Genomic DNA, 62,272 nt, shown 5'->3' with positions numbered 1-62,272 from the left:
TTTTCCTGACAGCAGAGCGGAAATCGTACGGCAGGCTAAAGAGAGAATAGCAGGAAGAGCAGCTTGCTGTCCGCACGCAGGAAGTGATGATGGAGCAGTTTTTACGCTGAAAGATGAGGTGCCATCAGGACATCTGCTCTGTGAGGCAGTCACAAGCTCCCTCACTGAGCGTAGCGTTTAAATACTAGCCGTCTGCTGCTTTTAAAAAGCAAAGACAGGATGTTTAACATTACATTACTGTCATTTAGCATGCACACTTATAAAGGTTATAATTTTAACAAATTATTAAGCTGGCAAATGCAGGTTAATTACCTTGCCCATGGGTACAATAGGCGTGCCCCGGTGAGGCATCAAACCAACAGCGTTTTGGTCACAAGCCCTACTCCTTACCACTTCACCACACTGCTGCTGTTTCAGCCAGCTTGCTGATATTACACAGGCTTTTGCAGCAGAAGCTTAATTGTGTGTCTAGCACAGCTTTCAGTGGGCCACAGGACTCATTCTGAGCCACATCTGAGTCTCCTGCTCTAGATCTGAAATAAAGCTCAGCTCTTTGCTCAGCCAGTGGATAAGAAAGCTGACTCCCAGTGTGCTGCAAGTTGGAAACTTGGATAGGGACTTGCTGTTGGGATGGGTTCAGTAAATATCCGGCCGTGTAAACGGATCTGAAAAAGGGTAGCTGTGTGAGTATGTCTGTTAGATGCCACCAACCAATGAGATGTTTGAAAAGCCTCTAACATTTGCATAAACTATGGTAGGATAAAAACAAGGCCTCACCTTCCAGGGGTAACACAGTCACTCTGAATCCCTATCGCTGTCTACCTATGAACAATCCCCAGCTCCACAGTTACTATAATACACTTGCTGTTACAATTAACAGACTCATAAAATAGCTCAAAATAAGGTGAACAAATTTTTCATGTTATATCTATACCCATGTAAGATTTGTTTTGACTTAAGGAGCTATTCTTTTTGGATTATACACTTCACATCATGTGCCAGATCACTCACGCCCCTGTGTTATGAGTGGTTGGAGACATGCTAGCCGGCTAGTGAAAATGCCTGCATGTAAAAGAGGTGAACATGTTAGGAAGCTTGCTGCATTCTTCCTACACTGACAAAAGTGAAGAATTGCTAGGACACCATCCCATGAATGTGACACTTAAATTTATACGTACATATGCAAGCACACACGCAGGCATGCATGCACGCACATACTCTTGTGCTTTATACTCAGTCGTCTTGACTGTGACACCATTCCAAAGTTGTATTGTGCATCCTCTGATATGGACACAAGTGAGGCATTTAAAACCCACACTACTGATGGCATTTTAGAACATCATGCTGCACAGATTCACTCATCTCATAACGATCTGATAGGGTCATCCCATTCACTCTACCCAATGCATCCAATCCAAACCTTTGGGAACGTTTACAAAGTGATGTAATCCTGTCAGCTGACAAACGAGGACATCCCATTGAGTTTGGACAGCATACAAGAGAGGAAGGCTGGGTGCCTTCCTCTGCAGTCTGGAGCTCAGCCCGGCGTGGTGCACTCAGAGCCGAGGGAGACCAGGGACCTGAGAGGACATGTGAAGCTTTCTGCTGTCTGTCTTTGAGGAAGCAGATTACTGCGTGTCTGAGGAAAGTTTCAGTGCTCCGCTACCCGCACTGTACTCGCAGACATATCACACTGTGCAAAGCTCACAGAGACAGCAGTCGGTGCACCTGCGCACACTCCACAGACATGGTCCCTCTTCTAATTCTTCTTCTTATGATGCCCTGTGATGCACAGCACCAGGAGGTAAGTGGAAATGTTAAGAGCTGTGAATGCCAGTATAATAAAGTGTATTTGTGTTAGTGTGGCAGAGTAAGTATTAAATATAAGTATTAAGCATAACCTTAACCATAACCAAGGTTACTACTTTGATTGGCTGGTGGGGCACTGTGGGTGAACTCTGGAGTGAGTTACTTAGCCTGCTTTGCTTCACTTAATGACATCAGCAGAATGAAGGAATGATGTGAGCAGTGTCCTCATGCTCACAGATGCTGAATAATATTAGAGTTCTCTCAGTCTTAGCTTTTATCTGCTCAGAACGTGAGATCCGTGGAGAAGATCAGAGGGTAGAATTTTGCTTCTTTTATTAGCACAGCTGGTTTTAACACCTTGATTGGGATTTGAAATAAGAAAAAATAGTGTGTCAGTTAATTGTTTGTTCACAGTTGCTTAATTTTCAATCATTACATATTCATAAATAATTATAGCTTTATATGGGATGAATGTAATGGTAATTTATTCATATCTAAATTCATTCAGTTTTTAATTTCTGTATTCTAATTTGATCGTTTGATTGTATGTCTACAACAGTATGATTTGTCTTGGGCCAGGGAAACTGGTGTAATCCTGTCCCAGCAGGTCTGTGCAGCGTAATAAATAATCTCATTCATTATTTATTAATCAATTATGTATATATTATTTACATATGTGACAGATGTGAGTTAGTGAGATGTGAGTGAGTATATATATATATTTGGCAGTTAGAATGCACAGCAGTTAAATGGCAACTATAGTAAACAAATTGTAGGCGTGCTGAAATACACAAACGGAACGGTTCTCTCGCCCTTCAGAAGCATCAGGGCCGCTGCGATGAGGTGCGTGTCCTGCGATTCTCCACCCCCTGCACCTCCTGCGCTGTCACGCCCACAGCTTTGTGCCCTGTCGGCTCTCGCAAAATCACGAAGGACATGGGGACAGCTAACTGCACGTACGCGCCCCCTTCCAGCTCATCTCACTCACAGACAGAGACCAATTCCAACCTTCACTCACAGACAGAGACCAATTCCAACCTTCACTCACAGACGGAGACCCATTCCAACCTTCACTCACAGACAGAGACCAATTCCAACCTTCACTCACAGCCAGTGCCTCATTCAAAACTTCACTCACAGATAGAGCTCCATTTCAACTCATTCACTCATAGAGTGGATCAATAAATCTGCAGACAGAGACACTGACAGGATGAACACTCGCTCACAGACAGGATTTGCTGTGAGAAGTGAAAAGCTGCTGATGTTATAACCATAAAGGCCAGAGTGTATCTCAGAGTCTAATGCTCCAACTCTTTCAGCTGTTGATGGTCCAACATCACAGTACTGGATACTCTGCATCGGTGATCTGCAGTATCAGTCTTGTTTAAAGACTGAAGACAAGACTTTCAATGTTGCATTAGGAAGCAGTGAGGCTGACAGTGCTGGTCTGTGACACATGCACCCTATCCCAGCCCACACTGACTGGCCCATGGTGTGTGTTGCAGGTACACAGTGAACATCGGTGGGCATTCCAGGCAGCTACCTGGCTGCAGGCACACCTGTGAGAGGAAGGTGACGGAGCACAGATGCTGTCCTGAGGCCTGGGGCCCTCTGTGTTTGCGTGAGTGTTCACCCTGCTGTGGTCCTGCTCTCAGGTACCGGTCTGCTCTTTGCTCAGGTGATCTCACCTGTCTGCCCTGTCTTCCCAGCATGCCCCAGCTGGTCTGGTCGCGTCTGCAACTGGCACGGGACCTGCATGGATGGGGCCAACAGGAATGGGACGTGTGTCTGTGAGGCGAGTCTTACAGCCGCATGGCCCCCCTCACACCACCTACTGCTGACATCACAACACGTCTCTGTCAACATTATTATTATATATTACATATATCCACGGTAACGGGACGTGTGTCTGTGAGGCGAGTCTTACAGCCGCATGGCCCCCCTCACACCACCTACTGCTGACATCACAACACGTCTCTGTCAACATTATTATTATATACTACATATATCCACGGTAACGGGACGTGTGTCTGTGAGGCGAGTCTTACAGCCGCATGGCCCCCCTCACACCACCTACTGCTGACATCACAACACGTCTCTGTCAACATTATTATTATATACTACATATATCCACGGTAACGGGACGTGTGTCTGTGAGGCGAGTCTTACAGCCGCATGGCCCCCCTCACACCACCTACTGCTGACATCACAACACGTCTCTGTCAACATTATTATTATATACTACATATATCCACGGTAACGGGACGTGTGTCTGTGAGGCGAGTCTTACAGCCGCATGGCCCCCCTCACACCACCTACTGCTGACATCACAACACGTCTCTGTCAACATTATTATTATATATTACATATATCCACGGTGAGGCAGTGATGCATGGTGTTGTAGTTCTGTGGAAGTTTATCACCGTTTCATTGCTCTGCTCTCCTAGGAGGGTTTTACAGGGTTTGCTTGCCAGGAATGTAAGAACAAGAACACTTACGGGGATCACTGCACCTCAGGTAAAATCTATTCCCACACATACTGCCATCTGCCATCGGCGAAATCTGTTTCCTCATATAGTGCCATTGCGTAAAAACTGTCCATGGAGACTATAACAGTGTAACTTCATCTCTGCAGTGTGTAACTGTGTTCATGGAGAGTGTAACCATGGGCCCAGTGGTAATGGAGAGTGTTACTGTCAGCCACCCTACCATGGACCCAGGTGTGATCAAGGTAAAGACTCCCCAATAACCTTCATCATCATCATCATCATCATCACTTCTGTCATGGTTCTCCATGATGCATATATTCATTTTTTCTCATTTTTAAGTTGCTTAATGTGCTTTTAGTGGATGAGGTGACTGTGCAGCACATTAACACAGTGGCCCTGGACCAGGATGCTGTAATACACTCCCTCTGTTAAACAGAGAGCCAGTCCTGTAAGAACTGCAGCCTTCACTCCTACTGCAAGCAGACCGGGGGAACTGCAACCTGCGAGTGCCTGCCAGGGTTTAAGAAGACTGGCCTCACCTGCACAGGTAACACTGCCCGATCACAGCTCAAATGGCCTCACCTGCACGGGTAACACTGCCCGATCACAGCTCAAATGGCCTCACCTGCACGGGTAACACTGCCCGATCACAGCTCAAATGGCCTCACAACACTGCCCGATCACAGCTCAAATGGCCTCACCTGCCCAGGTAACACTGCTTGATCACAGCTCAAATGGCCTCACCTGCACAGGTAAAACTGCCCGATCACAGCTCAAATGGCCTCACCTGCACAGGTAACACTGCCCGATCACAGCTCAAATGGAAAAGAACCTCTGTTATCACGGCAGGCCCTGAATGTCATGGATGACATTTATTGGCTCAGTTCTGAGCTGATCTCACCCTGAGATTGATCTCACCCTGAGACTGAGATAGAGTGAGCCTTTTCCTCACAGCTACAGGGCTGTATGACCACAGATAGAGTGAGCCTTTTCCTCACAGCTACAGGGCTGTATGACCGCAGATAGAGTGAGCCTTTTCCTCACAGCTACAGGGCTGTATGACCGCAGATAGAGTGAGCCTTTTCCTCACAGCTACAGGGCTGTATGACCGCAGATAGAGTGAGCCTTTTCCTCACAGCTACAGGGCTGTATGACCGCAGATAGAGTGAGCCTTTTCCTCACAGTTACAGGGCTGTATGACCACAACACACGTTTACAGCATTGTGGCGTTTCATGTTGCTCTGGCACATTGTGGCAACCCTATTTTAGTGTCAACGTTGAAAAAAAATTTCCCGAAAGTGCACAATGTTAAAACAGAAGGGAGAAAAGGAGAGGCATGTGTTTTAACACAGAGCACCGCTGCAGATCCCACGCACTGCTGAGGCCCCGGAAGACTGACGGATGCATGCCTGTTTCTGCATTTCTGCACCTGCAGGGGCGATGTGCTCGCTGGACGTGTGCGATCAGAATGCTGAGTGCACCGAGCTGGGCCCCAGACGCTACCAGTGCAGGTGTAACGCAGGCTATGAGGGGAACGGCCGAGTGTGTTCCCCGCTGAACCCCTGCACCACTGATAACGGGGGCTGTCCCACCGACTCAACCGTCTGCATGTACACCAGCCCCGGGAGGGTGAGTGCCCCACCCCCCCTCATTCACAGGGATAGGTCAAAGGTCAAAGGCCAATGGCCAGTTATCCCCTAGTGATATATTGATGGTGATAGAGTAATGACTGATGTTTCTTCTCTACGTTTTCAAAAAACACATCCTTGTGAAAAGGTGTCAAGGTCAGGTCATCAGGACAGAAGGATGTTTGGTTCTGAAGATTAACGTGTATCAGAACCTCCTTTCAGTCACAAACAAAAGAACTCAAAGGACGATGATACTACGCGAAATAACCAGTTTTGAGAGGTGTGTGCACGCACTCTCTGATGGTGTGCATCTCCCCACAGTCTCGCTGTGTGTGTAAGAGTGGGTACGAGGGCTCCACCCCTGAGACAGGGTGCAGGCTGAAGTCAGCTTGCAGAGAGAGCACATGCCACAAGACAGCCCGGTGCCAAACGGGTCAGAATGGACTGCCTGCGTGAGTAACGCCCCAGACTGCTGCTACGGCTAATACTGCTTCTGCTAATGCTACAACTGCTGCTGTTGCTTCTGCTGATACTGCTACAACTGCTACTATTGCTATTGCTGCTACCACCACCACTGTTGTTACTGCTACTTGTGAAGCTGGCCAAAACTTCTCCCATAAAAACTAAATGGACATGTTCAAAGAAGTATCATTTTTTTAAAATAAATGCATCAGATTAAAACTGATAAAACAGGCAAAGATGAAAAGGTAATAAGGACTGAACTGTATAAACTCAAGGATTAAACCACCCTCCCTGGATCTGTCCTTGCTTCCTTCTCTGTTCACGTGACCCAGCCCTTTCAATGCCTGCTGGGTGTGGCATCTCAATTAAACAATTTACCGATTAGCCAATGCCCTGCCAGCCTGACTCACATTCTCATGCTTTTACTGTTTGGTGGTGAACCTGGCAAAAACGCTTCTCATCATGAGGTTTCTCAATGAGAAACACACAGGGTTGTAAGATAGATACGATAACATAAGATAACACTTTACTGATCCCCAGGCGGGGAAATTAAGCATATTTATACACACATAGAAGAATAAAAACAGGAAAGAAAAAAGTGTCCATAGTGAAGACTGCACCTTTACACTACTACTGCTACTATTACTGTTACTGCTTCTGCTACCGTTACTGCAGCTTCTGCATCTTCATTGCATCATTTTTCATGAGTGCTTTTGGCAGACACACATATCCACAGAGATTTGCAAGGTTCCTAAGGTGAAAGGAGATGTATGGGGGTTGTGTTTGAAAGGAGATGGGTACATGTGTGAAAGGAGATGGATACATGGGTGAAAGGGATGGGTATATGGGTGAAAGGGATGGGTATATGGGTGAAAGAGGATGGGTATATGGGTGAAAGAGGATGGGTATATGGGTGAAAGAGGATGGGTATATGGGTGAAAGGGGATGGATATATGGGTGAAAGGGATGGGTATATGGGTGAAAGAGGATGGGTAAATGGGTGAAAGGGGATGGGTATATGGGTGAAAGGGGATGGGTACATGGGTGAAAGAGGATGGGTATATGGGTGAAAGGGATGGGTATATGGGTGAAAGAGGATGGGTATATGGGTGAAAGAGGATGGGTATATGGGTGAAAGGGGATGGGTATATGGGTGAAAGGGGATGGGTACATGGGTGAAAGGGATGGGTACATGGGTGAAAGGGATGGGTATATGGGTGAAAGGGGATGGGTATATGGGTGAAAGGGGATGGGTACATGGGTGAAAGGAATTGAGTGCCACATGAATGAAAACAAGGCAGGGATATAACCCTACTTTCAGCTTTTCAGTACCTGCTTTCAGGATGAATTTACTGCTCAGAGCTCTTCAAGAAAGGAGCAGATCTAACAATGATCTATAAGAACAACATTAGGTTATATCATGATACCTTACACACTGTGAATCTTGTTAGCTTTGTTTGCTTACACTTAATTATGCCACTTTGGTCAAGCTGAGTATAGTTTAAATCGTATGTGCACACCCTGAGCTCCTTGGGAAACACCTTTTTTAGATGCACCTGCGATGCCGAGCAAATTGGTGATGGCAGACGTTGCTATGGTAACATCTTGGAGAGGGTCTTGGAACTGGACCGAGAGGGACCGCTGAGAGGAAACCTGACCGGGGCCATCCAACTTTTCGGTGATGACTTTCATCAAAATTAGTGACTGGACTTCACACATCTCCCTTGTCATGTAGCCTTGAACCATACAGGGGTGGAGTTTGAAACAGTATTCACTGAATTTCTCGATCACTGTTATTTATTCACATGCTTGGCAGGGCGGCTGGGTTTATGAAGGGGCATAATCAGCATGTTGTGTTTTCAGAGAAAGGATGCCAGTTGACCCTGAGCAAGCATGGCCCTTTCACTGCCCTCGTACCACCACTCAGACAGCCACTGACTGTGAGTGCAACACCACACTCATCCTCACACTCACACTCACACTCACACTCACACTCACACTCACACTCACACTTACTCTCACACTCACACCTATCCTCATACTCACACTCACACTTACTCTCACACCCATCCTCATCCTCACACTCACACTTACTCTCACACTCACACCCATCCTCACACTCACACTCACACTCATACTCACACTCACACTCACACTCACACTCATCCTCACACTCACACTCACACTCACACCCATCCTCACACTCATCCTCACACTCATGCTCACACTCACACTCACACTCACGCTCATCCTCACACTTACTCTCACACTCACACTCAGACTCACCCTCATGCTCACCAGTATGTAATATTTATCAATAGGCATTTATACGAGATAAACTCAGCCAGAACTCTCTGAGAAAATGTATCTCTCTTTCAGCAGTGCTCCTTATCGTTTATGTCCATGTCTGAAATGCTTTTTTCTATTTTCTGCTTGAAGAGTGTTTCAGAGAGGTTATTGTGCAGACATCACCTGATCCCTGGTCAGAAAATACTGAATCAGCTGCAAGGCAATGACTTTTGGACACTTGGTGGAGAACAGGTTCGATTCCGTGATGACAAGGTACTGATGCTCTGCAGGGCAGTCTGATGAAGAATGTTCCATAAGATGTGAAAATTCACTCCTGCTGTTTGATGTAAAATTGTGTACAGGTTCTATCAGTTGTTATATATCATGCAGGTGTGCTACCAGATGTGACAGCACACACCTGTAGAACAGGTGAGGCTGAGCTCTGTTTGTGCTTCTGTTGCTACAGACATTCCTCTTTGTGAAATCACCGTACACATTTTACTCAGTTGTGCAAAGTGATATTCCTGCAGCCAATGGAATCATTCACATTATCAACGGGCCCATTACAAACATAGACCCCGGCACTTCAAACAATAAGGTAAAGCAGATAAAATATTTTTTTCTCTTTCTGCCTTTTTTCTTCCGCAGTGACCAGTCTGTACCAAGTAATTTTTTTTTTTTATTTCAGGTTGAAAATAAGACGATAGGTGAGATTCTCGCAAGTAATCCGAAGTACAGCTCATTTCAGTCTCTGGTGGACGTAAGTGTTTTCACTGGAAACCCTTGTTTGGAAGCTGGGCTGTGAGATGCTAGAGGCATTTAATTGAGCTTTACTTTACATAGCAAACATGCTTATTTTCTTTAGTTTAAATTCTCTACATGGATTTCAAATATTGTTATTTGTGCATCACTATCAGTAGTAATAGAGCACTTATCATTAGTTGTACTCTTATTAATAACAATTCTCTAATATTAATAACATTATTAGAATTATTTCTTTGCAGCCATAACTGAGAGTGACTTTTGGTGCATTGTAGTAAATACAATTAATCAATATAAATCAAAAAATTTGGATAGATCAAGACCAAATTACACATCTCTGTAACCCAGGCTTAGAGTGATAAAAATCATGGAAATATGCATGAACAAAGTAAATTCTCTATGTGTGGCATCCACAATGTGCTGTCCTGTGCATGAAGTATAACAGGGAGAAAACTGTGTAGGCTGGAAACAGGTTTAGGGCACAGGGTTTTGGGGTCAGGGTTTGGGGGATAGCGATTTGGGGGATAGGGTTTTGGGGTCAGGATTTGGGGGATAGGGATTTGGGGGTTGTGATGAGAGGGTGTCTGGTTCTGCAGAACTGTGGGATTCCGCTGCCTCTGAATGGTGCTGGCCCGCTCACTGTGTTTGTCCCAACGAACGAGGCTTTGGACAGGCTGAGCGACGGCACACTCACGTACCTGCTGACAGAGGTGAGACACTGAGGAGCATGAGAGAGTCAGCCTGCAGCCTGCACGTATTTGCTCTGTAGAGACAGCGTGAGAGAACAGAACAAACAGGCAGAGAACATGCAGCACTAACAGCTGCATTTACATTATTGGCATTTAGTAAGTGGTTTTTATCCAGAACCATGTACATCAATTACCGTGTTTTTTTTTTTAACAATGTTATCTGTTTATGCAGCTGGATATTTATTGAGGCAATTGTAGGTTAAATACATTGCCCAAGGGTACAGCACCAATGTCCCCATGGGGAACCGGTAACCTTTCGGTTAGGAGTCCTGTTCCTTAACCACTATGCTACACTGTCGCCCCAGGTTTAGGTGGGAGATTAGGGTCACTAAGGCAGAGTTTGGCTGTTTCAGAAGAGCTTTGGTGTAGAGGCTTGGCTGATAACCAGTAGTTCTCCCTGTGGAGCATAACAAGTTTGAATGAAGTGAGGAAGACAGGGTAAAAACGTGCACAATGGTTAGTGCTGCAGTCCTTTGTGCTGAATTGTAATGTTACTCGTCTGAATTAAATTCCAGCCAGTCTCACATTAAAACCGTGAGCCAGGTGATCATAAGTGAGTAAATTGTTTTAAATGCTGCTCTCTGTTCTTCCTGCAGGGCAAGCACAAACTCCAGGAGCTTCTGAAATACCACGTGTTCCCAGGAGCCATGGTAAGAGAGCACTCACTGTTACAGGTGTGCGCCTGTGAGGGATGGGAACATCACCTGGATGCAAACGTTTACAGCAACAGAAGACATTTCATGTTTAAACAAGCCCTGGAGACATAGAGGAGAGAATGATGCAGAGTGTGTCCTTCTCCCAGGTCACAGTGGAGGAGCTGATGATGAAGGCTGAGGTTCAGACGATGGCCAGGGTTCATATCTCCGTTTCCTGCTCTGAGGATGTGAGTTACTCTGATGAGTTACGGATTCAAATGCTTCAGCTACAAACAGTCGTGTTAGTTGTGTATGTAAATATGTACAGGAGATCCTCATCATTCACAGGGTTTACTTTCTAAAGATCCCAGAGGACAGGGAAATGGGCAGATATTGTACTGTAATAATATTGTACTGTAATACTTTCATAATAAAGACTTATGCACAAGGGGGAATTGTTTCCATTTTCAAACAAATGTGTAATAATCTTATTGTAAGGAGCAGCAGGGCGAATCCAAGCACACAGATGGCTCAGGACACGGTAGGCTTGGTTCAAAGAAAATAACATTTCCTTTACAGAGGACTCAGGAGAGAGCAAAACAGGCTTGGTACAAGAACTCACACAAAACAAGCATGGCAACTCAAGACTGAGCAGGTGGACCATTGGCAGGGCTTAAATATCAGAGAACGCTGGTGAAACCAATAACTAATTAACACAGGTAAAGGACATTAACAAAATGATACACAGAAGTCAGGAAGTTATGAGGCCATCTGGTAGTCATCTCAGGAAGCAGCAGCCAAATACCTAAATAATAAAAATGATACCTATTATAAATGCATATAATATGCAAATGATTATATGAGGCTGGGGGTTGGCCTGGGAGCAGAGAAGGAAGCAGAGATGTGAAGTGTCTCCACGGTCCACACTGTGTCTCTGCATACAGGGGAGGATCCTGGTCGATGGGGTGCCGTTACACGCCACGGACGTGTTTGCGGCCAATGGCATCATCCACCTGATTGACGGCGTTTTGGCGCCAAACACCATCACGCCACTCCTGCCGCACAGGTGTGACGTGGCGGGGAGCAGGATCGCTGTGGTGAGCCCCACACCTGTTTCCAGGTGTCCCGCAGCCATGGTCAGAAGAAATTAAAGTATTCTGGTGATTGGGCTGTGTGATATGTGCTTGATGAATTCAGTTTAAAAATTGAAATCAATGCCTCCATCAAATGAAATGAGAAAAAACGCCACATTTGTGCCAAGCACTTCCAACCTGTGGGAAGCCCCATGCCACAGTGCTTCAGTGGATGTCTGTCACATAAGTGGTTAACATGTAAAATTTACATTGCAAGTATATGCAAGTTTGTAAGTCCTGGCTAAGGTTATCTGCTAATGATAAAAATGTATTTCTGTGCTTTGCCTCCAGGGGGAGTGTGTGAGCTGCAGTGAACTGCAGAAGACCCAGTGCCCACCCGGGAGCACTGAGCTGGTAAAGCAGCACACCTGAGGGGGGGGATTTGCCCTTTCAAATGCACAGCATGAGCTGCTGTTAGACGGGGGGGGGGGCATCTGAATATATGAGCTGTTGTTAGACGGGGGGGGTGCAGTTAGACCGGGGGAGGGCAGTGCCATCTGAATATATGAGCTGCTGTTAGACGGGGGGGGGGCTGTGCCATCTGAATATATGAGCTGCTGTTAGACAGGGGGGGGGGCTGTGCCATCTGAATATATGAGCTGCTGTTAGACGGGGGGGGGGCTGTGCCATCTGAATATATGAGCTGCTGTTAGACGGGGGGGGGGGCTGTGCCATCTGAATATATGAGCTGCTGTTAGACGGGGGGGGTGCCATCTGAATATATGAGCTCTCAGTGAACTGTCTCTTCCACAGGAGGGTCATCTCAAAGGCTGTATGTACCAGCATCTTCCTGACGTCCCTGTGTACAGCATGAAGGGTTGTGCCAAATACTGCAACATCACCGTAATGGTGAGCTTCCATTGGCTTAGTGGGAGCAGGAGCACGGCCTATCGCAGCTGCTATTGGTCATCTAAGAGCAGGAACAAGGCCTATCGCAGCTGCTATTGGTCATCTAAGAGCAGGAACACAGCCTATCGCAGCTGCTATTGGTCCTCGGGGAGCAGAAAGCCTCATTAGTCTTGCGTTGGGCATGTAGTATGGGTTTTTGGTGTAGTTCTAGTCCTTGTGTCTGAGTCGGATGTTCCTGGCCTTTGCAGAGAATAGAGTGCTGTAAGGGTTTCTATGGCGAAGACTGCAAGCCTTGCGTGGGTGGCTTCCAGCATCCCTGCCATGATAAAGGCCAGGTAAGCAGGAACTCTCACCTGTGCAAATGCTGCCTCAATGTGGCCACTTGCCTGTGGGAGAGATTTCCCTCTCTGAGACTCTTAGATAATGCCATCCCTAATCTCTCTCTATTTCACCTTGCATAAGGGGCTGGATTTAAGGCCAGAACCAATCAGATGTGATCAGAGAAACTCTTCCCACATTCCCCAGAATCCTCTGCTCTGCAGTGTTGCAGGCCTCAGTGATCGCTTAGGGCCCAATGCTTTACCCACAGTGCATTTCCAATGTACAAATCAACCCCGTAAGGACCTTGCCTTGACAGCACACTTGGTGCATGCAGTTAAACACTCTTAGTCAGTCTTATGGATTGTTCCTGAGCGTTTTGGTGTGAGCGTTTCGGTGTGAGCGTTTCAGTGTGAGCGTTTCGGTGTGAGCGTTTCGGTGTGAGCATTTTGTTGCTGCTGGCGTTACACCCCCCCAGTGCAGGGACGGTATCCATGGAGATGGATCCTGCATCTGTATGCCTGGGTTCACGGGCGTGGACTGCCAAACCTGTGAGAAGGAGAGCAAGTGCGGGGAGAACTGCGATGAAGGTGAGCACCAAGCACCCCTCAATCCCACCCTCACACAAACTCCCCAACCCACCCCCCACTCTCAACCCCCACCCTCAACCCCCCAACCCCCACCCCCAACCCCCATCCTCAACCCCAGTCATCACCACAGCTTTTTGGGCTGACGCTCAGGTCGCTTTAGCATTAAATGCATCACTGCAGTAATGAAGCTGTGAGCCGCTCCTGCTGAAGGCTGTGTGTGTGGTGTGTCTCCTCAGACTGTCTGTGTGAAGGCTGTGTGTGCGGTGTGTCTCCTCAGACTGTCTGTGTGAAGGCTGTGTGTGCGGTGTGTCTCCTCAGACTGCCTGTGTGAAGGCTGTGTGTGCGGTGTGTCTCCTCAGACTGTCTGTGTGAAGGCTGTGTGTGTGGTATGTCTCCTCAGACTGTCTGTGTGAAGGCTGTGTGTGTGGTGTGTCTCCTCAGACTGTCTGTGTGAAGGCTGTGTGTGCGGTGTGTCTCCTCAGACTGTCTGTGTGAAGGCTGTGTGTGCGGTGTGTCTCCTCAGACTGTCTGTGCGTCCACGGCGTGTGTGACAACCGGCGCGACGGCAAGGGTCTGTGCAAGAAGGGGTCCTGCCAGAAAGGATACTGGGGCGACCTGTGTGACCTGACGGAGACGCTGTGCTCCTTCGACCGCTACACCCTGTGCCACTACCAGGCCAGCTGTGTCTACGACCCGGAGAGGGGCAGCATGCAGTAATCACTGACACTCTTATCCAGAGCAACTGACATCGCTCACAGTTTTTTACAATGTTATCCATTTATACAGCTGGATATTTACTGAGGCAATTGTGGGTTAAGGGTACAGCATTAGTGCCCCAGTGGGGAATCAAACTGGTAACCTTACGGTTACAAGTGTGGCTCCTTAATCACTATGCTACACTGCTGGCCCTCTGTTCACTGACCCACTGTGCTCTGCTGGGGTGGCCTGCACTCCTGCCGCTTACCCTCTGTCTGTGTGTGCTGCAGGTGCGTGTGCCATCAGGGCTACGAAGGGGACGGGGTTACCTGCGTACCTGCGAACCCCTGCCTCAGACCCGACCGTGGCGGCTGCGACAGGAACGTAAGAAGCTCCCGTTAAAGTTTGTCATCCTGCCTTTATGCAGGATGCCTGGCCTGAGTGCGCTGATCTGTGGGAGTGCTACACTGACAGAGTGTGTGTGTGCGCGTGCATGTGTGTGTGTGTGCGCGCGTGTGTGTGTGTGTGTGTGTGTGTGTGTGTGTGTGTGTGTGTGTGTGTGTGTGTGTGTGTGTGTGCGCGTGTGTGTGTCCAGGCGCAGTGTGCATATGATGCAGACCAGGGCAACACCTCCTGTGTGTGTGGAGAGGGCTGGACAGGGGACGGGATGGTCTGCACCCCAATCAACAACTGCCTGCTGGCCTCCCACGGAGACTGCCACATGCATGCCGACTGCAGGTACCTGGGACCCGGGCAGGTATGCCTAACCACTCCCTGGCCACCTGACTAACCCCACTCACCCCAGACTGATTGGCTGATAAAGTGTTGTGTGTGTTAATGGCAAGAGATTTAGGTTCTTCTAGCTCTCCTGAGATATGACGCTTTTCATCGCTGTCCGATCCCTGCCCTGCCGGGCGTCCTGGCTTACTGACTCCTCTCTCATCTGCAGAGTGACTGCGAATGCAGGTCTGGATTCAGGGGAGATGGGACACACTGTGAGCCAGTCAACCCCTGTCACTATGGCAACGGTGGCTGTCACATCCTGGCACGTGGGAACATTCAGTTCATTTATATTTGGGGGACCAATTAAAGCGATATTGTCCCCACTTTATTTTTAATCCAATGTATTGTACATTTTAATGAGGGTTAGACGTGAAACCCTGAACTCTGAGTCTGTCCGGTCAGTGTGTGTGGTTTAAATGACCGGTGTGTTTGTGCTGCTTTAGGCCACCTGCACGTTCTCAGGAAACGAGACGCACACCTGTGAGTGTGCGGATGGGTATTCTGGGAACGGAACCATATGCTACGGAAGCATACTTATGGTATGTGAATTCTCCCCAGCGCTGCGCTACACCATAAACTCCACTATTTGTTGATATTATTGTTAGCTTAAATGTGCTCAGCAAAGAAGAACCAGATACCAGATAAAGTACTGTATTTTATCAGAGAACAGTTGCAATAAACACTTTGCTTATTGTGTGATTTGTTGTTCAGGAACTGGATGGCAAATCAGAATTCTATAGATTTGAACATATGCTCCAGGTATGCCTGTCCAGGTTTATTTCTGAGTTGCTATTTGCTTCATTCATGATTTAAATGTTTATGCTGATATTGTCTGATCCTTTTTGACCATGCTGCCCTTGTTCTCTCCATCTCATGTAGAGGACGACTCCAATTATTGCTGGTCTTGATGGCAAGATCACAGCACTGGTGCCTACTTATAAGGCTTTTCGCAATCTCAGCAGAGAGGAGAGAGACTTCTGGATGGAAACCTACAGGCTTCCTTACTTACTCAAGTGAGCAGCACATGCATGTATAAGGACCTACATGTGCATGATTACGCGAGCATGAAATATATTATTACATTGTTATTATACATGATTATTCATGTAATACATTATTACATTGCTATCATGTATGATTATGCTAACATACAATAGATTATTACATTGTTATTATGCATAAATATGCTGGCATGTAATACATCATTACATTGTTAGTGTGCATGAGCTGCTGTATATTTCCAGGGCACACTTTCTGGATGGGGTTTTTTCCAGTGAGGACCTGATACAGCGAGCCAATCAGAAGGTGGCAACTCTCAACCCAAAAATTAGCTGGGAAGTGAAGAACATAAGTGGTGTAGGTCCCTGCTCATTTTCAGATCCTGCCGGAGGGCCAGTGCTCTGCCTCTCCATTCAGATTTACATACCCACTCACTCACTGGGGCCAAGTAGCAGTTAGCAATTACCTGTGGTGTGATAAATGGTAAAATAAATGGACTGCATTTATATAGCACTTTTCTACTCATTTGAGTACTCAAAGTGCTTTACAGTTATATGCCTCACATCCACCTACCAGTGGCAGAGGCTGCCATACAAGGTACCAACTGGCCACTGGGAGCAGTTTGGGGTTCAGTGTTATGCTCAGAGACACTTCGACATTCTGCCAGGAGGAGCCAGATTCGAAATCGACTGCTGTACCTCCTGAGCCACTGTCGCCCAGCTAGCAGCTCAATGTGATGTGTGAATAGTTAGCTGCAGACTGTGGTGTGTTAGCAGTTTGATGCTGACTGTGATGTTGTGACAGGGGTCAGTAATTAGTGGCTTGCTGTAGTGTGTGCGGATGTGGCTTTGCAGGAGATCATGGTTGGGAGGGCCACCATCATGGCTGCAGACCACCCAGCCACAAACGGCTACATCCACACCATCGATAAGGTACCTCATCCCACATCCTGTGTGTGTGTGTGTGTGTGTGTGTGTGTGTGTGTGTATGAAATTGGATGTAGTGTAAACCTAGATGTGTGTGAAATGCAGTTTGGTGTATTTTGGAGTCTGTTTGCTATGCTTAAATGCTGCTTTTGTCCATCCAGATTCTGCTGCCTCCTGTCTCCAGCCTCCCCCCTCCACCCCCCACCCTGATGGGGTTCCTCAACCACACCCCTGCTTTCAGCCTCTTTCGGCGGGCCTTTCTGGTGAGTTGCTAGCCCTAGGAAATGTCCCTCCAGGATCCACAAACACCTTAAACTGTTGGCAAACAATAATACTCTATTCTTTTTTTGCTTGGCAGCTGCACAATGTAACAGCGTCAATGGCAGATATGAAAAAGTTCACCTTACTGCTACCGTCAGATAAAGCCGTCAAGGAGCATTTCAGCAGGACAAACTCAACAGAGCTGGTGAGTTCCCACATGAAACATTCCTCCTCAGAGACCGCCAACTTCTCATCTGTTAATCATCACTGACGATGTTTTCCCAGCGACATCATAATGTACGGATTTAGCTTATACACATACATCATTATTGCAGTACCGTTTGCTGTCATCCAAAACATTTTCTCTCCGTGTGTTATCATATGATAATGTATCACCATTGAAGTTTTAACTGGAGGGTGATGGGCACAATGAACTGTCCTGTGGACTCTGCATTTGAAGTTTTAGTAAAACACTGTGCTGTTGTTGCATTTAAACAGGATGAAGATTTGGTTAAATACCATGTTGTTGTTGATGAGCGTCTGTTTCCTGATGACCTGATGAATGGAATGACCAAAAAAACGTTGCTTGGCTCCTCCTACTATGTCATGTTTCATGCGGGCAGTAAAAATGAGGTTAAGTATTACATTCTTAGATAAAATGTGGATATATTCAGACATTCGTATTTATACCTATAGGGGCATCTTAATTATGCATTCCCTCCATATTCTGATGCAAGGCCTTAGCTTATATATTACGTCACTTCTCATCTCCAGAGCATGGTCAACGAGGTCGTCCTCAGTGGAAACTTCACTGAGATCATGTATGGGATTGTGATGGTCATTCCCCAAGTTTTAGAAATCCACAAAAACTTCTGTTTCAAGGAGGTGTTCACCAAAATGGGGGTAAGGGCCCTACTCCGGGGCAGTTTGCGTGTGTGTGCTGGGTAAAGTGCTTTCCCTGCTTATTGTGCTTCTATTACAGATTGATAATGGAGAAAGTACGCCTCTCCATAAGAGTGAAATTTAAATTTCCCCAGATTTTGAGTCTGAGATAGATAATCACAGAGCCTGAGACATGAGGCATTTTCACAGCCGCTTAATCTTGTGTCTGAGGGGTAATCAGGCGTTTAGTGGGTAATCAGGCACCTGGGGGGGGTCAGTGTGATAGTAATATGCTACGTGATTTTTGATCAGCGAAAGCCACAGTGAGGTGTGTGGGGTTTTGTTCCTCCTGCAGGGATGGTGTGGTCCCTGTGATGAAGCGCCCAAGTGCTTCTACAGTGGCAAAACGGTGAGATTCTGTACACCTGTGTGCATGTCTGTGCACCTGTGTGAGTGTCTGTACACCTGTGTGTGTCTCTGCACCTGTGTGAGTGTCTGTACACCTGTGTGAGTATCTGTACACCTGTGTGTGTGTCTGTGCACCTGTGTGAGTATCTGTACACCTGTGTGTGTGTCTGTGCACCTGTGTCAGTGTCTGTACACCTGTGTGAGTGTATGTGTATTGTGTTAACTGGTCATTTTAAAGCTGCTAGGACGTTGTCTCCCTGCAGGCTGCGACTGAATTCCCCCCTGGCATGAAATCCAACTGCAGGTACAGGAAGAGGGTGGGGACAAGGAGGCGGTCAGCGCCTGGCTGTGTCATGGACTGTTTGAGACCTCATCAGGTGAATATTCAAATATTATTATTATGTCTGAAAAGCCACCCATTCAGATTCACAGCAATAAGCATGTATAACAATGGTACGTCACAGTAAAAAATCAAATACATACCAAAGTTTATTCATGACACTTTTCAATACTGCAATATTAACCACAGTGTGAATCACAATGGAATATATCATGGATACTTGAATATGGCATGAAAACATGCTGCATCAGTAGATGGCCAAGTATTTGTAGCATAGTGGTAACGAGCAGGGCTCATAACTGAAACGTTGCTGGTTCGATTCCATGCTGAGGCACTGCTGCTGTACCCTTGGGAAAGGTACTTCACCAACAATTTCCTCAGTAAATATCCTGCTGTAAATGGATAACACTGTAAGCTATATACTGTAATTTGCTCTGGATAAGAGTGTCTGCTAAATGGCAGTGATGTAATGTAATGTTAAAGATGTGGAAACATTTGAGGAGAGTTCTGGGACATGGTGTGAAATAAAGCATAAAATATGACTCCAAAAGTGGATCAGACTCCAGCGCAAGCATGCGCTCTGGGCATTTCTCTCTATTCTCGGGCCCCTGTACCGCATTGGGACTGTCCTGTTTTGTTCAGGGGAAGGCATGGGACCAGAGCAGACAGACAAAGGAAATAAACACAGAGAAATTCGGAAGTAGTGATGTAAATATTTATATGTGAATTTGGAATAATATTTCCGGTCAGAGAAAGCTGCTTTAGGATATGTCCTGATGAGCGTGGTCGCTTTGCAGGAAGTGAACTGCTGCCCGGGCTACTTCGGTCATGCCTGCCATAAATGCCCCGGGAGCGTGGACAGCTGGTGCTCCAGCCACGGTCAGTGCCAGGACGGCATCTTCGGCAGCGGCGAGTGCGTGTGCCATGAGGGATTCAACGGAACAGCCTGCGAAGACTGTGCCCCAGGGCGATACGGCCCCCAGTGCAAGTCAGGTGACCCCCAAACAAACCAATCAGCAAGCACAAATGCACAGCATCATCCACAGATAACACTTTGCACACAGTCAGAGGGAAACAGAAGTCATGTGGAGGTATTTTAGGCAAATGACAGGCCCATGCCCAAAGCTGTGCAGTGCAGAATCCAAACCGGCCCCCAAACGTGAAGGTGGGGTGAGATTCAAATCCTGGGCTGGATCTGCATGGGTGGGTGGGCCACAGCGAGGTGTGTAACAGGGTGAGCTCAGCAAGGAGCAGAGTGGCAGAGTGTGAGCTGGGACTGGCCTCAGTTTGACTGGTCCTTAGAGAGTGATGGCTTTGTCAGGTGACCTGTGCATTTGTGAATGGACTCTCTCCTGCCCTGGGTTTGACTGGCGTGTCTGTCTGCAGAGTGTAACTGTAATCACGGGCGATGTGTGGATGGCGTAAACGGAGATGGAAGGTGTCTGTGTTATAAGGGCTGGAAAGGCCCCACCTGCTCGGTCGGTAAGATGATGCCTCATGCATGATTCCTTCCACTGAGAGAACTTCTCTCTCCACTCACTGCTGCCTCTCACTCCCACTCACAGTTAAATAAGGTGATACAGAGACTTAGGCTACTTAAACTGCACTTTGGGTACTCTCTTAAAAAAATAATCAGTTCAAGTGAAAAGCATGAGTGTAACTGGGGGGATGACATGTGAGGCTTTTAGGAAATTTATATTTCAAAAACTAACCATATGGACTCACCAAGCCTTCTTACTATGATTACTCTTTCTTCTGATATGCTTTTTATGGCCAACCAAAGGATTCCCCTGGGTTTGGTTTCCTCATAGAATGACCAAATAAAAAATATGAAATAAGAGTGGCAGGAGCAGTTTGGACGGTGCTAAGCTCAGCTGCTGGATTTCTGCTGTCTTCTCAGAGATCGTTGCGGACGAGTGTGGGGGCATCTGTGACCAGAACGCCAAGTAAGGGCTGCATAGACTGCCTCCTTTCCCTCCCAGGAACTAAAACCCTGCTGTCAGGACCTCGATTCCTGCACGATACAACCAGAATGTTCAGATGTTCCCGGAAACAGCCTTTCTGGGTTTCAGTGTTCATGTTTCTTAGAGAGTGTCAGTGGTTCTGTATTCCTGGGTCTCTGTGAGTTTGAATTTCTTTCTCTCAGAGTTGGGGAGGGCATGCTCAGTTTCCGTGTCTGTCTTTATCAGAGTGTTTCAGTTTTTCAGGGTTTTTTGGTTTCTCTGTGTCTCTGTGTGTGAGTCTCAGTTATTCTCTGATTGAGTCTCAGTCTTCCTCTTTCAGCTGTGTGACAGGTGTCGCCGGCAAACCGGCCACCTGTTTCTGTGTTGCTGGTTACCAAGGGAATGGAAAAGTCTGCAAAGGTGAGTGAAGATGCACGCTTCTCTTTTTTATTCCCACAGTATTCCACACTGTAACCACACCCCCATTGCCTGTTGCTTATTTATTTAGGTTGTATGTGTTGATGAGGGATGTTTTCATTGCAATGATTTCTGTTTTCTTGGTATTACGAGTGTTATGAGCATTCCTGTGAAGGCACAGCAGAGATGTGTGAGTGTCCTGTGTGGTTACTGAGGTTGCAGCTGAACACACACAAATCATGTGTTGTGTTTTCACAGAGATTGAACTGTGTGGCTCTGCCAACGGCGGCTGTTCACCGCACGCAAACTGCACCAGAGTATCACCGGGAGTGAGGAGGTGCACCTGCCGCGCTGGTTACAGCGGGGACGGGGTCGTGTGCGAGGGTCAGTGCCTGGCCACGGCCATCCTGTCTCAGAGGGTACAGCAGCGCACTCAGGGAAATTTAGGGACTTATTTGCATATGGATGTGTTTCAAAGACCCCCAGGAGAGGTGCTGTGTTATAGTGTACTTTACCCAGGATTTGAGCCTGAGACCATCAGGTTACAGGTTGTATTTCCATAGTGCTGCTCTACTTTCTCCCATGCTGTCTGCCTTTAACAGTCCTTGTGGATTTTTTGTTATAGAATTAAATGCCTGTTCATCCTTGCAAAACATCTGTCATGAAAAAGCAGAGTGTCTTCAGACAGGCCCCGGTCAGGTGAGGCCCTGTAACCTCTTACTGGTCCTGACAGGGATAATACACCATTAAACACAGCAGAATGACATAAAATGCCGGTGGGTTGGGAATTGTATGGCAGAGGAGCTGACCTTAGATCACTTCAGCTGTGGAAACTGTTTTCAGATCGTCTGCAGGTGTATGGAGGGCTATTCTGGAACTGGGCTATTCTGTCATCCAGTGAATCCTTGCAGGAAGGCAAGTACCTCACCCACCATGTGCCAGCGTAGCCACAGAGACGCCCACTGTCCACTACAAATGGACCTCTCTCTCTCTCTACCCTGCACTACTGACCTCTCTCTCTCTCTCTCTCTCTCCCTCTCTCTCTCTACCCTGCACTACTAACCCCTCTCTCTCCCTCCCTCTCTCTCTCTCTCTCTCTCTCTCTCTACCCTGCACTACTGACCTCTCCCTCTCTCTCTCTCTCTCTCTCTACCCTGCACTACTGACCCCTCTCCCTCTCTCTCTCTCTCTCTCTCTCTCTCTGTTTGTCTGTCTCTCTCTCTATGCAGAATAATGGAGGCTGCAGCGTACATGCATGGTGCGAGTTCAGAGGCCCAGGGCAGTACAACTGCACCTGCAGGAGAGGCTACACCGGGGACGGCATTACCTGCAAGGGCAATATAATGATAGTGAGTCTGAGTCTCTAACTTAATATCATGATAGTGTGTATCTAACTTTTGTAGAAGGGAAAGGGAAGGGAGGGGAAATCTCACCTCAGCGGATGCCTTTTCAAAACAAATCTCTCTATTCAAGGAAATTATGCGCAACCCAAACGCCTACTGGTTCTACAATAACTTGAGGGTATGTAGAAACTGTTCAAACTGTACAAACAGTATATCATGCTCCTCAACAAATAAAGGCAGAATCTTTCAATAATAAAGTGCCTCAGGTTTGTCTGATATCATTCTAATGAAATCTTGTTTGTTTCTGTAGAAATCTAAAATCAACGATCTACACGAAAAGGGTCCTTTTACAGCATTCATTCCCCATACAGATTATATCAACAATTTTACGGTAACTTTCTTCTCTTTCTGAATGTTCTTACACATCCATGTATCCTCAGCTGTCAATATTGACAAAACTGATAATACAACTGTCAGACCCACTGTGTGTGTGGGGTGGCTGTGACAGCAGGATAGGTGGGCTCTGATTGGGGAGGCGGGGGGGGCAGCAGGATAGGTGGGCTCTGATTGGGGGGCGGGCTGTGACAGCAGGGTAGGTGGGCTCTGACTGACCTCTGTGGGTGCAGATGGAGCCCTGGACAGCCGCGGGTCGCAGTGGAGACCTGCTGAGGTATCACCTGGTGAGCTGTGAGCAGATGCTGCTGTCTGACCTGCAGTCCATCGGCCAGGTGTTCTCCCTTTCCGGACACAGTCTGCGCTTCAGCAAGCGAGAGGTATCCCAGCATGCACCCTGCCCGCGCCCTTCAGTTCTCCAATGCGCAAAACGTGTTCATTCATATTAATAACAGTAAAGCAACAAAGGCACACTTTGATGTTTGTCTTCAGGGTGTTACGTACATCAACGACGAGGCCAAGATCATCACCAGTGATGAAACTGTCTACAACGGGGTCATTCACTTCATAGACAGAGTCCTTGTCCCCTATGACCTGCAGAAGTACAAAGTGAATGCCTCCAAGGTAGAGTGAGCCCCCCCCCCCCGAGGAGGCCAGTGGTGGCACCACACTTCCTTTCATTGTGTCACAGGCCTGTTGTGTGATTGTAGTGCAGTTGCTGCTTATATATTTAGCACGCCATATAAATATCCACACATCTCATTTTTTTCATTACTATTCATGTGTTTACAGCAAACGCCTGACCCTCTTTAACATGATTGCTGAAATGTTAGTTTTAGTTTCTTCCTCTGTTTTTTAAGTTGGATGTGTGTCTGTGTGTGTATTTTGTACTAATTTGGAGTAATACCAATAAATCAAGCAAATTCTACCTAAACAGACCCCCAAGAGTACATACGTCATCACAGTAAGACTGGTGGGGGCTTATTCAGAATGATATGAGCACTGTGATTGTCATGAATTAATGTTTAGTTTCATTTTGCAGTGGAATGTTAGCGCTGCAGCGGAGGCTTATGGGTACAGCACATTCAGCAAACTGATCCAGGTACAATCAAATTAGAGCTGATGCTGCTTGAGTCTGGCATGGATATTTCCTCATCTATGTGCTTGTAGTATTTGTCTTTAATGTTTAAGATCAATATTTCATATGGCCCTTAAAGTTTAATGTTGACAGTTGGTGCATGGTGGTGATGAGCTAGGTCAGTGACAAATGGATATACAGTTTTAACTGTAGTTTTAAGTGTCTTTTGTTTTGCTTGATGCAACTGTTTGTCTGTGCATCTGTCCCTCTGTCCATCCATGTTTAATTGTGCATTATAGTACTGGCTTGTGTGATGTCGTGCGGTATTACAGAACCATTAAGTGGACACAACATTGCTTTCTGAACCCTGAGTTTCTGAACCCTGAGTTTCATAACTCATTTCCTCAAAGTGCTAAGCTAGAACCTTCATTTGAACAAGAAATTCAACAGTACAAATTATGAACTCAGGTTTCAAAAGCAGCACGCTGTGGGTTGAAAACAGGTTTATGCTGCATTTTGGGAAACAGAATAAGTTAGTACCTGCTAGCGTCGGGGTTTGCGGGGAAAGGACCCAGGCGCAGACAATGCAGGCAGTATGAAAAGGCTTTTCTTTAAGTCCAAAAATCACAAGCAAAATCGACATCTAAAAAACAGTCCGAGTCAGTAGCCAAAAATCCAGTAGAAAACAGACAACACCCAAAAACAGCAGGCAAAAGAGAAATCCGGGACAGGCAGAGTCGGTAACATGCAGAAACGGAGCAAAACAGGTAAGGCACTGAGACGATCAGGCAAAGAACAAAGAAAACAGCAGGGTATGTGTAGGCAGGGAGATAATGAGGGGATGAGACACCGGTGTGCAGAACAGGCTTCAGGTGATGGGTGTGGCTGAGCAACAGGAGGGTGGGGAGGCAGGCGGGACCAGGAAACACAAGGACACACCCACACAGACAAACACGGAGAAACCAAGCAGCTCAGGCCGAAGTGCTGACACCTACAGTACATTATGAGAGAGCTATTTTCAGTATTATTTACAGAAGATTTTGTTCAGGTTCCATGGTGTAATGGTCTGCACCCAGAAAAATCTTCTTCTGGGGGCAGCAGTGTAGCATAGTGGTAAAGAGCAGGACTCATAACCGAAAGCTTGTCGGTTTGATTCCCCACAGGGGCACTGCTGCTCTACCCTTGGGCAAGGCACTTAACCCACAACTGCCTCAGTAAATATGCAGCTCTGTAAATGGATAACATTGTAAAGACCTCTAATTGAAATAAGTCACTCTGGATAAGAGCATCGGCTAAACCACAGTAACATAATGTAGTGTAATGTTTGTGCTCAGGAGCCCAGCCTGCAGAGTCTGGTCCAGAATGTGCTGCACCACCCCCTCACCATGCTGTGGCCCACGGACGAGGTGTTCCGCTCGCTGCCTGAGGAGAGGCGGGCATGGCTGTTCAATCCCGAGCAGGCGGAAACGCTGGCCAGCTACGTGAAGGCCCACATTATCCGCAACGGCAAAGTGAGGCTGAGAGCGTGGCGCCTGCTTTAGCACCAAACACAGGGGCTTCCGTGGTTACGGAACATGTGTGTGTGCGCGTGTGTGCGCGTGCATGTGTGTATGTGCATGTGTCACAGCTGAAGGTAATTTATTTATCTGGGACAGCGTGCAATTAAAAACATCCAGGGCCCATCCCCCAATGCAGTCTATGCACACAGGCTACTTTTCATTGGTGGAGCCAAGGATTTGTGTGTAAATATATGTGTAACGCATATGCATATAAATGTGCATATATGTTATATGTGTGTAAGCATATGGGCACATATCTTACGTGTGTTTCTATAACTGTATGTGTGTGCATGTTGTTTGTGTGTAAGCATATATATGCGTGTGGGTTTTCCATTTAGCTTGTTGCTGCCAATCTACCCTCTGTGGAAAATGTCAGAACAATGTTCGGGTCATCTCTCACTTTCGGCTGTGATAAAAAAATAGTTGTGAGTATTTTATTCATTCATATTTAAATACCTCTATGACACTTTTAAAGTGAATGTTTAAAAATTGAGTATGCATAAGGTGATTCAGATTGTATAAAGCACACATTCTATAATGAAATTACAATCCCTTTCTTTCATGTCCAATGATGTCATGATCTTCCCATGATGCCATTCTCATATCCATGTTCCTATAAAGTCATTTTCATACTTTTCATTGACATGACTTTACTTGCTCTAAAATGTGAGCTTTTTTACGTTTCTAGATTGAAAGTTGCATTTCCTTATTTTTTTCAGGGTGATATAGTAGTTGATGGAGGGAATGCTAAAATCATTGAGCGCCACCTGCAGTTTGACGTGGGGATTGCGTATGGGATTGACCAGCTTCTGGAGCCACCTGGCCTGGGGGCTCACTGCAACGTCTTCAGGGAGATGAAGATACCGGTGAGAGCCTCTCTCTGCGGTTCAGAAAACCAGGCAGGAGGACGGGGGCTTGTTGCTAACAGACGCTTTGATTTCTGTCTCCTCAGGGAAGGTGTGAGAGCTGCCTGTCGACCCCCCACTGTCCGTTTGGGCTGACCTTCACGGTACGGACCGCTCCCACCCATGGGAGGACGTTGCGGCTGCAGGTGGCATGATGGAATATAGTTGTGCCCTGCAGGTGAGGTGTTCACAGAGCCGCGCATGTCTTTCAGGGGGAAATCAGCTCCTGTATGTTCAGCAGGCCGTGGCGGCCCTGGAGGAACTATGGCTACTTCTCGTCCTCGCGTCCGTGGCAAATATTAGACTCCGAGGACATCCCAGGCTGCAGACGGGAGTGCGGGAAGGTGCAGCTGATCCAAAAGTGCTGTAAAAATCATTACGGGAAAGACTGTCAAGGTGAGAATGCCGTCAGCCTTCACCTGTAGCCACACCCTCATCAGGCAAGACACACACCTCAGTCACAGGTTCTACTGTGGTAACGTAACATAAAGCTGAGTTTGAGAGCAGAATGCTGTGGTCTTTCAGCGTGCCCTGGAGGGCTTGAGGCCCCCTGCAGTAACCATGGTGACTGTGATGACGGACAGCAGGGCACAGGGAGATGCACCTGCCGACCCGGCTTCACGGGCACAGCATGTGAGCTGTGCAAGAGAAGCCACTACGGACCCAACTGCACAGGTACAAACACTGATGATCCACATCTGACCTCTGACCTCTTACCTCTGACCTCTGAGTATTGCGCAACCCTGAGGAAGTCTGTAAATACATGTCAAATGTGTGTAAAGTAGACAAAATGTGTGCAAATGTATCTGTATCATGGGAAGTTTAAGTGTGTAAACATAGTAAATGTGTTTAAATACCATGTAAGTGTAAGTGAATAGTGTAAATGTGGGAAACTTCTTTACTTAGCTGGCTTCCTCACAAAGCACACATTTCTACTCATTACACATTTATACAGCTGGTTATTTGTTGAAGCAATTAGACTGAGTTCCTTATTTAGAGGCACAACAGCAGTGTCCCACTGGGATAGTGAATCTGCAAACTCCATCTTACAAGCCCACTACCCTCATCACTACCCCACATTTAGCATGTAAACATGTGTAAAGGTGTGCAAAGGTGTGCAAAGGTGTGCAAAGGTGTGTAAAGGTGTGTAAAGGTGTGCAAAGGTGTGTAAAGGTGTGTAAACCTGTGTGTGTTCCTGCAGTGTGTGTCTGCTCTCAGAATGGGAGGTGTGAGGATGGCCTGGATGGGGATGGAAGCTGCTTCTGCCAGGAGGGCTGGACTGGGGCCCGCTGCGAACTCAAACTGGGTATCCCAGCACCCTCCCACACACAGCCAAACACCCCACCCCAACACCCCCACACACAGCCAAACACCCCACCCCAACACCCCCACACACAGCCAAACACCTCACCACACAGCCAAACACCTCACCACACAGCCAAACACCCCCACACACAGCCAAACACCTCACTGCACTCATAGCATTCATTGTAAAATTAAACACAGGGCCCTGAAAACAATTGCACATACATTCACTAGTTTAAAGCAAAAGGCCTAATTCCCAGCATGCACTTCTTCCAGCATGCTCAGTGCTGACAGCAGAGGGTGCCCTCTGGGAGACAGAGGCCAAGGTTAGTAAGGCTTGGCTAACCTGTGTAAGTGTCTCCCTTCTCCAGGAGAAAAGCCGGTCTGCACGCCGGAGTGCCACCCTGCTGCCGTGTGTCAGCCGGGCAACCTGTGCCAGTGTGAGCCGCTGTACGTGGGTGACGGCAGGAACTGCACCGGTGCGAACTGACCCCCGTCACCTGACCCGCTCTGGGAAACAGCCACTTCCTGTCTGTGTGGTGAATTTCAGTATCAGAGCTGCCACTGTGCTGTTCAGCACACCCTCTCCACCTCCCCATATGTGGTGCACCTGGCATAAATCTAGACTAATTATTGGTGCATAAAATATTACACATGTTAAAATGGATGTACAGTTAACACGCAGATCAGTTGATGTGTGGTACTGGAGTGGTGCTGAACTTGACCTGTTTGTTGGGGCAGCTCTTGATCTCTGCAGTGACTACAACGGCGGCTGCCATCAGCAGGCGGAGTGTGTGCAGACAGGTGTGAACATCACCTGCACCTGTGTGCCCAGCTACACGGGGGACGGCGTGACCTGCTCGCCCATCGACAGGTGTGTGCAGGAGGCCAACGGCGGCTGCAGTGATTTCGCCAACTGCATCTTCACGGGCCCGGTGAGTCCCCTGCCGCTCAAAGCCTCCCCTTTCCCATGATGCATGTGGGCAGGGAGAAGCACACTGAAACTTTCCTCTGCTTTGGGACCGGGGTAGAACGAGAGACGGTGTGAGTGCCTCCCGGGGTATGTGGGAAACGGAGTTCAGTGTCTGGAAAAGGTGGTCCCGCCCGTGGATCGCTGTCTGCTGGATAACGGCGGTTGTGACCCCAAGGCCAACTGCAAGGACCTGCACTTCCACGGTGAGAGGGGACAGGGGGCAGCCACAGCTATGCAGCCCAAACAGCCCCCTGCCTCTCGGGGGAAGGGGCAGGGGGGACGTTTGAGTTAAAATGAGCTGGATAGAAAACATTATCACTCACCATTCTTTCCATGGATTACTAAGACACTGGGGTCTTTTCCACTTGCCAGAGTTCCTTTGGGAAAGAGGGATGCTTGAGTTCCTGGGTGAAAAATGAGTGCAGGTGTTTCAGAGAACACTGCTCGAGTGTTATTTTCCTTTGGCTGTGTTTCAGAGAACACTGCTCGAGTGTTATTTTCCTTTGGCTGTGTTTCAGAGAACACTGCTCGAGTGTTATTTTCCTTTGGCTGTGTTTCAGAGAACACTGCTGGAGTGTTCCACCTGAGTTCACCTGATGGAAGGTACAAACTAACCTACAAAAAAGCCCAGGAAGCCTGTGAGGCTGAGGGCGCCACCCTGGCTACTTTCTCACAAATGTCTGATGCCCAACAGGTAATCCCAACATTTTACTCCCAGTGGGTAATCTCTAGAAATTACTCCCAGTATATAACATCAGCACTTTCATTCCACAAAGTAACCCCAACACTGGTGTGCTGTGTGTGTATGAGGTGTGCGTTGTGTGTGTGAGGTGTGCTGTGTGTGTATGAGGTGTGCGTTGTGTGTGTGAGGTGTGCTGTGTGTGTGTGTGTGTGTACTGTGTGTGTGTGAAGTGTGCTGTGTGTGTATGAGGTGTGTGTGTGTGTGTGTGTGTGTGGTGTGCTGTGTGTAGGTAAAATGCAGTGTGTGATTCACTGTTACTTGCAGCTGGGGATGCACTTGTGCACAGCAGGCTGGTTGGATAAAGAGCAGGTGGGTTATCCTATCCGCTATCCCTCACCCAACTGCGGAAACAACCATGTTGGTGTGGTGCTCTACAAGGAGCCCGTGGACACCAGCAGCATGTACGACGCCTACTGCTACAGAGTGAAAGGTACTGCTCAACACCTCATAGAGCCAGGTGATACATCAAATCATTTTCCTATGGAGAGGGCTTACCACAGTGCGTTCACCCTGTTTTAGATGTGTCCTGTGAGTGTGGATCTGGCTATGTTGGTGATGGGGATTTCTGCAATGGACACTTAGCCAGCATTGTGGCCACCAACACTAATTTCTCTCTCTTCTACTCTGTGAGTATCTCTCTCTGACCCTTACAAGCACAGAGGGCACAGAGGTTGTTACTGTAAATTCTCGTTTATCTCTTCAGTCGCTACTGAAGTACACCAGCACTTCCAAGGAAGGGGAGGCCCTGATGACCTTCCTGTCCACCCCCTCCACATCAGTCACCCTCTTCGTCCCACAGAATTCTGGGTTTAACGCAAGCAAGGTAACCGCACAGATTTCCATCTGAACACAAACAACCCAGGTAACCCGTGTCAGTTAAACCGTGTGAGGAACATGATGAGTGACGCTGGCTAATGTTCTTAGCCCTTAACATGGAGAGACATGGAGTACCACTTAACCATCAACAACACCGTTCACCTGTACGGGAATCTGGCACACGGTACCAACCTGCAGTCCCGGCTGGGCTTCAGCCTCTCAGTCACCGTCTCTGCAGCCAATGCTGGGCCCAGCAATGTGAGTTCCCCTCATTTACTGTCCCGTCTAAACACACAATTTCAATACTATAACCCTACAATACTTTAATGTACTTTACCTTAAAGCTTTAATAGTATAATACTTTAATACTATAATAAATGCTGTTTTCACTTAAAATTCAAGCTGCAATTCTGTGAAAGCTGTACCGATGCCCTCTGTGCAGGCGTCCCACGCGACCAAACTGGTGAATAAGGTGCGGATCGTGGACTGGGACATCCCTGCAACCAATGGGATAATCCATGTAATCGAGGGGCCTCTGCAGGCTCCGCCCCCCAATGTGAGTATCGAGGGCTCAGCGCCCCCCCCCCCCCCCCTTTCTCACATGCCATTGGTGCATTCAGATAGTGCCAGCCCAGGCATTCAGACCTGAACGCCAGGAGGTGTAAGGTTAGTAGTGAGCAGCAGGGGGCAGTGTTCCTATTCCTGCAATTATTATACATGATATCACACATGAGGCACTCTGAATGAAGAGCACAGAGGGGTCTGGGCAGAGGGGTTCAGGGTTTGAGGACTATCTCACGGCCTGATATCTTGTCATCCAGACGCAAAAGGTCAGACCGAGCCAATCCATACTCCACTCACAGTCCAGCGGCACCACCGCTGTGCTCACAGTGTGTCTGCTCATCGCAGCAGGCATTGGGCTGGTCTACTACTTCCTCAGGAACAGGAAAGACCCCTTCCGGTTTCACTACTTCAAAGTAAGAGTCCCATCTCCACTCTTGCACTCGACAACTCTGCTCTGCTGTCTGAACACTTTATCACTGGTTGGGCTCCAGACTAAATTCTCCCATAACAATTTGAATGAAAATTCCCATATCTTATAATAAGCTCTGTATAACGGCATGGTACATGCACAAAGTGTAACCTCAGGTGCTGAGTCCAAAGACACAGTGTAAGAGAGAATTGAGCAATCATTCAGTTTGATGTGTTAAATGAAAAAAAACATTGCTTTTACTCTTTCTTCAAACTCTCTACAGCTTCTTTTTGGGTCGCTGCACGGCGTGCAGGTTCTCACCTTTCCCTCCTCTGAAAGCCATAACTCCATCAGTATAATTACACCCCCATTAATAACCACAGATGGTTTCAAACCCTCTACAGCAGACACAGCAAACTGAAGGCTTTTGTGCCGTAAGATGGATTAACAGCCACTGGCTCTCTGTGTTTTAACAAACTCCGTCTGCCCCGCACCTGCCAGTCTGAGGAAGAGGAGGAAGAGGCATGCCGCTCTCAGGAGGAAGGCTCTCCCCCCCTGGTGTCCATCCCTAACCCCGTGTACAACAGCAGCCCCAGTGCTGCCGACACCTTCCAGGTGAGCGCACACCCATCTGCTCACAACCGTTTTAAAATCGTTTTCCTTTTCCCACTAGCTGTGAAAGCCTTCTCAGATATTATGTACTGGATGCTCAATTTAAACATGTTTAGTTTTTTTTCCAGAATATGGTGTGTAGATGAGGCAAATCATATGGGGTGGGATGAAGGGATTGCTCACAGAGCATGCATGTAAAATGGTTTTTCTGTTGCAGGATGCCCCTGCAGTTGAGATGTCCGACAGCCATCCTGTTCACGACTAGTTTAACGCTGAACCATAAAGAATATTGTAAAGACACTGTAACTTTGCATTAGTGATATTATAATCACAGCTCTACTGCAATGGACCTGGACCTGTGTGATTGGTCATATCCTCTTTGGCTCTTTGAAGCCAACCAATGGGCTCTCCACTCAGCAGTGACCTCCACAGTGATGCATTTCCTCTCTGAAAAAATGGAGCTTCACATCTTGTTTTACCACTATCTTTGACTTATCCGAAAGCCTACATACATCCTCAAGCCACATGGCCATTAAAAATGTTGAATAATAAAGTTGTTGTCAAGATGTTTATAATTAACCTTCAAGATACGGACAGTAATGTCATAAATAGAAATTAAGGCCAACAAAGGACAGTTCTGCCTCAATTCACACAAAGTGCTTTCATACAGCAATTACACACAAAAACATTTACCCTGTCCTCAAACATTGTTCAGGATCAGATTCCCACAATTCACAGGCATACCAAACAACAAAGTTTGGAAACCTGTTCAGAGCACAACCAATCAAGCAATCACAATGCAGTTAAGAGGTTTGATTAAACAGTGCCCCCATTTCGGTGGGACACACTCAAATCAGACTGATGTTTTGCCTGACCTTTCAAGGACAATGAGACATGCCATTAGTTCCCATGATCTTCCAGAGTTTGAGCAAATAAAAGGAAATGAAGAAACTCAGCTTCCAGTGCCCGTCTGTGGATTCAGCCATGGGACTTAAAGTTAACGTTTGCTCAGAAAGCAGTGCTCTGTGCAATGCCATTCTCAGGAACAGAAAACAGACCTTAGGTCATACAGTTCACCTGCCTCCAGTTACATGAATTTCTGTGTAGAATAATTTTGTAAAATTACAGTATTTTGCCATGCAACACACAAACACATTCAGTGGGTAAATGTTTTTTCTTCAGCCAACTGACATAAGATTTTCTAATTTACCTCATACTTGTTTTATTTTTTGTCCATTTTATAGTCCAAAATGACACACAATGTGTTTAGAAGCACCCAAAGCACATAGTTGTTTTCACGTGTAACATGATTAAAAAGGTTTAAAAATGTCTTTTCAATCATTCAGCCACCATTATTCCCGGTCACGTCAGACTGTGAGAAGAGTTCTTTATTCCACCGGAGCCCATGACACTTTCACTTTGCAGCCGATTCCGTGAAGGCGATCAATCCGTCATCGACTTTCTGCTGGTACTCCCTTTCAGACCGCTTTCTGCGGTACACATCATCTAGAGAAAAAGGAGTAACAATGACCTCGTGAAAATAACAGTACAATGCACTGCGGCGGTTAACTAGCCGTCAGACAAACGCGATGCAGCTAGCTTTGTCTAACAGCTAAATTGAAGACAACAGCATTAGTTAGACTACAACATGAACGTTACACAAAAGCGGGTTTTATAGACGGTGATCATAGGACTGATAACTGTCCTCTTCACCCCATTTCGTCACACATGACGTCTATGATCCCGAGATGGATCTGCGATACAAGCAGCCGCGCTCTCAGTTGCGATTGTGGTGAATCAGGTGAAACAAACCCAAGTGCTGCCTAAATACTGGCGAAACTTATTTAACATTATTCTAATCGCATTTTACGTTGCATCATGTAAACTAGCCACCTACCTAAGGCATTTAGTGTAGCTTGTTAAATCGACCAACAAGGACAGCTAGCTAACACGCATATAGCAAATAGCTAGCCAGCTAGCCTGCCAATCACATAGCTAGGTTGCTAGCTAAAGCTGAAGGCATATACTTACAGAATGTCTCCTTTCCTATTCTCACGTTGATCATAATCCACTCCATCACTCCTCCCAGACAGAAGAAGAACGGCAGAAATCTGTATGTTCCAAAGCGCCGTTTGCCGGGTACCAGACTTAGCATATATTTTATGTTTCGATTGTTTTTCAACATGTTTGTTTTCCGCAAGTCGCGTTCAAGATGCCTGGATAAAGTAACGTCAAACTAGTTAGGCTGGAGCTAATGTGTCAAGTCTTCCCTGAGAAATTGCTGGCATGAGATGCTGAATAATCTCATTTCCACACAGATCCTGCTAGCTCGCTAGGTATTCCACTTCTCCATCGTGTCCTCTAACTGGTCACCCCGGTACACGGCTGCGCTGACATAAGCCTGAAGCGTGCGCTTTAAATCGAAGTGCTCCGTCCGTCTGACATTTATGACGTCTTCCGTCTGGTGTTGATTACGTAACCAATATAATCAAAGGCGGAGTTTGGAAGAGCAGATGGGGTGACGAATGACACACTAGATGGCGGTCAAAACACATTTGCGACGTTTTTTAATCAGTTCGAACAAAGAGGTTGTCAACGTAGAAATTTACATACTGCTGTGTCATATCACTTTCCAATAAGTTTGATTGCCTCCACAATTTATTTTCATTATGTTCAGTTGACAAGTGTGAGTCTTAAACCGTTGTTATCTATAAAATATTAAGATTTGTAGTGGCTCAGGAGGTAAAGCAATCGACTGGGGATTGGAAGGTCCCTGGTTTGAATTTGGCTCATCCTGGCAGAGTGTCGAAGTGTCCTTGAGCAAGACACTGAACCCCCAACAGCTCCCAGTGGCCAGTTGGTAAGCCTGTATAGCAGCCTCTGCCACTGGTAGGTAGATGTGAGGCATATAACTGTAAAGTGCTTTGAGTACTCAAATGAGTAGAAAAGCGCTATATAAATGCAGTCCATTTAATTTGGTCTCATGTTGAAGTTTTTTTTTTATTAATAATCTTTTTTAATTAATAATCATAATTATTTTATTTTATAGTGCTGTTGATGTGTGAACAAAGTTTACACATCTTAAAAAGTTAGTACAAAGACACAAGAAAAAAAGTAGTTCTATATGTGTTTGACACTACAGTGCTGGCATTTTATAGGCCCTGACCCGATGATGTCACTTCCTTACTATTAGTCTGTACTGTGTAGGCTCATGGTCAGTGATAAAACTGAGTCTGTTTATCAATACCAAGAACGCTAAGAATGTACTTGTGTTCTTGAGAAGAACGTTCTTGCCAAGTGTCCTTGATGAGATCGGTCTTTTGTGTTTTGTCATTGTTCATATAATAAAGTTAAAGACAAACTCAAAACTCGGTCTGTGTCATTTCACTCATATGGTAGGATGAGTACTAAAAAGTTATTTAACATTACAAGACAATCGGTCTGTCTGTCTGTCTGTCTTTCTACCTCAGCTTCTTCCCGCTGGTAGCTCATGACATCTTAAAGGCCATTCACGCGACTGTTTGGCTTAAGGCTGGGACATCATAACACTTGTAAAACACAAAATGTAATACACAAACACAATAAAACAAAAGTTTATCACATGTTGCGCTGATAATGTCAGTGTTGTCATATCACTGCTTAAATGAGCTGCGCCCAGGGAGATATGTGAGATATCTGTATGCTGTAAGTTACCGAGTGCAGCCTGTTGTTGGGGCTGTTAATGGGAGTTAGACTCTGTCCGGACACTGCCCAGAAGATGGACCTTGAGTTTAAGATAAAATAACTGGACTCTGTGTGTTTGAGGGGGTGTTTGCAAATATTGGGGTTCTTTGTTTGCACTTATTCAATTCAATTCAATTCAATTTTATTTGTATAGCGCTTTTTACAACACAAGTTGTCACAAAGCAGGTTTACACTCTTCCCAGGCCTGAGACTCCCTGAGAGCAAGCCTAAGGCAATGGTGGCAAATAAAAATTCCCCAATTAACAGGAAGAAACCTTGAGCAGAACCCAGCTCAGAGGGGGAGCCCATCTGCTTCTGGCCGGCACTGGGCAGATAGAATTAGAGAGAGTCTTAAAGTTGTACAATGTACTTTAAGACATTTGAGTTTGATAGACAGCAGTAATTAACGACATAATAATTATAAAATCTATCCTATAATGTCCGGTTCTTGGCACACAGTTGGCTTGATGGGCAGGGCAGCGAGGTAGCAGGACTGGAAATAGGGATGTGACACTTGAGCTACAGCTCCAGGCAGGAGCCCGGAGCAGGGGTAGGAAACAAATAGAAAGCAGTGATTAGTGGATGTTAAGTGTGGGAATGGAAACAAAGGCATAAAGGCAAAGGGGGGAGCAGAGGGGGGAAGAGGGATGCATGTGCGTAATTGGGAAAAGTCCTGGCAGATAAGGACTATGGCAGCATACCTAGGGGACGAGAGGCAAGGGGTCAGCACAATCATGAGGGTGACCCTAAGGCAGTCAACACCAGGCCATGGCCGGATCAGCTGAACACAGAGTACCCAGGCCGTGATATAGTGACAGCAATGACCACTTAGTCTACCAGAGACTTTACGATCAATGTCAGCACCGTGCCGTGTCCCTCAACTAAAGGATTTGAACTCAAGATACGTTTTTAGTCTAGACTTAAAGGCGGAGAGAGAGTCTGCTCCCTGAACTTCGGTGGGTAGATTGTTCCACAAAAGAGGGGCTCGGTACGAAAAGGCTCTACCACCTATAGTACTTTTACCCACTCTTGGTCCAGCGCTTTGGGAATGTAGAGTTTGTTTTGGAGTATATGGGCGGAGAAGGTCCTTAAGATAGGGAGGGGCAAGCCCATTTAAAGCTTTATATGTAAGGAGAAGTATTTTGAAATCAATGCGGTATTTGATAGGTAGCCAATGGAGAGAGGCTAATACTGGGGTGATGTGCTCAAAGCGCTTTGTTCTGGTTAGAATACGAGCAGCTGCATTTTGAACCAGCTGAAGGGGCTTTAGGGAGGCATATGCATATTCTTTGTCATTCATTTTTGTAACAGGGAAGGTATATGCAAATTACGTAACTCATATTGGATTCTTGCGGAGAATTGCAGAACAGTGTGCAGGGAACTCTCAGCTCATCTGGCCCAGGCTGGGATTGGTTTCTCCCACAATGTTCTTAGCATTCTTGGTATTGATAAACAGCCCAACCTTCTGTCCTCTCTAGAGACCACCCTCACTTACAGGTGGAAGTGTGGACCTAATCTTATTCAGCAAAAGAAGTGCCATTTACACTCCAGGAACAGTCTCTCAACTGAATTAACCTCAGACTCCAGCATGTGACTGCCTGTTGTATCAGATATAAAGGGCGTAGCTTTCGTGGAAGAGAGATCTTTGGAAACTGGTAAACTGAGTGGCAAGCTTAAGGATGAGGCCAAATATTCATTCATTTGATTATTCAGCTATGAATGCTTGTTCGTCAACAAAACAAGAGTTTTATTATATTATTAATATAGATGGAGAGAGGCCTAAGAACCCAGAATAAAATAACATAATTAACTCATATGATTAATTTTCCAGTCTTAAAGTGTCAGTAAATGCAGACCTCTTTGCACTGAACAGGGTGCAGTTATTTAGACATTTAGCCTTGGAAGCCATAGAAATGATATCAAACTCTTCTGAATGAACATCCCTGCTGGGTTGAAGGAGATGAAATGAGTGAGGAAGGTAAACTATGAAGGTAAATATGTTGCAAAATGCGAGAACTTGTAGACTTCATTTTGAGAACTTGCAAAATACGATGTGACAACTTGTAGAACAAAAATCTGAACTCGTATGTTTAAATTTTCACTTATAGAAAAAATGTGAACTTGTATGTTGAAATTTTCACTCATAGAAAATATTCACACACCGTGTTCTGAATGTGAAGTCACAGAAAAAAATATTAATATATATATAAATATATAAATATTAATATATAAAAATATTCACAATTATTTTTACTTGAGTCCATTTTCCAGTACGACCACAACTCGTGATTACAACCACAACTCGGTGATAGTAAACTCCCTCCATGAAGGGTGGACTCTTTTCACTCTCATCTAAAATACGGCTCACCCTTCCTCTGTGAAAACAAATAACCGCAAGCAGTTACAGGGGAGATCAGGGAGCTGCTGACAGTGTGAGTGGGTGTGTCTGACGCTCCCAGAGGGTGAGGGGGAGAGGGAACTACTGACGGTGTGAGTGGGCGTGTCTGACGCTCCCAGAGGGTGAGGCTGGTGGTCCAGATGAGCTTTCCACCTGTCCCACAGGTGGCAGACACAGAGCAGCAGGGTGGGGCTTGCAGTTCAGGTAAAATCTGATCTCTTAATGCCAGAAAAACACCATGCATATTCGTACACTTTGTACATAATGAGTATATATTTGCTGATATTCAATGCTTGGTTTAATGTCAGCCTTACATGACTGGCCTGACTGTCCTGCCTTTATTTCCCAGCATTCAGGTGAGGGGCTTATTAGAATAACTGGATGGCTAGGCTCAGTTATGAATTATTAAATTACAAGATACACTACATGAGTTTTCTACATTTCATTATATTATTGTCAATTAGCAGCCCCTCTTACACAGAGTGACTTACACAGTGGAGCTAGTAAAGTGGTATGAAAAGTTGCACAAACAGGACACCAGTAACCACACATGAACCGGCCTCAGTGCTAAAGATAGTGCTGAGATCACAAATGTTTGCCTACATATGAAAGTGAAAAGCAATATGTCACACCATATAATATGTATGTATGTCATTCTATATAATGAAGTTAAAATATTTTATAATAAAAATATATGTATATATGTGTAAAAAGAATAGAAGAGCTCCAGGGGCAGTTCAAACCAGAGATTTTTAAAGGTGAACAGCTGTTTTTTGTTCACATTATCAAAAGCAAATTAGTGAGGAGGTTTGCAAACCTTCCTTTAAACTCTCTCTCCTGTCCGTATCTCCCTACCATAAAAACAGCAGAGAGTAATTAACCATGGCATCCAAAGTCAATCTAACTGCAGATGCTCATCCGAGGGAGAATATTAAACATAACTGAGTTTCCTTGGATTTAAAAATGAATCAGGACAAATGAAAAGTTTTGTGTCCCAAGTTAGCAGAACTGACACTGACAGTTTTAACTGGCTCAAGCTGAAAAGTGCAGCATACTGGTGACATTAAACACTAGAGTTACACCAGTGACGATTACACCGCCTGCTCAGAGATAAGTGTGTATGTTCATGTGTTTTAATTAATGCACTTTATTTAATAAATGTACACATTTGGAAGTACCTGTGAAGATGGGCCTCTCCTGGGGTGAGGCATAACACGTCACCAAGGACAGGAAAAGGCAGCTCTGTGTGGCCTTATGTCTTACCACGGATGAAGAAGGTTAAGCAAGTATATATTCGTTAAATAAATGTGTATTTTATGTTTAAGACACATTTGATGTTATTATTTTAGTAATTAAAGATGTTCTGCTAATCGCCCCCATTTTTCTGACGCCCAGATTGCATTATCTATGTCTCTAGAGATGGAGAGAACATTTAGACAATGTTTAGAGAACATTTCTGATGATGAAGAGACCAAGTGGAACACATCCTCTTCATTAAGCAAGCTATAGCTACATACAAAAGACGGATTAACAGTAAAGCTAACATCCAGGAGACACTTCCACACTAAGGGCAATATAGACTACGACCAACTAAGAGCGTTAAAGAAGTCTTGATACTGTGCATTTCCATGAGAGGCCAGGTTACTACCTCACAAAAAGAGACAGACCTGAAGTCGATAGTGTCTCAGGGCTAATGTTCAAACACCATTGTGTTTGTGCTATAGCCCCGAATATTTTAAACCTAGCCCCGAATATTTCCGCCCCGAAAAAGGAGGTGTTTATAGCAAAACAACAGACAGACTGTGTAACAGAGCAGAACTTGACTTGCAGTGTCCGAAGGTGTGATAATATATATTTATTATAAAGGTAGATATAACCTCCCCAACCTACCGATACCGATCTCCCTTCAAAAAAAAAAAGACAAGCCCCAGGCAAACTTGACTTAGCCCTGAATCTTTTCAAAAGCTAGAAACGTCCCTGGTCAAAGGTCAGCTCCCCCTCACAACACCCTACATGCAGACCATTTACAGCAGTCAGTCTGAAAGGTGTTTTAAAAACAGAAAATGAAACATGAACATTAAAAATGAAACAAGGAAACTGTAGGAGGGAAACAATAACCCTGACTGGCTGTGATTTTTTTTTTTGTTTTGTTTTTGGTCTTTCCCTGTTCTGATTTCCCAAAGTAGCACAGTAAATCAAATGCAGATGCCTGTGTTGGATGCTGTCTGTCTATGGAAGGTGCATCCATGAACTATCATGTGTGAAAGATGGAGAGAGACCTGGAAGTGCATCTGTATTCAGGCTGGTGAAAACACTCCTAACTCTGCTGTATCCCCAAGAAACCCTCAGCAAAACCCCAGCTCTGTGAAAAATGACATGTCCACTCAAAGTGCCTTGAGAAGGACTATCTGCCTAGCATTCCATGGTCATCAGTATAACAAGGGACAAATATACACAGTTTCACATGTTGCTGAGAAATAAGGGATAATATCCTAAGTATAGTGGAATATTGAACATGATTAGCACAGCCATGGATGCCCCTCCCCCGCAACCCAGGGGACCGTGTGCAGCAGACACAGGAAGTACTTGCACCTGCGGTCCTGGCTGTGTGTGTCTCCATGGGGCTTATGCAAACAGCCTAACACGAGACTCTGCTCCACAGAGCTAAATTACATCTTATATTATTACTGTTGCTTATCTGGTTGAGGCACATCTCTACCATACAAGCGTAACATTTTTATCATATTAGCCATTTTGCACAGAATAGTTTCCTTTACCTGTATGCCAGCAAATACAGAAATTCTGACATATTTTTGGCCCTGTTTAGTGATGACAAAGAGAGCCTTCACAAAGCCCATAATGGGTGGAGCTAAGACACACAGTTAATCACTGATGCATATCATCCAATCAAAAGACTGTACATCACAAAAGACAAGGAATGTGTTGCAAATAGCCCCACCCCGTTTGAGTTAAGGAAGCCTCTCTATGTTTCTTTAATGACTGTACAGCAGCTTACTGGAGGCGGCATATGGAAGGCCTCCCTCAAGACAGAGGCGCTCAGGCCTGGGTAGAGAGACAGGTGGTGGCTCGCCAGCCACCCCCACCCCAACATGGGCTTTTCCTGTGAGGGTGTGGGTGGTGGGGCTGGTTTAGGGGCTGTTTCCCCTCCGGGCTCTGAGCGCGCGGCCCTGAGCGGCAGGCCTATCGCCTGCAGACACGTCGTCCTGTGAGACAGGTGTGAGGAGCTCCTGTGCTTACCCATTCGCTGCCTTAGAGATGCAGGGTTTCTGCTGTAACCTTCAGGCCCCAGCATGCAAAGCAAACACACCACAGAGTGCCATTCCATCCCCCGTTATCCAATGGAGAAACTGAAGGCAGATTGAAAACAAAAACAAGAACCAAAAAACAGACCTCCAAAATCAGGGGAAAGAAACAGATGAAGTCATGGTTTGTTATGTTTTACCCTCCACATCTGGATGAGGGCCAAGCCACATGAGGAGCTTACAAAGACAGATTTACATCCACTTCTCCTTTTGTGGATGACTTTGGTAGAATGCATTTTTATGAAGCCAGAGGCAAAGCAAATGATGGAGTCAAGGCATCCTGGTATTAAGCTCTGTGTTTCACATTTGCCTACAGTGCATGGTGAACTGCCCTCACTCCTGTTTCAGTGCCTGAGAAGGAACACAGGACCTTCAGAAAAGTGATACCATTTCCTGCTGCTCGGTACCCCCCCCCCCCCCCCCCCCACCTCATACACCCCTCCCCCACCCTTCAACACCTCTCCCCCACACTCTACACTCCTCTCTCTCTGTGTACAGACAGCTGAGAGAACACCATGAGAACGTTTCTGTTGAACATGTAGCATAATTTCCAAGTCATGAGTTATCTGCTCTGGTCAGTGCCCTCCCAATACGAAGTGGATCACGGTTACGGCACGGGGAGAGTGGTGCTAAAAACCTGCTCGTGAGAAAAAGCTGAAAATGAGGCACTCAGGAACTGGTGCAGAAATAAGAGAAGGCCATTGCCTAACCTCCAGATATTAACGGTGAGATTACAAGTGTCTCCAGAGCTGAGAGATCAGAATAATGCTGTAAAATTCTGGTAAATTTGCCCCGGCACGGGACTGGAATGTCTGCGTGCTGATAGAGTGAAGTGATAAAGTGGGGGTTGGAAATGACTGTGCTCTGACTGGCTAACAGGGCCCTCTAACCATGCAGCTCTTCGGTGTTACCACAGACAGTTACTACGGCAACCTTCTCTTGACTTCCTGTTTCGCAAGAACAATGGATTTTGGGTTGATGCAGCGTTCCACAGTGTTCCACAGTGTGAGTCAGTGCTATGCATGAGCCAGGCACTAACAAGAGTGACAAACAGCATTAGACAAATGCTACAGAAATGTCACTTCCTTTGGTGACTGTGACCCCAACACACTTAAGGGGAACACAGGCTTTTTTACTCCAGGAGCAAAAATAATGAAAACAAACCGACCATAAGCATCAGTGAAGAGCCAGCTAAAACAGAGGGGAAGATGAGTGGAAAATAACAGCTTGATCTTATAGTGAATGTGCATGTTCTCTCGTGTCCCATATATCTGCAAAAGGGGAAGCTACAAAGAGAATCTCTTCTGCTGCATAAGGGTCACAGGTCAGGGAGCGTGGCACCACAGATGGCAACTCCCACAAAGTGGAAAATTACTGCAGGGGAAAGGGGGACCCCTGCCGAGCATCTGCTCAAGCAAGCAACATTTTATAGCAACTATTTTTTTTATAACTTTCAGATTCAAGAAAAAAGGAACATTCTGTCACTTCTTGAAAGTCTATTTTAAGGTAGCCCCCTGTCTCAGCCCTCCCTTGACATTTCCACCATTTATAGTTTGTATACAATGTGAAAGATTGTGTTGTGATCTTTTATTTAATTTGTTTAAATTAAACTCTGTATTGAACATATCCAGTATTGCAACCTGAACACTTTGCAATCAAACTGGTTAGCAAAAGGCATATGTGCCAGTGTACATTAATGTTTCTTGGTTTCAACAGAAGGTCAGTTACTGGTATCTTTATATTGGCATTACAGAGACCCACCCACATTTTTAATGGAATATTGGATGTCAGGTGATTTGTTGCCAGTTTCAGGACTGCATCTCAATGTTTACTGAAGTCCAGGTGGATATGGTACAATGCAGTTTTCTTCTGCAAAGATGAGGGTGTCATTCTGTTGTAGCTTTCCTATTGGTCATGCTGATTTGATAATCTCTGGTATTCCTAGACTGTAAATGCAAACCTAATCTCACCAAATCAAGTCTAATTAATTCTATTCAGCCACTGATGCCATCCAGTCCTGTATTCTTCACTGCAGCTGCTGATGTAGCCAAGCTGTTTCTGTAGCTCTGAACTGCACAGCTCCTCTGAGATCCTTCTCTTCCATCTGACTGACTCTGTGACCCACAAATCCACATTTAACAGATGAACTGGACGTTTGGAATTACACAGAGACTAGTATTTGATCTAGCGACTGCATATTTACTCTCAGTTCCAAGGGTAAGAACGACACACAGCAGGCTAACAGCCTTACTCGGTATCTCCATGGAAACAGAGTATGCATACTTCCCTTCCAGTGAACACCCACAGAAGGGTTTGTTGCAGTATGTTTGAGTGGAGATTTTTTTGCTTGTAAATGTGTTTATTGTTTGGGTTGTTTTTGTTGTTTGGGTAATCCCATTTTGCAGTCATCCAGTTCATGACGTCCTGCTCATTTTGGTTTGTCCGTCATGCTAACTTCCCAGCAAGCTCAGAAGATGGCACAGAAGGAAATAAACAATGAAACAATTAGGTGTGCTTAGCTCACCAGTAGAGGCACTAATTCGCACAAATTACTTACTTAAAATTACTAATTTGGCCAATTGTGGTGCAGTGTAAAAGATGGCTAGCTTGCCAGGTAGTGTAAGCTATGAATAAGATTGGGCACTTGTCCTTTACTGGGCTATAATCAAAGCTAACATGCATAAACGTTATCATAATTAGCTCATGTAGATATACATTATATGGACAAAAGTATTCGGACGCCTGACCATTACATTGTAATGACATTGTATTCAAATACAAATACTTTAATATGGAGTTGGTCCCCCTTTTGCAGTTATAACAGCTTCCACTCTTCTTGGAAGGCTTTCCACAAGATTTTGGAGTGTTTCTGTGGGAATTTGTGCCCATTCATTCTGTAGAGCATTTATGAGGTCAGGCACTGACGTTGGACGAGAAGGCCTGGCGTTCCAGTTCATCCCAAAGGTGTTCGATGGGGTTGAGGTAAGGGCTCTGTGCGGGCCAGTCAAGTTCTACCACACCGAACTCATCAAACCATGTCTTTATTGTCCTTGCTTTGTGCACTGGGGCACAGTCATGTTGGAATAGAAAAGGGCCTTCCCCAAACTGTTGCCACAAAGTTTGAAGCATAGCACTGTCCAAAATGTCTTGGTATGCCGAAGCATTAAGATTGCCCTTCACTGGAGATAAGGGGCCTAGCACAAACCCTGAAAAACAGGTGTGGCCAAATACTTTTGTCCATATAGTGTAGCTAGCTACCAACTTGCCCAGGAATGCAAAGTTGGCTGTTGTGTTTCAGCAGCAGAAAAGTACAAATAGTAGAATAGTATTAGTGAGTTGTTATAGATATTAAGTGGGAAATTTTTGTACACAAGCATTTACATGGCTGTATTGTTGCTTATAGAAAGGTTGTATAATTATCTATAGCTAGCGTCTGTCATTGCCCACAAACTTACAGTTTTGTTTCACAAAAAAACAGGAGCAAAGTAACTCCTCAACAGGTGAGGAAAAATGTCCTCCATGAACAATTTTCTTGCATGGACAAACCTCAGGATCTGACAAGTTTTTCATGAGAACAGGTTATTAACGTTGGGCAAAGACAAACAATGACCCGTGTCTTTACTGGTGCCTAACAGGAACTAACCTAAGTCAATCCAATCATTTCCATGGTTACCACTGTCTCCTGACAGATTGCAAACTATTTTACTACTGTGCCAGGTACTGTGCTAAGTACTCACAGGAAGAGGTAGTAGTTTGACATCAATATGGTATCATCCAAAAGTAAATCATTATTGTTGCTATAGCCATTGCTTTCCTCCTATACACAGCAAATAGCAAATTCTCGCTTTCTTTCTGTCAGCAGCTTCTAAAAAGATGATGTGCTATGAGCTAAACCATTGCAAGTTTGCTTAGCATGTGGTAGTACAATTGCTAGTTTCCACAAATGCACAGTAATGCTCAGAGCTAAGGAACCATTTTTGAGCAGAAGCTGAAAAGTGTACAACTTCATATTTGGGTTCTTAAAACTCTTAGGTAGGTGTATGTCTTATGTGTATACAACACTGTCAACATACACCATCTGGCAGAGATGATCCACGGCAATGACAATGCATTGGGTTTGCCACCAACAAATGGGTCTGGGCCAATCCCACCTCAGTGACCCTGGCACTATGAGATTTCAAACAACAATAGCAGGATGAGGTATGAATGTGGCCGCAGACAGACAAGTAGTTTCAAAAACGCAAGACATAGCAACTAGGGGAACTATATGTAAGAGTGAGAATCTACAGGGAAGCTGTATATTAGGCAGCAGTGATATGTGTATTTTCACAGAGGGTAGCTTTCATTAGAGCAGAAGGCCCTCAGCATCCTATACAGGGCAACAGCAACAGAGGAAGATACAGGAAGGACACCAGGATACAGTGCAATATTATGAGGGAATTACATTTTATCTTGTATTCCAATATTTTGGAAAAAATGTACATAATCTATCTTTTAAAAAGTAATGTTTTGCACAGGTTAGTGCCCATTATACCCTTGGCTATGATAGTTTAACTTCACTTTGCCTTTGGCCTTGTGCCTCACCACACCCTGGTGCATGGAGTTATTCCACATCAACACCATGCTGGGCCTTACTGCCCACAAGTGGCCTGTGTATCCATCCGCCTTCTCTATACAGTGGCAGCGTTTCTGCATTATATAGTCCTATGTATTGTCCTCTGCCTCATGTCTAATGTCTAGTCTTGAATGCTCAGTTTTTCCATGCCAAAGCTGCTTATTTACAATAGAAATATCAATCTTCTTTAAGATGAGCTCTGCTGCCAGCCATACCCCTCCATCAGTTGTATTCGTTGGTGCCTGAAGGAGCTGGCCTGTGTGATGTTCATGTCAGCATGCTCACTTCCTGACACTATGCGTGTACACAAACAGACTGTGAATGTTGTCCTGTATAGCTCAGCTAAAACAGCTGAGAGAGCACCAGCATGCCAACAGACGGCAGAAGCAGAATGGCCACTATCAGTCGGAGAAACGAGTTGGTTGCAGAGCAGACCAACAACATGCTTTTGGAAATACACTTTGCATGCAGTTATTACAAATATGTTTTTGAGTCTCTGAAATGAACAGACCATTAGCATCTCATATAAATCCCCTTCTGGAGAGAAATCAGTGGACTGTTCTCCTGTGGAATTTCTGCTGTGTAAATAGACTTCAGCAAAATATGTGAATGTATTGGACTTGGATAAATGTATATGCTAAAATAATGCAATTTTTTTTTGGCAATGGCAACAGAGCAGTAAAATTGCAGTTTCACGCTTAAGTCAACACACAGACACACACACACACACTCACACACATACACACACACACTCACATACACAGACACACACACACACACAGACACACACACACACACACACACATAGACACACACACACACACAGACACACACACAGACACACACACACACACACACACAGACACACACACACTCACATACACACACACACACACACACACCCATTCATATCCCTCCTGTGGGTTATTATTTAAGTATTTTTTAAGATGCAGGCTTAGCTGCAGTGTTTTTCTTCCCTCAGACAAATTGGTTTTTTTTGTATCTTTTGTTGCAAAAATTCAGATTAAAACAGTAATGGAAAATAAGTTGTATAAATAAATAGAATGTAAATAGAAGATAAATAGATTTAATTATAAAGATTAAATATTTTTTAAAAATTTAACTAAGGAATTTAACTAAGGAATATCTGATCTGTAAAATAAAAATTAGATACTTAAAATAAAAGTAGATAAACATTTTAAAAAATGAATGACCATTTGCCTGTAGGATAACCTGGTCTTAACCATCTTGGTGCATACTGCTTATGAATTGTTTCCGTGTGTTACCTCCTTTTATATCCCAGGGAAACAGAAAACCTTTGGAGACCCGTATTTAATTCCAGAGGCTTCCATTGAGCTTATAAAAGCAAAATGTTGGGGTAGATTAGATTTTGTTGGGTTTGTTTAACAGATTAAAGGTATAAAAACATGTTGCCCTCACGTTTTCTGGAATAAAGCTCTTTATTTATGAACACCTTGACTTACTTTCTTTGGTTTAGTAATATTTTAAAGAAAATGTACATTGTGATGTACATATTCTTTGGACCCATTTTTTTTTTTAAAAAAGTGAGTGCGTGTGAACTTGAATGTACAGGTTTGTATCTTCCTAACATGCGCTACTGTCTGCGTTTTTTCCATGCAGAAACACGCATTTAAAGTGACAGTGAGAGCGGCCATGTTATGGCAGGGCTTTCTAAAACATGCTTTATTAAAGGCTAAACGGCTCTGTACCGAAAACAGTGTCATCTGAGACGTGCTCACTGGCGGCTCTGCGTGGTGGGCTGAAGAGCGTTCCAATGTTTACTCAAACAGACCAAAAGATTTTCCTCACAGCCGTGTATCAAAAGTCAATAGGTGTATAAGCATCAAATATGGCAGTTAGACTTTCTGAAAGGGCATGAAGTTGTTTGGTGATTTTTAAATGCTCCAAAGATGTTTTTGAGAAAAATGGGTCTCTGGAAGGAAGCAGGCCGCTGCAGAAAAGGCCTACCTTGTACACATCATAAAATACAGCAGACACATTACCCTTCTGCATTTTAGGACTGTCACCCCTTAAAAGGGATAAAAAAACATCTCACTTTTTCTGTCACTGACCTTGTTCTGGTGATCTTGATCAAACTAAGTAAAACTTTGACAAGCTATACCTTGGCTCAGCTGACCTAACTGGATTTTCTGAGGGACTAGCACATCAGCTGCTAGCTCGCTCATGCGTTTACTCTGGTATCTAGGTGTTCTACAGATAGATAGCTATCTGCCTAAAGGCAAGGAAAACTGTCTCTTGGCATTGATTTTGGAGAAGTCCCGATAAACCAAATTATTTTGATAGTTAAGTACAGAAAACCAAGATACCAGGATCATACAGTACAGCACAGTATCTGTCTTGAAAATTTTAAATGGCAAAAGATTAAAAAAACTGAATACTAATCTTCCGTTGTCAAGCGTAGGGACTGATGTTGCTCAAATCTGTGTGGGGTTGGGTCCTTCAAGGCCCCTAAGCCAATGACACTGAACTCTTGTCCAGGACCTTTGCTTCTGAAGTGCTCTGCCAGACTCCACCACCGTAACATGAGCACCTGAAGGCTGGATTGTGGCACGAACGCTGCAATGACATCATTGACCCAAGGCTGGTGGACACAGCTTTCAGGTCTTCTCTTTCACAGAGCCACAGGCCACACTGGCTGCATGACCCACAGGGCTGGTGACAGCAGCCAGAGGAGGAGCCGCAGAGGTCAGAGGAGGAGCTGCAGAGGTCAGAGGAGGAGCTGCAGAGGTCAGAGGAGGAGCTGCAGCAGCCAAAGGAGGAGCTGCAGAGGTCAGAGGAGAAGCTGCAGAGGTCAGAGGAGGAGCTGCAGAGGTCAGAGGAGGAGCTGAAGGCCTGACCAGCCTCTGGCTTCATCATTACAGAGCAGATGGAAGGCCTAGCGATTTGGGCTTGTTGCAGCAGATGTGATCCTAACATGGAGCTCCTCAGGCATTGGTGGTGAACACAGAGAATCCATTGGCTTAAACATAAATATTGCACTAGGCAGGACTCAAAAAAAAATCAAAATGTTTGAAATCCAGGCTGATTGAGGGTCGGGTTACACCTTTGAGGGAGGGGAAGCAGCATGAAATGCATGTTATGTGGATTTATGTGGAGGACATTTTCACTTTGCTCTTAAGGGGTGCTTTCCTCCCCCCCCCACAAACACTGCAAGTGAGGTGAATAGCTAAAAAGCTTCTTTAGATGGGAAAGGATGGGATAAAGATTTATACCTGCAACAAGCAGAAACAGCACATATCACACCTGAATAAACATTAGCATGCGTGCACGATTGTGAGAATTTAAGATCTATTATTTAAAAATGTTTATTTCACAATTTCTGGACAGTCATACCAAATATACAAGACTGACAGTACAGATTTATCAATGCATTTAAATCAACATTGTTCACAGAATCACTCGCACTGTAAAATGCTGGACAGCATTTGTACAAAAAACAAATAAAAATGCTTTCGGTCAGGACGTAACAATGACAAAAAAAGATTATCATATTTGTCCATATTTTGTACAAAAAGAAAAAAAAATGAGCCATTGTGCTAATTCACCAAATTTCAAAGTGCCCCAGTGAGGAGAAGAGGGTGTCCTTCACAGACTACGCAACATCTGCCATGTAAAGCCAGACTTCACCTTCCTGCTGCACTGCAAATCCAGATTTGACAGTAAATTACGACAAGGCAGAACAGGCCAGTGAGAAGCACAAAGGTATCAAAGTCTCTTTTGGCAAAGTAAGTAAATTCAAATCAAGCCCAAGTCTTTAAGACCAAAGGATCACACAGGTTTTCTTTGTGTAAGGACATACAAATTTTGAATTTAAATTAAAGGCAGCCAGAGCAATTGAAAGCAATTTTTATCAATTCTGTACTGTCAGATACTGTAATGTCTCTTAAGGAATGAAAAAGAAATCATCACTCACCGTTTGGCCTTATTGCATGTTACTCCACTGAAGCGTTTGGCTTCTAATCTTAAAGTTCACACTCAAGACAGGATACTCAATGCTGAACTAAATAATAGTTTTAATTTCTGTTTTCCAGAGATGTAGAAAAGATGCATTCTGAAATGCATTAAGAATGAAGTACATATGTTTCAAACAGAACTGTAACATTTCAGAAACTGAGCAGAATTTGTAACAAAGAAAAACACAAACACACACACTCCCAAAGACAAAATCAGCAAACCCGCTGCTCATGGGATGTCCCAAACACAGGGAAAACATGCTTAACCCTGCGGGTGCACATACACATGTTTAAACACATGTTTAACCCCGCAAGTCCAAGACTAGTTAAGTGGTCCCTTTCAAAGCTCTAAAAAGTTCAGCCCATATGGGCCAGCAACACAAGCATCTGCCTCTGGTCCACAGTAAATGGAAACAACTTTCACTTTGCAAAACAGTAAGGCCATTTAATCTTGTCCCCCCAAATAAAATAAACTGGTTTGTTTATAATACAAAAGTGTGCACTTTCGGTAAAAATGTTTCAAGATTCACGTCAGATGTTTATTCCAAACTGAAAATGGCATCAATGTATACCCATGCCTTCATTTCAGAGGCATTTTCAGAGACTCTACAATGCTCCAATGCTCCAATGCAATAATATACAGTTTAACATGCTCAAGAAATAATTAAACACAAAAGAAAACTTAATATAGCAATAGAAATCCAATTTAAAAGAAATCGTAACAGTTATCACTCCACTGTTTGTGAGACATGGCCCTAAGTATCTTCCGATATGCATGAGCAATTAAAATGGTTAGAAACTATGCTTGGTTTTATTATGGCAAAGTGTGTCTACAGATACTGCATAGTAATATGGCATGGCTTCTATCATAGGTTTTTTTTTAACCTCAGCAAAATGGATGAAAATGGCATTTCACAGTGCAATATCTTTCAAACTGTCAAGTTCAAATTTGCACCATATCGACCGAAACTGTATGAAGTGAAAAAAGTGCAGAGCTTCACACAGCGAAGACACAAGAACAAGGCCGTTGAACCTGCCCTTCGGTTTGCATGTCGCTACAGTGTGCCTCAGACAACAGTCATCACATATCAACCTTTATGCAGGACGCCAAGGCATCCGTTACTATCAGTAATGATCGTAAGACCTTCCATCCACCCATCCAAAAAATAAAAATAAAAATAAAAATAAATAAAAAGTACTTCCACAATGGAATCCAGGCTCAGCAACGTCTTCATAGAAAATGTAAATAGCATTTTTTGAAGGGATCATGCAGAGCTCCCTTTCAAAGCGAGTAATGGTTTATACAGGATAAGCACTGAGCGGCCGGATCTCTATAACAGGCGACAAATTCACCCGTAAAATTTTCTGAGCTTTCCGTCTCACTTCCTCGTCCGTGAAGGAGCCGTCCACTTTGATCACCTTGAACCTCAGGTTGTTCTCGTTCAGCCGGGAGTCCTCCTGTCCCTTCACCACCCACACGCCCTTCCTCGCCCTCTTCCTCAGCATCTTGTCTTCAGGCTCATCTAATCGTTTCCTTTTCCTCGTCCTGACTGCAGTCTTCTTCCTCCACGCTATCTTAGCCCTGCTGGCTTTGCCCATTCTCATGGGAACCATTTTGTAGTTGTTGCTTTCCTTCAGAATCCTCCCATTCTCCTGCACAACTGGGGGAGGGCCTCTGACAATGGCCACACCCACCTTACCCGGACAGGAAACAGCAGTTTTCTTCAAAGCAGATACTTTCCGCATTTTACTGAACTTCTCTGAAGGCTGTACTGGTATCCCTGACAACGCCGGTGGCCGGAGGGAACTGGACACCGCAATCCCTTTATGCCCCAAGCCTGGGGGAATGTGCAGCCCCGCTATGGGGCCGCGCGTGGGTCCCGTTAGGTTAGTGTGAATCTGCAGTCTTGCCGTAGGGCCGTGAGAGGGGCCTGTTATGTTTGTCAGTTTCAAACATGGCGGCATCTGGGCTGGTCTGACAGTCAAAGCAGGGGGTTTGGAGAGGACAGTTCGCTGGAGTGACTCCCGGGAGAGGTTCGTTAGAAGAATCCTGGGTTGTCTCTTAAGGATAATCTTAGCGGCAGCTCTCGACAGTGTGCAGTTCATCTCCTTCTTCCTGGCAGTTGGTTTCCTGCCTCTCCTCCTCGCAGGCTTCTGGACCTTTGAGGCTCTGCTGGAAGGTTCTGGAGGTTTGGCGACCTTGTCTGCGCAGAGTGGCTCTGAGTTGCAGGATTTGTATCCGTACACATCTTTGCTCTTTAACACAGTGGGCCTGTGGCCCTCGTCTCTCAGACCCTGCAGGAAGGACACCAGCTGTGTCTCGCTCTCCACCAGATCCGTGGACATGGGGCTGAAGACCCGCAGGGCTTCGACAAGAGCCGACTGTCCCGCGGAGGCAATTCTGCACCAAGAGCGGACTGCCTTCTCTGCAACCTCTCCGTCACGACTCATGGCATAAGGCAACATCCGAACACATAGAAGCCTCCTATCAGCAATGCGCCCTGGGAATATAATAGAAGGGACATTAGTTTAAATTTTAAATCCATATTAGAGCCAGCAATCAAAATATTCCATGTGACAGACACAGTGCAGGGTAGCTAGCCATCTCCCAGACTAAAACCAGAAGATTTATTGTTGAATCAAACTGCATCTTCCCGTGGTAGAACAATGCTGCCATATGTAGCTAGCTCGTGATCGCACAAAAAGAGAGAGTGCAGCAGTGATGACCAACATGAGATTTCACCACTGGAAAATGACAGAGGGACTCTGCCATTGACCTAACCTAAAATTAAAACAAAAATAGGAACTGCACTTAAAGACGCTTGTATTTCAGCATTTTGTGGTTTAAAAAAGTTCTTTGATTAATATTTAATCTACCAGAGTGGTTAGTGGTCTTGCAAGGTTAACCCACAAAAGACAAAATCCACCTGCATTAGCAGGCTGGTGGGTGTTAATTTTAGACCCTGTGATTCATTCTGCTGTTAGCTATAACACACCCTGAACCGTGTAAGATGGCGTAATCATTTAGCTCAAGAATGTTTTGACAAAGACCATGAAAAAGCAAGAAGAATCCTGTGCCACAGTAACTTGCCTGTACTTGCAAAGATGCAACAGAAAGTTTTGTAATATCCATCATTGTTCATGAGATATGTTAGTTTGAAGCAATTAGATCCAGACCATTTTGTCAGTACCGAGAACAGACTCTTGGCTACGGAGGCACAGTGTAGCGTCAGAAATCATCAACCCAGATAACTTAAGTCAGTCAACAACAACTAGATGTTCAGATGAAACAGACCATCCTGGAAACTGCAATGTCAATTAAACAAAGACAGGAGCTGAAAGAGTTAGTGGATCATGATGAGGAAGTCCTTTCCAGCGAACCAGATCAGACCACACACAAAATATCCATATGGTTCAGGGACAAACGGTGAAAAAGTACACCTTTTGGGCCCCAGAAAGAAAATGCCAGGCTATCCATGACAGTTTACACCATGTTGCATAAGAAATTCAGACAACCCTCAGTGTGAACAGGCAAGCTCCATTGTAACTCATACTGAAACCCAACGGCTCAGTATGGTTTTGCAATGACTTCCAGCAGCTTAATAGTTAATTCTTAACTATTAATAATTTCAAAGTGTTTCCTCTTGCCAGGGTTCATAAGATAACTGACTACCTAAGATAGCCCAATTTGAAAGTGCCACTTTGCCAAAGGACCTGAGAGAAGATGGCCTTTGCTAGGCCAGGCAGGTTATACCCTGCAAGGTCCTTACTTTATTCACAGTGGTAAAGTCCCTCTCGGGTGTCTCCCAGCTAGCTACTTAACATTGTTGGTATTAACTGATATGTTAGATTTCACTGCAATCATAGCTAGCTGGCCATCTTCAGAAGTTTAGAAATAGGCCTACAAAACACACCATTAACAGTTGTTAGGATTTATAACTGTTTCAAACTGCCCCACAGACATCCTGAAGTAGGTCTTGAACTGATCCTAGTACAATTTCAGCTCTTGGACAGTCACTGAAATTCCCCCGGCTCTTGTCTCTTTTTCAGAATGGGGTGACCCAGTATTGCCTTCTTTTTTCTTGTTTGAGAGCAAGATTATGCTCAAATCACCTGCTTCCGGCGCTGCTACAGACGGCTGCCCGTTGCAACCGCTCTGCCCTGTTTGTATTGTTTTGTCTACTTCTTTTAGCTATAGCATCCTTTTAGCATTTTTCTTCTTTAGTCTCTTAAGAATGCACTCTGCACACTTTCTTGAAGTTTTGCTGACGTTCCTGCTCATCGGGACACTTTTTTCACCTAGACGACATGCAAGCGCATGTCTGGGGGAGCAGGCTCCCTTTGTTTACACTCGGGAGGAACTCCTATCATGGCGAACGGCGACTGCCCCCATGGAATACCAACAACATATTCCGGGTGAAATAAGTAGAAAATACCATGGCTGCAGAGCTGGGACTAACCCTCAGGAGTCTGAGGGTATTTTCAGACACTCTGATGATTTTGGCATGCCCTGATATTGTTGGCAATTTGAAGAAATGTAAGCAGTATTTTCAAAGTCACATGACTTTTTTGTATTCGGCGCAAGTTCAGCTACAATAATATCTAAGTAGTAGGTATTTCATAATTGTACTTTAAAAAAAAATGGTAAATGAACCTGTTGTAAAAAGTAGTTTTAAAACTGTGCTGGAATGTGTGAAAAAACATTACCTTACCCATTGTCACAAAACGTTTTGGTCACTTGAGGCGATTCTGTTAAGTCTTAGGTATGTATCAAGCAGAAACACTTTCATCTGCTCCATTGATATGGACAATTAAATGGCCATCTAAAAATGTATGTCCCAATTGTTTTGGGAGTTGGCAGTGGGAGGGGTAATGGCTTTTTACACAGAATATGCAAAAGGGGCCATTCACAGGTCAACCCAGGTAAATGCCCCCCCCCCCCCCCCCCCACACACACACACACACACACACACACCCTAAAACAAAAGGGCTTTTTCAAAAGGGAATGCCAGAGTGTAGGAAAAACAACAGCTGAAAAAAGTCCTTTTGTGGCATTTTTTTGAATCACCACACCATTTACAGTCTACACACAGGCATACTGTTGAAAACAATCACATTTTGTACCATTCTTCAAAACAGGTTTATGTTCAGTGTGCTTTTGTGCCATTCAGCAACACAGTTTCTGTTTAGCTGAACACAGAGGGGCACATCACAAAGCCCACACTTACATGGAGTGTTGTCTTCTGTCACTCTCCAGCTTACAGAAAATGTTGCAGTATGCTAAATAAGACCTAGCATTGGGGCAAAGAATTCACATAAAAATAGGCAACTTATGATGGGCTGTGAAAAAAATTGGACTGCACAAAGCTTACAGTATCTTCACTACACAAATGACACTGTTTATATGCCGAATTAACACTCAAAAAGCCCAAGAGTTCCAACTACACAGCACCTTGGCGAATTTCAATAAATGTTAGCCCACACAAGACACAGCTAATTTAGCTAATTTCAACTAACTTTTGCCACCACAACATGCAAATCTCTGAGTGTGATAGTGAGAAATGTTTACAATTACATAAAATGCAAAGCTTGTCTCCAAAGGTATTATGCTTGAACCTGCCTTTTATCTGGCATTTTATCTTGTTCACCATGGGCGTTCTCCAGCGTGACTTAGCTCCTCCCAAATTACCGAAAATTACCGAAAGTCGTTACCATGCGAATAGAGTTGCAAATAGGGGGGCCGGGTTTGCGCTGACCTGACGGAACTTTGACTGTGGAATGTGCATAGCTGTATATTTCACTTAATTTAGATACTTTTCAAACGATAATTTGTTTTTTCATTAGATTTATTTAAAAGAAACCACTTTGAGGTTTCTGTCAATGCTAATATGATGTTTATACACCAACGGAAGCATTTAATCTACGATGGACAAACTAACGGCAATAGTGAGGTGTCAGAGGGAATTTCGGGAGTGCAGTATCATGCGTCATGTGTTTTATGGAGACGCATATAGCACATAGAGCTCCACAGCTATCCCCCCACTTGGCAGATCGGATCACAACCTGGTTCACCTCTCACCCCAGTATAAGCCTCTAGTCCAGCGGCAACCTGAAACCACCAAGACATTCAAGAGGTGGTCACATGATGCAACTGAGGCCCTGAGGGGCTGTTTCGGGGCTACGGACTGGGAGGTTCTAACCAAGACACACGGTGAGGACATAGACGAGTTACCACAATGCATAACGGGTTACATTAACTTCTGTGTGGACAATGTCATCCCCACCCGCACAGTACAGTGTTTCCCGAATAACAAACCCTGGATTACTAGAGACAAAAAGAGGGTATTCAGAGCTGGGGACAAGGAGGAGATTAAGAGGGTCCAGAAAACACTGAGTATTAAGATCAAGGAGGGCAAGGACGCCGATAGGAGGAGGATGGAGTGCAGGCTGCAACAGGACAACACAAGGGAGGTGTGGAACGGCATGAGGAGAATCACCGGCTACAACAAGACCAGCAGCCGTATGAGAGAGGACAGCATGGCCAGGGCCAATGAGTTAAATCTGTTTTTCAATAAGTTTGACAATGGATCCCTTGTCCACCCACCCCCCAGCCCCTCGACCATTCACACCTCCCAAATCACCATACAGACCCCCTCCAGCCCTTCTCAGGTCCCTGTTTCTGGAACTGCCCCTCCCCCCCCCCATCACAACTGACCAGGTGAAAATGCAACTGGAAAGGCTCCACTCAGGCAAAGCTGCAGGCCCCGATGGCGTGAGGATGGAGGTGCGTAGGGGATGTGCCAAACAGCTCTGTGGAGTCTTCCAAAACATCTTCAATCTGAGCCTGAGACTTGGAAGATTGGAGATTTGGAAAACATCATGCCTGGTCCCTGTGCCCAAGAAGGGGCACCCCAAGGTCTTAAATGACTACAGGCCAGTGGCATTAACATCACATGAGATGAAGACCCTGGAGAGGATGGTCCTCTCCCACCTTAGATCCCTGGTCCAACCAACATTGGACCCCCTGCAGTTTGCTTAGTAGGAACACATCAGAGTGGAGGATGCCATCATATACCTGCTTCACCGAGCCTACTCTCATCTTGACAAGTCTGGGGGCACTGTGAGAGTCATGTTCTTTGACTTCTCCAGTGCCTTCAACGCCATACAGCCTTTCCGCGTGTGACCTGGATAACGGACTACCGGACCAACAGACCACAGTACATGAGAGTAGGGAGCAGTTTGTCAGAGACAGTGTTGAGCAGCACAGGGGCCCTCCAGGGGACCGTCCTCTCTCCCTTCCTGTTCACCTTGTACACCTCCAACTTCAGGTACAACTCGGAGTCACGGCACATTCAGACGTTCTCTGTTGACTCCGCCATCGTGGGGTATATCAACGGGCAACAGGAAGCAGAACACAGAGGACTGGTAGACAACTTCGTGGAGTGGTGCAGCCTGGACCATCCACAGCTAAACGTCAGCAAGACAAAGGAGGTGGTCATGGACTTCCGCAGGAATAAGCCTGCTCTGACCCCTGTCGCCATCCATGGAGAAGATGTCGAGGTAGTTCACTGCTACAAATACCTTGGAGTGCACCTAGACAACAGGCTGGAGTGGACTAAGAACACAGGGGCCCTTTACAAGAAGGACCAGAGTCAGCTCTACTTCCTGCGGAGACTACGATCCTTCAACGTCTGCAACAAGATGCTGTAGATGTTCTATCTCAGAGCACCTTCAGTGGCAGGCTGATCTCCCCCACATGTTCCACCGAGAGACACAGAAGGTCGTTTCTGCCGGCAGCCATTAAACTTTACAACTCCTCCCCTCTCTGCTGCAACATAGGATTAGACTGACGCTTGATGCCTTATGTTGTTGCCCTTCACACATAATCATTGTACAATGGACAATAACTATTTTCTGACAGATGCAACCTTTCTATTTATTTTATTTTACGACAGATGCAACCTTTCTATTTATTTTATTTTACGACAGATGCAATGCAACCTTTCTATTTATTTTATTCTATTGTGTTTGATTTGTGCTGGATGGTGCTGTTGTGACACTCAAATTTCCTCACTCAAAGTATTTCTTATCTCATCTTATTCACTGCTCTTAGATTGTGTTTTTATCTTTTGTGATACCAGTTTTTTCCCCAAAACAAGGAAAAAAATGCATCTGAGTGAATGGTTTCATGTGTAAAATCTTGGATACAAGTATTTTCAGACAATGAATTTGCACTGGACTTGGTGTGTAAAGGCCTTTAAGATGCAAATGTGGTCTACAGCAAAACTTATTCCAAAGTATACATTTCTTTAAGTTTGGATTTTCGAACTGTTATATAAAATGCTCCCTCAAATCTCTCTGAGTAACCAAAGTCCCTGTTACAGCTGCCCCAGCAGCACTGTTTAACCATAATGTTTAATCTAGTTAATGTACTTCATAGCTACGAGTGTTGTGCCTGTAAATACTTCTATTATTTGTCCGAAAATGGTAGGAAGAAACCTTTGCTAAAATAAGATTATAAACTGGTATATTGTGACCCGTTGCTCGTATTGGTCAAATTGCCTTCCTATCATGACAATATTCCCTTAGGTAAATTAAATTTTTGTGCATCATTTTAATATCATTGCACATTGTGTGCCTGTTTCCTTTATTAGAAATCATCAGTGAATGAGCTTTTGATAGGTGAACATTAGATAGCCGATAACCGTTATTAAATCTTATCAATGCCTCTCTTACGTCTGGACACTAGGGATGCAACGGTATACGGTATTTTGCTGAACTGTTCAGTACGCCCCCTACGGTTCAATACGCACGCGGGAACCACGGTAATACGATATGCCTGTCATTTTCCTATAATTTCCAAAACTTGCTTATTGCGCTGCAGACTACATGCACGTTGTACATTCAGATCCACAGAATATCTCTGTCTGCCTGTCAGAATTTCCCTGGAGCCTATCAGCGCTCTGTATGCAACTATGAGCTGGAGAAGAGAGGGGAAACTAAAAACAAACATTCTCACGTACGGTCACACCGGTGTGATCTGCCGTTTAGCGCGTATGCTAAAAAACGGTGCGATTTAGGGATGAAACGGTTGCCGGTAAACGTTCTCACGTTAAACACTGCCTACCATCAACCAAAGTTAGCAACAGTCTCCCAGACGCAGGTGCGCAGGCGCAGCATGCAACGTGGGTTTGTTTTGCGCCAGTGAAAACATGGCAGAAGGCAGTGATAGCGCTCCGGAAATTTTTCAACGGTATAAATTTTCCTACCGTTTCATCTCTAGTGCAGTTAGAACACTACATTGGAAAAATTCTAGCTAATTTTATCTTTGCAAGAACAGCGATTTAATGTTAAAAAATATAGCAAATGCTAACTGAAAACAATGAGAAGCTTAATAACGCTAATGAAAACATAAACCATGTAACGTAACAGTCGCGCTACATAGCATAAACATAACTTACTATGCAAAAGGGTTAAAAGATCAACAAATGCATGATGTTTAAAAAAGTCAATGAGCAATTGTGTTAAATAATCGTGATCTCAATATTGACCAAAATAATTGTGATTATTATTTCTGCCATAATCAAGAAGCCTTACCAAAGTCCTTCAGTTATCAAGCCTATTCTGAAGAAGCCCAATCTAGATCCCAATGACCTGTCACACTACAGGCCCATCTTGAATCTTCCATTCCTCTCAAAAATCCTGGAAAAAGCAGTATCAAAGCAACTCTGTGCATTTTTACATTCTAACAACCTTTTGGAAGACTTTCAGTCTGGGTTTAGACCTCATCATAGTACGGAAACTGCTCTTCTGAAAGTGCTCAACGATCTTCTGCTCTCCTGTGACAATGGCTGTATCTCTCCTCTTGTGCTACTAGACCTGAGTGCTGCCTTTGATATCATCGATCATCGTATCCTCCTCGACCGCCTTGAAAACCTGGTTGGCATAAGTGGACAGGTTCTGTCTTGGTTTAAGTCCTATCTATCAGAAGGATATCAGTTTGTCTTCATTAACAAGAAAACTTCCACTCGTTCCAGAGTAAGACATGGAATACCACAAGGATCTGTGCTTGGGCCTCTGCTCTTCTCGTGATACATCTTGCCTCTTGGCGATATCATCCATAAACTGCATAACAGTGAAAGCATTAGCTTTCACCGTTATGCAGATGACACTCAGTTATACATATCAGCCAAACCTGATGTCCCTTTGAATTTATCAAACATGGAGACCTCCCTAACAGATGTAAAGAAATGGATGGCTCGAAATTTGCTCTGACAAAACCAAAATATTGGTTGTTGGCCCAAAGTCAATCAGGAGCAAATTCACTCATTTTACACTGGACCTTAAGTCCTCAAGTGCAGCTATCAAAGACCTTGGTGTCGTTATTGATCCTGATCTCTCTTTTGAAACACATAGCTAATACTTCTACGACTGCCTTCTTTCATTTGAGAAATATAGCCAAAATCCAGAAAATTGTATCAATTAATGATGCTGAAAAGCTAATCCACGCCTTTGTAACATCCAGATTGGACTACTGCAATGCCATCTTGTCAGGATGTGCTAATGTCTCACTAAAGCCCCTTCAGCTGGTACAAAATACAGCTGCTCGTATCTGAACTAGAACAAAATGCTTTGAGCACATTACCCCAACTCTAGCTTCTCTCCACTGGCTACCCATTAAATACCGGAATGATTTTAAAATACTTCTACTCACATTTAAGGCTTTCAATAGGCTCGTCCCTCCCTATCTTCAGGACCTTCTTCACCCATACCTTTCACAAACAGCCCTTCGTTCCCACAATGCCGGGCTTCTCATCGTTCCAAGAGTGGGCAAAACTACTAAAGGCGGTAGAGTCTTTTCCTATCAAGCCCCTCTCCTGTGGAACAGCTTACCCACTGAGGTTCGGGGAGCAGACTCTCTCGACCTTTAAGTCTAGGCTCAAAACATATTTATACAGTAAATCCTTCAGCTAGTTCTGGGCTGTTGCTGGTGCCAGATTGGAGTTGGTTCAACTTGCAAACCTTCTAAGAACTGGTTTTCTTTTCCACGGGCTAGAGAGCCACCATAGAGCCACGTCATTACGTCACTGTATACGTCTGTATACGTCTCCGCTTTCCCGCTAGCGCCAAGCTAGCAGTGGTGGCTGGTGAGCTGGAAACAGGGGAAGCCCAAACACTACCTTTAAATCTGTCATTACTTTCAAACTGTTCCCCTTTATCCTCCTTGATTAACAATAAAACACACAATTTACAGAATAATCAACACCAATCACATAAATAGAGTAAATGATTATGCTCGCGAAAAGCGCAGATTGTCTGTAGTTTGTGTGCTTGCGAAAGCTACAACGTGAGATTCTTTAATTAACAAGGATGGCATTTATCGATTTAAATTACGTTAAATGCTTATGACACATCACAGCTTTTGTGAGGTCTGTGTTCTAAACGTTATTGTTCATTGCACTCAACCTAACCTAAATGTTTATTCTCAGTAATTTAAATCAATTTAACTAAATTGAGCTCCGTTCTGTAAAGCTATAATGTGACACATTTAAGAGAAAGCTTTGGGACTAGTTGCCACTTAATTATTCAAATTGCCATCCTTGGCATTATAGCTTTCTTGTGTATATCATGACAACTGGTTTACCAGCACAGGCCTTGAAATTGAAATGGAAAGGCATCCACTGGAGAGGCATCCACTGCCCTGGCACAGTCAGGACCAACAGGTTAAAGGGATGTTCCTTGAAATCAGACATGGAAATTAAAAAAATGGTGGATGTGAAGGTTGCTACAAGTGAAGGTGTGCAAATGGAAAGACAACCGCAGTGTCACACTTCTCAGCACTTTCAACGGTGCTCACCCAGTTTCCTTGGTTCAAAGATGGGACAAAAAGAAAAACGAAATGATCAATGTGACATGCCCCGCTACTGTCTCAACCTAAAATAAGTATATGGGAGGCGTTGATCTGATGGACACAACAAATTGCACTCTATCATACTAAGATCAGGTCACGCAAGTGGTACATTCACATCTTTTTCCATGTTATGGACATGGTTCATGTAAATGCATGGCTACTGTACCGCAGACATGGTTGAACATGTGGTAAATCACACAAAGGGGCATTCAGCCTCAGAGAGTTCAAGGCAGCCATTGC

At 45.0% G+C, this 62,272-nt stretch overlaps 3 protein-coding genes across 3 annotated transcripts in view; 1 reads left to right on the top strand and 2 right to left on the bottom strand.

Annotated features, from left to right (window-relative positions):
- The first annotated feature begins 1,547 nt into the window (after nucleotides 1–1,547).
- Nucleotides 1,548–33,076, top strand: LOC118780243 (stabilin-1-like). Its single transcript, XM_036532652.1, has 69 exons — nucleotides 1,548–1,804; nucleotides 2,629–2,765; nucleotides 3,315–3,430; nucleotides 3,519–3,604; nucleotides 4,257–4,326; nucleotides 4,445–4,540; nucleotides 4,735–4,845; nucleotides 5,734–5,927; nucleotides 6,248–6,378; nucleotides 7,939–8,066; nucleotides 8,252–8,328; nucleotides 8,828–8,950; nucleotides 9,144–9,275; nucleotides 9,366–9,437; nucleotides 10,036–10,149; nucleotides 10,785–10,838; nucleotides 10,991–11,071; nucleotides 11,768–11,920; nucleotides 12,248–12,310; nucleotides 12,710–12,805; nucleotides 13,054–13,140; nucleotides 13,602–13,713; nucleotides 14,237–14,426; nucleotides 14,700–14,793; nucleotides 15,005–15,166; nucleotides 15,359–15,454; nucleotides 15,636–15,731; nucleotides 15,904–15,951; nucleotides 16,072–16,205; nucleotides 16,437–16,548; nucleotides 17,046–17,123; nucleotides 17,279–17,380; nucleotides 17,476–17,583; nucleotides 17,877–18,011; nucleotides 18,153–18,281; nucleotides 18,616–18,669; nucleotides 18,932–19,045; nucleotides 19,806–20,001; nucleotides 20,395–20,490; nucleotides 20,909–20,954; nucleotides 21,292–21,371; nucleotides 21,627–21,752; nucleotides 21,994–22,067; nucleotides 22,212–22,283; nucleotides 22,598–22,717; nucleotides 22,842–22,889; nucleotides 23,022–23,102; nucleotides 23,338–23,484; nucleotides 23,597–23,728; nucleotides 24,147–24,206; nucleotides 25,517–25,693; nucleotides 26,080–26,166; nucleotides 26,461–26,607; nucleotides 26,694–26,750; nucleotides 26,859–27,042; nucleotides 27,172–27,321; nucleotides 27,848–27,952; nucleotides 28,323–28,430; nucleotides 28,693–28,886; nucleotides 28,983–29,127; nucleotides 29,485–29,618; nucleotides 29,931–30,096; nucleotides 30,186–30,292; nucleotides 30,370–30,489; nucleotides 30,591–30,740; nucleotides 30,925–31,038; nucleotides 31,304–31,459; nucleotides 31,957–32,070; nucleotides 32,285–33,076. The coding sequence occupies exons 1-69, from the start codon at nucleotides 1,748–1,750 to the stop codon at nucleotides 32,330–32,332; spliced, it is 7,683 nt and encodes a 2,560-aa protein (XP_036388545.1). The 5' UTR covers nucleotides 1,548–1,747; the 3' UTR covers nucleotides 32,333–33,076.
- A 132-nt stretch (nucleotides 33,077–33,208) lies between these two features.
- LOC118780874 (small integral membrane protein 4) lies at nucleotides 33,209–34,498 on the bottom strand. The gene is made up of 2 exons (XM_036533622.1): nucleotides 34,099–34,498; nucleotides 33,209–33,573 (listed from the first exon to the last, which is right to left on the bottom strand). The coding sequence occupies exons 1-2, from the start codon at nucleotides 34,250–34,252 to the stop codon at nucleotides 33,482–33,484; spliced, it is 246 nt and encodes an 81-aa protein (XP_036389515.1). The 5' UTR covers nucleotides 34,253–34,498; the 3' UTR covers nucleotides 33,209–33,481.
- Nucleotides 34,499–50,367: 15,869 nt separating this feature from the next.
- Nucleotides 50,368–62,272, bottom strand: part of LOC118781096 (coiled-coil domain-containing protein 71-like) — a 15,283-nt gene continuing 3,378 nt past the window's right edge. The window contains exon 2 of the mRNA XM_036533975.1: nucleotides 50,368–52,622. Within this exon, the coding sequence (XP_036389868.1) occupies nucleotides 51,421–52,587 (1,167 nt within the window). The 5' untranslated portion in view covers nucleotides 52,588–52,622 and the 3' untranslated portion in view covers nucleotides 50,368–51,420. The remainder of the gene's footprint in view (nucleotides 52,623–62,272) is intronic.

This window comes from Megalops cyprinoides, chromosome 7, assembly GCF_013368585.1.
Source record: "Megalops cyprinoides isolate fMegCyp1 chromosome 7, fMegCyp1.pri, whole genome shotgun sequence".
NCBI classification, from domain to species: Eukaryota; Metazoa; Chordata; class Actinopteri; order Elopiformes; family Megalopidae; genus Megalops; species Megalops cyprinoides.
The sequence above is the reverse complement of the archived record's forward strand: the minus strand, read 5'-3'. Positions and strand labels throughout refer to the sequence as shown.

Bases quoted from the DNA above. Each gene is read 5' to 3' on its own strand.
- LOC118780243 (XM_036532652.1), top strand. From the start codon at position 1,748: ATGGTCCCTCTTCTAATTCTTCTTCTTATGATGCCCTGTGATGCACAG. The intron at 23,485-23,596 runs GTATCCCAGCAT...GTTTGTCTTCAG, and splicing joins TGCGCTTCAGCAAGCGAGAG to GGTGTTACGTACATCAACGA. The intron at 27,953-28,322 runs GTATCCCAGCAC...TCCCTTCTCCAG, and splicing joins CCGCTGCGAACTCAAACTGG to GAGAAAAGCCGGTCTGCACG.
- LOC118780874 (XM_036533622.1), bottom strand. From the start codon at position 34,252: ATGTTGAAAAACAATCGAAACATAAAATATATGCTAAGTCTGGTACCC. The intron at 33,574-34,098 runs GTAAGTATATGC...CTTTTTCTCTAG, and splicing joins AATAGGAAAGGAGACATTCT to ATGATGTGTACCGCAGAAAG.